Source organism: Desmodus rotundus, chromosome 11 (genome assembly GCF_022682495.2).
Source record: "Desmodus rotundus isolate HL8 chromosome 11, HLdesRot8A.1, whole genome shotgun sequence".
NCBI lineage: Eukaryota > Metazoa > Chordata > Mammalia > Chiroptera > Phyllostomidae > Desmodus > Desmodus rotundus.
The window spans coordinates 15,072,267-15,132,212 of record NC_071397.1 but is presented as its reverse complement, the minus strand read 5'-3'; the positions used below and the strand labels follow the sequence as shown (position 1 = coordinate 15,132,212).

The window sequence follows — 59,946 nt, the reverse complement described above, 5'->3', positions numbered from 1 at the left end:
AACGACAGAAGTGGTGTCCACCTCGTCATCGGCATCACTGTCAGGGAAGGAAGGGTGCCAGCGCTGAGCCGTCTGCTCAGGCCTCTCTTGGCACCAGCGAGCGTGGTGCTGACAGCTTCTTGGCTCGCTGAACATTTCCAACACACCACACAAGCCATACCCTGAGGGCCTAAATGGGCTGCACCTACGTTTGTCTTGTTACTTAGCACAAAGTAGAGTCGTGTATGCATAAAATGATTTAACGAATGCTCTGCAACCATTTCAGCTATTGCAATACATTCTTTCATGTAAAAATAGGACTTCAATGGGCATCTGAGAGATGACTTTTTTTTCCTAGAAATATTCTCTAAATGGAATAGTAGTGGCCCAGTTAGGTAATGACAATAGAAGGTCAGCGTTGGGTAGAAGGCTAATATTTATGGATATTTCAAGTAGATGGCAGGTGGGATTCTTAGGTATTAAAGGTGGTAAATGCATGGGCATTATACTAGACTGTGACCTAAATGCTTGAGATATAGGCTGCTCTTTTTTCCTCCTAGCTTAGTTCTTCACAGGGCGACTCATACCAATCTAGGCTTTTCAAAACATCGATAGGTTCAGGGCTATTCGTCTGGATTAGGGGGCAGATATACCACTGACTCACGAAACTCTGACGTCTCATTTTAATGCTTTAATTTTTGCTACCAGGCAAATTCAAGGCTGTATTGAGGGTGATCCTAATCAGAGACCAATGAGTGGGTAATAACCCTGTGAAATCCCGGGCTCTTTTGTGAAAAAATCACCTCCACCTCTGCATCTTGAAGTTGCCGAAGACTTCTGCAAGTGAGGGATCTGCATTTGAGTGACTATATTTTCCTATTCCTGAGATTACTAATGTGTTCTTTTTACATATCCAACAGTTCTTGATACATATCCAACTGTTTTTGTTTCATAGCCTTCTGTTTATTTCTAGAATGTTAGTCAAAGTTTTGAGAGGCATATTCAGTTTTATTTTAATTTCCTCTTAGATTACACTTTTATTTATGTTAGCTCAGTTGTGATCTCTTATTGGGATCCATCCATCAAATTATTTTTTCTCATGGCAGCCTTATCTGGATAAGGAATTCCTTGGCTAACTGATTGGTTTCCCCTCCATGAATCCTCCTGGTTTGTTTGCTTTGCACCCCAGGATTCTCAAATGAGAACCAGCTCTTATATTTCTGTTTCCATGTTGTTGTCTTAAGAAAATATAACCAATCCATTACCAGAGTTGGTATGTCATTTCATTCAGTGTTGGGATTTTCATGGCCCTTCCTTGACCCTCCAGAGATACTATTCATTACAGGTCACAGATCCTGTCCAGGGTCAAGGCCATTTCCAGCTTCCATGTGCAGACCCAGTGCACTGTTCCCTTACAGGGGGTGAAATATTGTTAGAGCTGTTTCTCATGGAAATTAAATACAAAGATGCTATGAATCACTTCCAACAGTACAACCCTACGGGCTAGCCTTTTTGAGTTGCTTCTCTATGTGTTTTTATTTGATTTCTTCTCCCAAGCTAAAGATATTCTGCTTTAGATAAGAGTATGATTTTTTAAAATATGTATTGTACTAACAATATTTCACAGTCATATTTTGTGTTCTGAATATGCGGACTCGGTGTGTGCTAACATAGTTATCAGAAGAAAAGCATTTCTTAAAATACATTTTTATTTAACTTTGGACAATGCTATAATTTATGTCTACGACAAAATCCAAAGATCAGAAGGAATACAGTAAAGAAATATGTATCTGAGCACGAGGTTTCTAGATATAAGCATGGAAAGACATGAGAAAGAATTGTTAAGATTGGTAGACAGAGCCCTGGCCCGGGAGGCTCAGTTGATTGGAACATTGGCCTACAACAGAAAGGACGTGGGTTTGACTCTAGGTGGGACACATATCTGGGTTGTGGGTTTGATCCCCTGGCCTGGCATTTATTTCAGGTGCACGCAGGAGGCAACTGATCGATATCTGTCTCTCACATCAATGCTTTTCCCTCTCTCCCTTCTTCTCTAAAAGCAATGAAAAAATTGTCCTCAGCTAAAGATAATACATAAATGAAATAAATAAATAAATAAATAAAGAGAATATTTTACAGTTTCAAGATATTTAGCACAGACCCAAAATTTCAAATATTGAAACCTACCTATTGGGATCAATTGATCTATTGATTCATCAATCAATCAATAGATAAATATAATGAGCATAGTTTAAGGGATTCTGAGACTTGATTTTGTGATTCTTGGGTGTATAACTTCAACAAAAACAGCATGCTCACAATGTAATTGATAAAGTACAGTTTCTTTATCTTGTAAAATATTGTACTCTATAAGATAACTTATCTTACTCTATAAGAATATTTTTAAATATCATCAATTAGTTTTTGATAAATTGTTGGTTTTAAAAATCTAGTATCACATGAAATCACTTTATTGCTTTAGTGCAAACAAAAGCTTAAATTAGTAACATGAATATTCAGAATGAGCCATAGTTCATGGCTGGCAGTAGACAGACATCAGCAGAGCAAGGACAATGGGACAGGCACAGAAGGTCACCAGGACAGAAAGCCCTGAGTGTCTAGCAATGGGCAAAAGTGGGAAAACAAGGCCCTCACCCCCAGGGTAACCTTTACTCCCCTAGCATATCACAGGTCAAGAGGTTTTGACCCCATGACCTTTCATATCTCTGGTCATACAGTTCGGACCCTCCCCTGACCTTTCCTCCCCTGGCTTGTTGCTAGTCATACAGGTTAGACCTCCTTAGAAGGGGAAAAAACAAGGGGCTTCGGTAAAGGATTAAGCCCTCAGGACAATGAGGTTCTGACCTGCAGCAAATAATACAGGCTCAGTTGTGTTTCAGCTCTAGACCCAGAAAAGCAGCAAAACCAGACAAGTAAGGCCGTGGCTGATATCAGGACCAGCTGCAATGACTAATGACCCCCTGCCCTGGAGCCAACCAATCAGTAAAGACCATAACCCTGAAAGGACACACCTGAAAAGCTGACGAATATTTTATTGGAAGCCTCCCTTAAGACCTCCAGATAAATACCCTCAAGATGGAGGACCCAGTGCAGCTCTCTGTCTGGAGCAGGCCCATGCCTTCTCCCACCCCCATCCCCCAGGTACATTTTCCTTGTCTCTTTTTCCTAAGTTTTAAGGGCCCCTCTTTCACCTCCATAACTTGTTCCCTGTGCCCACACAGCTCAACTGGCTGACTTTTTCCATGGCTCACTTATTCTACCTCTGTGACTTTCTAAATAAAATTTTGCTTATATTTGAATCTTTCTTTCTTGCCAGAACTCAAGTACTAAGGTTGCTGAATCAAGGTCCCATTGCTGATAACATTCTGGCACTGTTTTTGCTGCCAACAGTAAAAATCAAATTTTTTGTTGGTTTATTCAATTTAAAATTGCAAGAACCAAAAATAGGAATAATGATATTTTCCTCCATTGGAAAGGATCCATTTCTTTCAAGAATTTATGTATTGATCTTATTAATGTTAATAAAACTAACACGAGTCCAGATTTCACTGTGGCCAAACTCAAAATTGTGCGTGCCGGTTTTTTAATGAGAATGTGACAATATGTGTAAAAATAAATTTGAACCATTCACTGACTTAGTCAACAAGTATTTTGAAGCATCTACTTTATATAGAGCATAGCTAAGGTTTAAACGAAATACAAAGCCACTCTTTTTTCTATAGTAACCACCTGTTATTTTTGTCTATACCACAAACTTTCCTTTGGGGAATTTTCTGTCTCATAGAGCACCTACACTTGGTATATCAACTTTCACTGTGTAAGAGCTCTATTGATAGTTATTAAATTAAATCATTAAAATTAATTTTTATAATTTAAAATAGATAACAAACACAATCAATAATTTAAGAGTGTAAGAATGAGACTATAACTTTAAGCAAATGAGAATGGCATAAAATGATAACATGATTTTGGATCTTTAAAAAATAATTTTCTGCCTCATAGAGAACATAAGAAGTTGTTTTCCACATATAAGCTAGTAGAGAGAATGTGTCCAGCATTCAATAAATACTTGCTGAATTTAAGTGACTAGCATTCTGAGATATTCCATTTGGGAGATTCTCAGCCATCAGGTCCTCACTTCTTCCCTATTCTGTCTCTCCTTCAAAGCATGTGTTCTACCCTTAATAATGTCTTTGGAATATGTAGATAAAGACATGGACTTTTGTTTTTTTTGTTTTGATCACATAGCATCTGCCATCACTCCACATGTCCTTCCCAGATTGCCTGTGACAGAAAATGTCACAGAGATTTTATATGTCAATATTTCTCCTAGTTGCTCCCAGTTTTATCCTTTCTCTTATCTATTTATTCAAAAATAAAACACATTTTTATAAAAGGATTGTGTTGAAATTCCCAACCCTATCTTTCTTAGACGTCTGCTCTTTTCTTCTAAATACCAAGATTTACATATTGCTAAAAACAACATTCAGCCAAGTAAACTTGAAAATCGAATTGGCCTTATTAAACATCCATATGACAGATTACCTCATTGGTGTTGCCCAGAATATTCCAGACTGGTTGATTAGGATTACATTTCTGGAGAAGTTGAAAGTGCAGTTATGTTAGGTATTAACTAACATTACCTAACATAACATTAGGTATTTTGTAATGTTAGCTTCTAGCATAAGCGTTGCCATTGGGGCCTGGGAGTTTGATTAACAATATCCACATTCAGTTTTACTTTATTACTTTCATTGTCTCAAACATTTACATATCAGCAAGGCTAGTTTCCATTTAACTTGAAGGGTGAAGTTGGAATGTTAGGAAATGAAAGAGACCTTTGAGTTGGCAGTAGCCTTTTGTTGGCTACTGAAGGCTTACTGTCTTAAGGAGATGTTTCAAAGGAGACAGTGGAGGATTCAACAGTCTGATTGAATTCATTTCATTACAAAATTACATATTTTAAAATTATTCATCTTATTCAAACAGCACTCATAATAAGTACTTTCTATCCCCAAACTCTTACCAATTTATTGTCCTGCTATTTCTTTCATTTTAGTTGCCATGCTGAAAGAAATGAGTTAAAATTGCATGAGATGTATTATTATGGTAACCAAATTTAGAATACTCTGTTGGGAAATAATGTAACTTGGTGAATACACTCATAGTAAAAACATAAATCAAAGAATAATGAGAGCTTTCTCTAATCATCAGCATCCCTACTTAGAGATGAAATATTTTAAGTATTAAGGTGTTTTATAAACTTACTTTTAAATACCACAATCTTATTAGGTGGAAGAATTTTAACATGCTTGCAGTGAACAGAATTAACTATGCATCTCCAGTGTCATAAGTTTGGGTTTCATGTCAAACCCTAATTCATTCACTGAAAGCGTGGCTCTTTGATGTCCATCGGAATGATGTCTAGACTGAGAAGTGTAATATTGAGAAAAAACTATCCATAAAGTAAAATCAATATCACGCACTAAAAGATAATGAGCAGAAAGTAGAAAACACTGGATTACAATCCTAGCTCAAGAATTTCATAGCTATGTGACCTCTTTCATAACTACTTAACCTCCTTCTTTTTTCAAGCAGGTTCACTGCAGGGTTGTTCTAAGAATTCGAGATAAAGTAGCTAGGTGAATATCTGGCAGTCAAGATACAAAGGATGAATTATACTATATTTATCATTATAAAAATTACTCTAGAAGTATGTGCAATTTTTCTATCCCTTCAGTCAAAGTTCAGGCACGGAGATATTCTGAAGATATACTTTGTTCACAAAACATTCTGCAAAATTGTTACATATTCAAGACTGCAGAATAAAGTCCTTACTTTTTCACACTAAATGTAAAATAATGGGTTTCTACATCTTATGAGCTAAATTCAGACATGGTAAACATATCATTTCAGTTACCTATAATGAAGAGTAAAAAACATGTTAAAAAGTTTGTAACTAAGAAAATTCCTCTTAACACACAGAGAAAGTTTGGTTAATTACCACAAAAACAAAAGAAGTCCCTGAAGTGTTATTTGGAGCTTCCCTCAAAATAAATCTACAATGTCATTTTGGGACTGTCAACTCAATAAATATGAGTAAATTAAGAGCAAATTAATGGATTTTTTTAAATGGTGAGTTGAATTCACTTTGCGTACATAGAAAAGTCTCTTATTTTAGAAAAGGTATTTTAGAATTAGTTCCCCTAAAGTAAGTGGGCTTTTTATAACCACACTTACACATCCACACGCAGAAAATACATGGAAACAAGCTGTAGGTTAACTGGTCAGGACACTAGCACAGATTATCTAGGCGTAACAGGACTGCACAAAACTGTGAGTTTAATGTCATTCTTTCTACCATAAACACCTTTACCAAGTCAGATGCCACCTCTCTGTCTATACGTCCTCTGAAGAGGCAGTCTACACACAACACAGGTGTCAAATACAACCTATTTCGGTTGTTTACCTTTACAGTTAGATAGAGTCATTGGTTTAAGAAGACAGCAGATGCCTTGACTGTTGGTGTGTTAGCAAGGTAAAGAAATTTTAGGGGGATATTTTAGCCTGAGTTCAGGTTAACACACCTTGACCTCTGTGACTCAAAGGACTGCCGAGTCTACGTGGGAATGCGACCTGCCACTGTGGCATCACCTCCCATCTGCCAGACCCTGACAATAGCCCACTGTGGGGCCAATATCCTGATGGACAGCACTCTTGTGATTTGTGTTTGGCATATCTGCAAGTATTTATGAACACTGCCCTAAAGTAAGTTATCTTATAGGAATTTTTAGAATTAAAGTGATTTCCTTCGTTATGGTTATTACACACTAATCGAAAGCAACAAAGCAGGAAAATTTGTGGGGCAAAATAATTTCTTCATCGTATTGATCACATGTAAAATATTAACTGTAATTTTATACTGTGCTCTTAAAAATCAAAAGAAAAGAAAAGATCACAGTTACAACATTAATAAGAGCCAAGAGGAAAATTTTCTCAGGAATGACTGTGTTATATAGAAAGTATATAGTTAATATTATAGATGACTGCTTTGCTATTCTTCACTTAGACCCTATAATTTTTTAAAAAGGGAGATTTTGGTGGTATTTTGCTAATTAGGAGTTATATGCTCAATAGATGGTTTTTAAAGATAAAAGAAAGCAGAAAAATTTCCCCTCTAATTTGGTCAGTTCAATTATTCAGGTTTTAAAACCAGGAATATAAAATCTCACTATGTTATGTGAAAAGCAGAGTGATTTACAACTAGCTATAAAAATAAAGACATACAAATGTCAGAATTACTTTTTAAAAAAATCTGTTATTTGAGGACCATTTAGAAAGTGAGAATTATAAAAAAACTAAAATAGATTGCATATAGCTTAAAGTTTCTGAAAATTAAGTCGAATTTTCTCCTTCAACTTAAATATTGATATTATATTCATATTTGGGACAAAGTTAAGGTGTATATCATGATAATCCTTTCTTGAAATCAAATCATGATTATGTTGATTGTGTATTATTGAGTAACAATGGTGCTCACCAAATATGCCAGCTGCACTTCTCACACTTCTCTGCCCCCTAAAGTTGGTGGGCATACAAGCATCTGCAAACATTCAACATGGCATGAGTTATTTCTTGGCCTAAGAATATAAACTAATAAGCAATACTCTAATTGTATCTTCCAAAGCCACAGTGATTCAAGAGTTCACATGTTGCAGGTGAGGAGTTTAAATATTGCCTTAGTCACTTCATGTCTGTGTTTCCTTTAACATCCTCAGCCATCCTATGGAATAGTGTTATATGTGTTTTATACATTAGGAAATCGAGGATAGAATTTGTTGAGAAAATTTGTTGTCTCTGATATGATGCCATTGTGATTGAAAATATATGTCTTGAGATCAAACAGAAAAACATTCAAGTCCTGTCTTTGCCACTTACTTCTTATGTGATCTTGGCAAAGTTAGTTAATATTGTACAATGTCAGATACCTTCAGCTGAAAACTGAGTGTTATTATAGCACCTCCCCATAGGACTGTAGTGGATTAAGTGACATACTACATGCTAACCCCTTCATGTGTTATAAGTATTCAATAGCAGAGTGCTGTTTTTCTCATATTGTTAAAAACCCACAAGCTGTTTGACATCTTTTCATCTTTCACAGTTGGGTCAGGACACAGGAAAAATCGGTTTTAAGATGAGGAATTTTCTTATTTCAGAGAATCAAGTATAATTAAGTTTTCCAGCATGGATATAAATCCTTACATGAATTACATGAATAGCATTCTTTCCTTGGTGGCTGATCTTCTCTTTTTTAATGTGAACAACACAGTTTAGTCTTCTTGTCTAAAAATAAAACATTGCAGAATTATAGATTCTGGATCCCATAGTAAATTTTGTAGAAAATATTTTTTTATCCCTTTGTCAATTTTAAAAGAGCACATTTTAAGGAAGGAAGATGGAGGTATGATAGGAGTTCCATTATTAAGATTCCTTTGTTAAGATGTCAGGGAGTCCTTGAGCAATATTTGTACCTAAGAATAAGAGGTGTGATAAAGGTGATCTTTCTAAAATGACTAAGACTGCCAATTGCCTAAGTATACCTTTTAATTTTCTCAAGAATAAAATTCAAATTTTTTTAGCAATGAGTATTTTTGAATTGTTCATGAAACTGAAGTCTCCTATACCTGATAAATTTAATTTTAAATCTCAGTTCTAGCAATTATCTATCATCTATCTATCTATCTCTCTATCTATCATCTATCTATCATCATCTATCTACCCCTCAGAGACCTAGCTTCCCCCCACGCCAGGAAATCAGCAACCCCCCAGGAAGCAGAAAACAGTGGTCCAGACTTGACTGATGGTCAGAATGTCTGGAACTCGGCTGGCTAAAGATAACATCTTCATCCATGTGAGAGAAATATGATCAGGCATCCTCTGGTAAGTACCCCAACCAGGGATCAAACTCATAACCTAGGCATGTGCCCTGACTGGGAATCGAAGCCACGGCCTTCCAGTACACAGGACCACACTCCAACCAATGGAACCACCATGCAGAGCAGATGACATCTTGACTGAAGTTATGTTTTAGCTCCTGAGCCCTAAGGTAGAGCAAACTCCCAGATACTTTCTTATGAGACCAAACAGAAGGATGTGGGAGCAAACTTCAGAACTGTGCTCAAGACCTGAAAAATGATTTATTACCCTTACCTCATGTCTAACCAATCAGCTCCCAACAGGACTCTGAACACCCAAACCGCCTGTGTCTTGTAATTTGCCCAATATAACCTGTACCCTACACTCCATTAGGGAGTCAGGGCTTTAGAGCATTAGCTTTGGTATTGGCCTCCGTATTGGCCAATTCAATATTAAAACTGTTTTTCTTTCTATACTGCAAACTCTTGCTCATGCATTTCGTTGAGCCAGTGTGTGCAGGCAAAGAGACTCAAAAAAAGTTGGGGTCTGAGTGACAATTCTGTTGATTTTTCAGGCCCACTCCCCATCTTGTTCTCGTTAGAGTTAAATCAAGCCATACTCAATTTCCTGGATGATCCATATTTGCTTATCTCCCTAGTCATTACATTTGCATCTTAGTGTTAGTGTTTTCCAGGGTGGGAATGTAACCCAAATAAGAATAGATCACTCTCAGGGATAAATAAAGAAGTTGTTCAGAACGTGAATCTAAACAGTCTGCAGAGTGAAGTCCAGCAGAGACAAGCAGACCCAAGAACTGGAGAAAAAGCATTTGGGTGTCTGGATCTAGCCTTCCATGAAGTCAAAAGTATCCCATCTGAATTCCCATCTACAGATGACAAATACATAATTTTTTATTTGCAACAGTACTCAATTACAGACTTTCATTTTTCTAATTTTTTCCCAAATGGCCTTAAGTGGGGAACTCTAAATTTAGTGTTTGTAAGACTACCGGAAGAAACCTGTTAGTGACAGATTTGGGTCTGTAGTCTTAGAATTTATCAGTTAACCATTTTAGGAAAGAACCCTGGAATATGTATTTTTTAGCCAACATCTCATGCATTTCTTATACATTTGAAGGTTTTCATACCTTAAGGAGAACTAGCTAGAAGGATTAATAGATTATAAAATTTAATAATGCTTGAAAAACATCAATCATAATGCCTGATGCAAATATTAGGTCTCTTTTTATCCCCGTAAGTATATATTCAGTTAGTATTATTTGCTTTACTCAATCAGATTACTGAAAATATGAAATCAATGACTATTTTTATAGAGATATACTTCTGATCAATACTTCTGGTTGTCTTTACCTAACACTCAACACCAGTACACCCTAACAAATGATCATTGAAATTAATGACTTCATTTTGTACCAGGCTCAGGGCAGCTGTTCCACAATCTTTGAATGTGAACTTCCACTTCTCACTGCTGAGGGCTGCCATGGCCTATGCCATTGTACCACCTGCTCAGCAATCACTCCCAGCAGCTGCTCTCCTTGCTTTGGCACCCTCTGGCTGGCTGTCTCTGCATCCCATCTGTACTTCTCCTTGGCACTGCTGAAATTGTGGCACATTTCACTCTCCGCTCCTAAACAGAGGAATTCCTCAGTCATTTCTCCTTTTAGATTTAGAAAAGCCCTTTGTGGAACATCTATAGAACGGACTTTAAAAATCCCTTTTGTCTCACACTTGAAAAGTTCATACTATTAATGAGTTCTTAAATTTGAGGGGGATTCGGTCTTGTTTGCCTCAGCAGAAATACAGAGCTTCACAAATGCAATTTTAATGGTACCTGGTGTTCAGATAATAATAATCATAAATAACAATAATTAAAATAAAATAATTTTATTGTATGTATTTATTTTTAATATCAGTGGTAGTATCTGTTTTTACAAATATTGTCATTATTGAAACACAACATTAGAGATTTATTTCAGGATTTTCTATTGTTCTTCCCAAAGGAGAGAAACCAAATACTTAAAATAAGTCACTAACACTTTGTTTCTAAGTTACTCTTTTCTGAAAGTTAAAGCCCATATTTTCATTTGAGTTCTAGATGTTAAGATCTCGAAGTACTACTACTATTGCTGCATAATTTACATAGGGCAGCCTCTCCATTCTCCAGGGCTGATGGAGGCTGATGGAAGAGAGGCCATTGGGGAAGTGCAAGGGAGTATGCCGTACAATACCTCCAGCTTGGTGAGTTAACCTCTCTGACTAGAGGTCCAGAGGGAAAGATTCACTTTCCCACAAACTATTCAGAAACTGGGGAACCCACCTCTTCATCCAAATGTGTTTTGTACCAATAATCTACAAGGCTCATAGGTTACTCAGCAAGACTTAAAAAATTTTGCTTCATTTTGCATTTCTTAAATTGTTTAACATTTCCTAATTTCTGTCTCTCTTTCTTTTCCCTGATTTTCTAAGTGACTGCATCTTACTGACCTGTTGTCTCCTCTAATGAATGTGGCAAAATATCTGACCTGAAATATAAAAGATGAAATGAACTGATGAGGTGTAAGAACCGATGAGTTAAAGAAACAGTAATAGATGTTGGGTAAAAGAAAAATTGCACCTAATACTTGCTGAGAAATAGGGAGGAAAACTGTATTCAAGGCTTTTAGTAAGGGTCAAGACTAGACTATATTTCAAGAGGGAAGAGCGATTGAACTCAACTCTCAAAACAAAAGGCAGAAGGAGTTTTAAAGGGTGGCATGAGTTAAATGAAAAGTACTGGAGAATCCAGGAGGTAGGTTGGTCAGTGTGAGTAGCCCGTCTGTGTTAACTAATTATTGCTTATTGAAATGAAGATCCTACCCTCCCATAGCATCCTGGAGGCTGAGACACTATTTCTCTTGATGGTTACAGTACAAAGAATAGTTCCGAAGTCCTTGAAAAAGACATTCCTGGGTTACAGAAGGTCCACATCTCAGGGAGGCGGAGAAAGAATTTATAATTCCAACTTTTCTAAAGTAAATGTTCTAATAAAAGTGAGGAAAGGGGCCTGTAGTCAGGAATACCATTCAACTCATTAATATGCTTATGATTTATGTTCTTTTCTTTTTATGTATTCTACTCCATTAAACAATAATAATGGGTTATGCCTCTACTTTTTATAAGCTTTCCAGGTTGTCAAATCTTGTTTGATTCAGCATATATTGGACATTGAAATGAGAAGAGAAGATTGGTCTCCTTATAATTTGTAACTTTTCAGTCACGAATTGTACTACAAAATAACAAATAAATTTATAATATACAATACATACACACATTATGTTTAAAAGAGACATTTTAGATAAAACAGGTTCACAAAAATGAATACTGCAGAAATCAACAGCAAAAATAAGAAGTCCCATCCCAATCATAGTAAGAGTTATGGACAGAATAATAATACTAGATGACATTTTCAAAAATATGTTTTGCATTTTGACAGGGCTATTTTAATATACTGATCTTAAAATAGACACATCGACTTTCCCTCTCCAAACACACACAATTGAAATGCCTGCACTGGAAAGGCTACAGTGACATGTTTGCTTCGTGTGAGAGCAGATATGGGCACAGTTATGAGAGCATCAAGGTGGGTATAGGGTTACCCGACAAAGAACTGGGACAGACAAGGAGGCTTCCTGCAGCAGAGAACCTTAATCATTAACCTAATCTCAATATGCAACAGCAAGTCTGAGTTCCTTTCCTGACCATAAAATATGCTAAACACTTGTGTGGCTTGTTTTTCTCTACATCTCATTAATGTAGGCACATCCAACACAATGAATAATATTGAGCTGAGTTACCGAGACCCCAGATTATTTCACGGGACTCACTCTTCTAAGCAAAAGGCCTTTCTTAGAATCTGCTGGTATTATTAAGTCCATTGCATGCTCTTCGTGACCAATTTACAAATTAACTAGAAGTATCACCCTCACTACAAATATGTAAGAGAGAAATGGTATTTTAAGTTTTGTTTCATTTTATTTATCTGTTTTAAGATCATATGAAGTGCTAGAGGAGAGCATTTGAAAACCTAGACTCTGAAGCTTAAGGGCCTGGATTCCAATTCTGTCACATCCTAACTCTGAGATTTTTTATTTAAACTATTTCTTAGAGCCACAACCTATTCATCTGTAAAATAGAAATAATAATAGCTCCTACTACCCAGGAATATTGTCATTTTTCTAAGTGGATTAAAAAAAGATTTATAAATACATTAAGAAGGATTTTCTCCTCTCATATCAGCAGAGAAAAGTGTTCCATTGCAGATCAGAGGGTGGGCAATCAGCATGGTCTAGAATCGTTGGTAAAACTAAATTATTCACCTTGTGAGAGGCTGAGGCAGCCTTCCAGATATCCTCCGCAAATGTGTTGCTCTTTAAAAAATATGTACTGAATATGTGCCATACTCTGGCAGATAGAGGATGACTCTAATTATTTGTATAACCAGATTACTAGGAATTAGTGGTTTTACTATTGATTTTGATTATTGATTGAGGTTTTTGTCCAGGCTGTGATGATGGAAATGATTTCAAAGTGATATCATGCAAAAGAGTCTTTCTGCTTGTGGTCTGAATTTAAAATGGAGCCCAAATTTATCCAAGGCTGCGACTCATCATCTATATTGTCAATCAGCATCCCACACTGATGAGAGTAATTTACTATTTTAATCCAGTAACAGATGGTTCACTTTTGCTCATTTGGCATATCTGCCTCCTACCTGCTGGGTCAATAAAAAGCACTAGACACAGTCAGAGGGTACTGGGTTCACAACTTGAAAACAGGACTATCATGGTTTTGTCTTAAGTAATTCTGTGAAGACCAAAAGGCAAGAGGTGAGTTAAAAAGGGGCTCAGATTTAACTTGAAGTACAAAAAAACTGAAAGTGTTTTTCCTAACATTTATATTCAAAATCAAATGCCTTTACTATTTTCAGGTTGTTATTTATGGATTGAACTTTTCTGAGAGAACACTTCTTTCAGGAGCTAATGAAAAATGAACATGGCAATTCCCAATAATGTTAGAGCTAAAAATGTTATATAGTTTCCTAAGGCAAGTACCAATGCCCAATGCTATAAATAATGTTTTTAAAAAATGAACTCGATTGATTTCAGATACCTGGAAACACTCAGAAGAATTGCAAAATTTGGGAATTGATTTGAAGTAGAAAATAACTCCCTTTATTACTCAAGAACAGAAAATAGGTTTCATAAGGAACTGAAGTTGAGAAATTAAAACACACGTATTTGCATAATTATGTGTATCAATAGGTTTTCTTGACCTTGAGATTGAGTTTGGCCAAAATCAGGTGTGTTTTATTCCCTCATCGCCCTCTGCAGCATTGCATGAGCTGCTTGGGTTCCTAAACCCAAGGCTCCTTACCACACAACTCTTTCACGTTCCAGCTTCTCCTAACTCCCTTCCCCTCATCTATTCAGAATGTGTTAAATTTACTTACCGACTGGTTACTACATTGTCCATTGTGACTTTTTTTAAGATTGTATTTATTTATTTTTAGAGAGAGAGGAAGGGAGGGAGAAAGAGGGGGAGAGAAACATTAATGTGTGGTTGCCTCTCATGCACCCCCTACTGGGGAGCCGGCCCACAACCCAGGCATGTGACCTGACTGGGAATTGAACTGGTGACCCTTTGGTTCACAGGCCAGCACTCAATCCACTGAGACACATCAGCCAGGTAGGTCCCTTTTCCACTTAAGTTTTAGGCATGATGTTTAAGCACCTTCACTTCTGAGAAAGAAAGGCTAGACTGTTTTTGTATTTTAAGCTTCCTACGATGTCTTTCTGAAAGCTGAAGAGAAATTGCAAGTCTTTCTTTCAGCTGGATTTAGGAAAAACTGGATATAGAGTTAAAATGGAATTGGGGTTAAGGTTTATGATAGTGACCTCAAGGAGGCTTCAGTAGTCCTTGCCTCTTGTTATTTACATCCTTGTGTGACTGCCTTAACAGAGTCACAGCTAGTCTCTCTGATCAACAGACTGCCATAGTATGTGACTTCCCAATCTTTGTCATAGTTCTAGTGCTCTTGGGTCACTTTGGGGGAGTAAATAACCGCCCTGTTGTAAGAATATTCAAGCATCCCGGTGGAGAAGCTAATCAGGAGACCAACAAAAGGGTCCAACAAACAAAGAGAACCAATTTGCAACTGAAGAATGAGTCCTATTTGGAAGCAGTTAAGCCATCAGAGAGATAAAGACCATTCATTTGGTTGCAATGAATTACAGACTCTAGGCCAAAACTGCTCAGTCCAGCCATTGCAGATTCCTGATTCGCACAAATTGTGAAAGGTCATATTTATTGTTTTAAGCCAGCAAGCTTTGGTATAATTTATTTCAAGAAGTAAAGACTAAAACGAATTAAATACAAGAATGTGTACTGATTTCCTTTTCAGATTAGAGAAGAGAGAAAGAGCGGAATATGCTGTCCCAAAATGTACCACTTTAGCATGTGGATTGTTTCGAGTGGAAGACAATTAAGACCCAGCGGACTCAGAAAGAGCTTTGTGCCTCTCCATTAACTGCCTAAAAACATTAGGGAGAACCTGTACCAGGAAGGGAACTAACACCAGAGATCACATTTTATATCCGAAAGGCTTATCTGCATGAAACTCCGCTTTTACCAAACAGCTGCTCTTGTACTCTTCCTGTGAATTACCTTCTCCCCTTGAAGCCCCAGACCCCTAGACCTTTCTCCTTCACCCAGGATGGTGTATTAATGAAAGCCTTCAGTGCCTGACCACCTGAGTCTCATATTCTTATGGGGCTTCCACAGGTAAGAAATTTGTTTGTCTCCCGTGAATCTGTCTTATGTTAATTTATTTATGAAGCCAACAAAAGAACCTACAGGAAATAAGGGAAAAACTCTAAATTGTAGGACAAAAGGAGAAAAATGTTCAAAGGGCTGTGATGTTCAGGTTTTTTAGAATTCCGATTCAAAACATAGCTTTGGCTTTATTCTGTATGTGACAAATATTTGAATTTCACATAGGGTCTAGAGAATTTTTAGGTGGGTGGGCCCAAGTTGCCAGGCAAATTTAGAGTTGTTGAGGCCTTAAAGCACAGACCTTTGCAGCATAAATACAATTTCACTGAGTGGTGTAAATGTTACAGAATGGTCCCATTTGGGGAGCCCAGGTATCGTTACTGAAATAAGCCCCCTCCCCCAGGATATTTCTGTACTATGGTTCTTCTTGCCTTCCACCAGGTGTTAGGAACTGTGGCTCTCAATGCTAGAGTTTGGTGAAAAGGAAGGGAACTATTTACTCAAAAGAACACAGGTTTAAAGGGCAGAATGTCACCATTAAATTTCAAAGTCCTTTTAAAACACCCACCAACACGCACAGTCCTGCCTTCCCCCTTTGCCCAGTCAGGCCCATCGCAGAACGGGCCAATCAGAACTGCTGTCCTCCAGAAGAAAAAGAACAGAAGTCTGCAGCTCACTTCTCCTGGTTCCCCCCAGCAATCCATGCTGGGCTGGGCAGGTCTCCCACAGTTCACGGCACTATCAGCTGTGTTGCCACAATCTCCAATTCTTAATCCAAAACCACGAGGCACCTCTTTAGGGCCCGCCAGTGAGAGTCCTTTCACCACTTTTCTTCCAGCATGGTCTTGCATAGTCCCTGTCCCTCGTGGTGGCCCGACTTTTAGTTTAAATCCCAGTCTGGAACCTCCTCTGAACCTCATTGCCGACTCCTTCCACAATTGGCTACATCTGCTAGCACTCCCGTATTCACTGCCTTTCTTGGCTTCCATAGTTAGTCCGGGCACATGTGGCCCTGTGGCATGACCACACCATCTCCAAGCTCTTGCACAGGTGCTGTAACCAGGGGAGCTGCCTGCTAGTTACATCATGGGTCAGAGTCATGCCTATCTCCTCCCTAGTTAGCCTGCTGTTGATGTGCAAAATAACTCCCAATGGCCCTGCAGCAGGTCACCCATTCCCCAGCCAGGCTTGTGAGGGGCTCTCAGCCTATACCCCAGCACATAAAGAGGCAATCAGCCTCAAATGGACTGATTTGGCAACAGTTACTAGGTTGAATCTTGCTCTCAAGATACTATAGCCATAATGTATACAACTGTTCTTGCACATGTATCATTTTCAAATTATATTTAGCACATAGATGCTGTTTTTTTCCTTTATTTTGTTTATTATATATTTGTGTTCTAAAATTTTTGGTAGCCAACCTCTAGTTAAATAATTGATTTTCTTAAGTATTTGTTACTGGCGATGTTGGCTCTTAGTTCCTGAGTTCTGCAAAGAAATAATTCAGAGCCAAGAACTCCAATGCAAGAGGAATTTATTTAGCTTGCAAAGTAAAAGTACACTCAAAGAGAAAATTCAAGTACACTGCTCAGAGAGTCACCTTGACACTTTAGAAAGAATGTCACAGAAGCAGAAGAAGTGAGCTAGCTGGGCTGTGTGGACTCAGGAAACAAGTTAAAGAGACAGAAGGAGGGCCCTTGGAGACAGGTTCGGGGCAGCCCAGGACAAGTGACCACTACCCACTGACCCCCTGGTTGCGAGTCTCCTGGGGAACCTGAGAGCTTAGGAGAAAAAAAGTGAAGGTACGTACCTGAAGAAAGAAAGTATGGGCATGCTCTAGAGAGAGAGCATGCACTGGATTCTTTTTTTTTTTTTCTCTTAATTTATTGATTTGAGAGAGAGAGGGAAAGAAACATCGATTTGTTGTTCCACTTTTTTATGCTTTCATTGGTTGATTCTTGTATGTACCCTGACCAGGTATCAAACCTGTAACTATGGTGTATGGGGATGATGCTCTAACCAACTGAGCTACCTGCCCAAGACCTATTATCTGTTTTGTAAAGAGAGGAATTTTACAGGTGGTCTCAGGGGAGGATCTCAATGGAATATTCATCATTTTTCCAGGGGTGTGTGAGTGTGTGTGTGTGTGTGTGTGTGTGTGTGTGTGTGTGTGTATGTCCTTTAATTTGCTAGCTCATCAAAGTGAGCATACAGGGCAGGGTTCTGGTCTCTGCTGATTGGTTGGCACCAGAGCAGGGGGTCAATTGTCATTGCAGCTGGTCCCAATCTCAGTTATGGTGTCACTTGTCTGGTTTTTTTTGCTTCTCTTGGCCTGGAGCTGAAATATAACTGAAGCCTAGATGTTATCTCCAGTTTGACCAAAACTCGGTCTCTGTGGTCAACAGACCTGAGGCTTTGTTCCTGAGATTATCTGATGCTGATCAGAACCTTATTGTCCCCAGGGTTTAAGTGTAAGGAAATGGCTGTGCATGGGAGGAGGCAGGCGAATCAGGGTGCTGGATGAGGCCAGTTTGAATCAGCTGTCTGTCTCAGTTTCCCCATTCCATTTGCCAAAGAATATTCCTGGCTTCTTGCTATCCTGCTTCAGTTTTATTTTATATGCATATATTTTAACAAACATGATATGCTTATGAGCACATTATTCTTCAGCTATCACCCAAGGGTTTTCTGGGATAGTTCCAATCAAAAACATTCTATCATGTTGTTATATCATATGTTAGACCAATGTGTCTTGGTTTTTGGCTTTAGGGGAAAAAAAGCCATTTCAGATTACTTCTTACTATGCTAAGAACCTTCAACATAAAAAAGAACAATGTATGAAAATAAGAGAGATGTGAACAGAAGCAGCCAACTGGCATCCATGCTTGGGCTCACATGCAAATCAAGTTATTTTTTGCTTTCAAACACTTCCCGATTTTTTTAAAACCATATTTGAGGCTGGATAGGAACTCTATAAGAAAACATCAATGATATAAATACAGACAGCATTGTGTTGGGTAGAGCAATGCCAGGAATTGACAGGACCAACAGATAAAACCAAAGCAATTAAGTTTCCACAAACACTTGACTTGGTGTTGAATCAACACTCATCTTGATAAACAGCAGTGTGGCAAGCATGAATGACAAATCATACATTTCCAATATATAAACCACACTGGTTTGATGAAGTAACAGAATTCTTCTCCAGCTTTCTTTTTTATAAGGTGGGAGAAAAACTAAGTTGTTCAGTAATTTGTGAGTTTTCATTCGGAGATCATATGCAATTCTCTTTCTGTAAAGTGTTACATGATTTACAGATGAGCTTTGGCATGCTCCCAGCTTCATACTGTCCCCTTCCAACAACAACAGCATTCTTATGGCGATCAGTGAGCGATTTTAAATGACATTTAGTACTCCCATCCCACAGGCTGTTTTCCGGGCATTCATTAAGAGCTCTTTGGCAAGGCCAGAAAACTGTCTCAAGAGCCTCCAGTCTTGCTGTTATGTTTTTATGTCACACCCCAACCTGAACAGCACAACACACAATATCTCATGAGTATACACTCTTCACCTCATTTTCTTGTGCTCCCTTGTAGATAGTCAGTTGACCTTTCTCAGGAAAGACATGGGAAAGCTTTCATTAAATAATAATATCTTCTTTCTTCCAAAGAACAAAGGCATTATCCAAAATGTGGAGAAAAAGAAAAAGATACAGAGACTTCAATATAAATGGTGATACACTCGTATATACATGGCCATATGCTCATATATAAATGGCTATATATTAATACATCCAGACATGTTCCAAGTTTTCAGAATAATAAGTGAAAAAAATTGATTATATCTAATTTTGAGTGATTTTTCTATTTTCATATATGATTTCTGTCTGGGGGACAATGTTCTTCATTTTTAAAAAGTCCTATTTATCATTATCTAGCACAAAGGATATCTGGAGTATGTAGTATTTTACTATTTAGTTTAAAATCATTTTAGTATTTTCAGACTTTTCAAGGCAGTCAGTTGCTTCCACATTACTTCTGGACAAAGTGGTACCTTGCAGATAGTTTTCCTATTGTACAGAAAGTTCCTCAGGGAAATGGACTCTTTATCTTTTCATTCCCAGAACCTCAAAGCATCTGGTGTTTACAGTGCCATTTCCATAAATGCACTGTGTGTGCTATATGGCAGGTATTGGACTGCAAACTTCATGAGACTGTTTGTTTGCTTACATGTTTGGCTATTCTATGGGTCCTCAGTGTATAGAAGATAGCATGGTCCATATTAATGCTGCAATAAATATTTATTGAATGGATGCATCCCTGCACATCATAAAGCTGATAGATTGCCTCTCTCCTCTGAACCGTGGGGTCAATTTTTTTTCAGACCTTTTGCTATCTGATTATGGCTCCACTGAATCGTGCAGCTAACCTTTGCATCTTGTTCCAAATGTGGACACTTAAGAGCGGTGAGGTCTACTGAAGACATTGCCTGGACCATAAACCAGAAATGCATTCACAATCATGTTTAGTAATCATCACAAGCTCTAGATTTGCTCTGATTATCATGCTCCCAGGCCCTTTGTACTATAAATTCCTGGCTCTCTTGCAAGCACGTTTCTTGCACTGACTTCCTCAGAGAGCGAAGCTTTCCTGTGCAGTGTTGTTCAAAAGCGAGAGCACAATGTGTACCACGTATCTGGTTCTCCTCACGACACTGAATTTTACAAACTATGTCAACTTGGGTAAGTTATGCAATATCTTTGAGTGTCGGGTTACTTATTTGAAAGGTGAGATTAATAATACATGACTAGTTGATAGCATCATTATCATGTTAACTAAGAGATCTGTGCAGTCTTAACACCATCAATTATCATCTAAGTATTAGATGTTTCCATGCTTTTAACAAAGGGATTGATGAACTTGGACATACTAACAATTATGAAGGACTATTACTTATTCAGATGATTCTCATGGACTTCTTGCACTGAAGCAGATTACCGTGGGGTAACATAGATCTCGAAGTGCCAAATGGGCATCTTCTCTTTCGTGAACTATATGACTGTTCCAAAACAAGCAGACTCACACTCAAGCAGGCAGGGGCCCAGTCTTTTTTTAAAACTGAAGGTAGGGTATTTCCAAATCCTACCTTGGAGAGTCGCCAGGCATTTCATGGATTGTCCTAAATCAGGCAGCTGTGTACAGGGACCTGTTTCTGCATTCTACAATATCACATCGGCTTGTTTATGTACACCGGTGCCACTAGTCATCTGTCTTAACTACATACAGCATTGCAGTAAGTCTTGATGCCTGACAGTATAAGTCGTCTAGCTTTATTCATTTCCAAAGTTTCATCCATGCTGAGTCAAGCTTCTAGAAGAAAATAACTTTATGATTTGTGACTTTGAGATGACTGGAACATTTTTCAATGGGATGGACACACACTGCACGTGTGTACAGAAAACATACACATACACACGTGTGCAGCACAAGTGTTAACCAGAAAGAGAGATAAGCTAGGCATATTTAAACTAAGAACTTTTGTTTAACAAAAGATAAAATTAAAAGAGCTCAAACAATAAGCCATGCACACAGAGATGATATTTGCAATATATACATTTGAGAAATACTTTATATCAAAAACATGTAATCAATTCCTGCAAACCAATAGGATACAGTCAAGCTAATTACAACAGTGGGCAAAAGATTTGACAAACTTCACAAAAGATGGTAACAAAGTGGCTGATAAACACATAGAAATGTATTTAATACCATTAGTCATTAGACAAATACAAATTAAAGCTTTGATATGCATATGATTACATAAACATAATGTATAAAATGATTTAAAAAAAGAGAAAAAGACAGTATACCACATATGGGTGAGGACATGAAGCTAGTGGAAGAAAAAATACATAAATTTTTATAACTCCTTAAAAAATATTTTAGTACCTACTGAAGGAAAACATATGTATACCGTATGACCCAATGATTCTACTCATGTGGGTATATTCAAAAAAGTGAATAGTAACATGGACAAAGAGCCATGCATAAGATGTTCATGGAAGTTTTATTCACAACAGTTCTAAACTGAAAAGAAAATGGTCAGTAATAGAACGAGGAGGTGACTTATATTGTGCGCACCCAGCAGAATACTACATAGCTCTTAACAAAAATGAACCTCCCATGCAACCTGGTTGAGTATCACAAGCCTAACCTCAAGTGAAAGAGGCTAGATACTAAAAATATAGATATTTTTAATTATATGAAGTTTCAAAACTGATAAAACTAACCCATAGCTACAGAAATCGGAATGGTTCTTACTCTTGAGAGTTACTGACTGGAAGGGAGAGCGGTGGTCCTCTTGAGTGCTGACACCCTCACATGATTGCTTTCAGTGGTGGTTACACATGTATATATATGTTCGCAAATTTATCGACCTGTATGCTTAAGATTTACGTACTCTACAAAACATAACTTAGTAATGTTTGAATGGACAAATTCCCTGAGACAAAGAATATAAAAAGATGGAGAGCATTTTCCTTGTAGTGTCCATTCTTATGAATTCCTGGGCTGGGACCTGGAAGGAGCTGTTCTTCATGTAAGTGCTTTCTGAAATGGTCACGGTGTAACAATTCAATACATCAGAACACATACCTAAGGGATGCCAGGGGGCAGTGCTCAATTCTCCTCAGGTTTTTTTTCTCATTTTTGATCTTTCCTTGTACTAAATATATCTTACAAAGTTCCATGTTCTGTTTACATGTTAATAACAATACAATATGAGACATGAAAGTACATTTAACTCATCTATCAAGTTTCTGGTATTATTGTCTGAAAATATTTTAAGAGTTGGCTTAAAATTGCCCACTGTGTACGGAATAAGTGAAGTGGGGACTGGGGGTGAAGTCAGTTGGATGACACCTCTGCTGCTCTCTGATACTGCTGTTCAGAAAAGCTTCCTTTACCTCAGAACAAGCAACTCTGATTTTTAGGTTACAGGACCTACTTAGTTCCTAAATCTACAGTCCTCCAGGTGAAGGGGAATCATTTAGACTGTCCCAGAGGCTTGTCCGTGGTCTAGGCCCTGGGACAAATCCTGTCTTAATTCTCTAGTGAATAAGCCTCAGTTTGGGTCCCCACAGCCTCTACCCTGGGCCCACTTACTTTTCTACCCCCGCAACCCCCATCACCCTCTAATCCTCCTCTCCAGCTCTAATCCCCATGTCTGCCCCTTGGTTATTTCCGCAGGATTTGCTGGTTTCCCTGGTGTTATCCATCCCTCCAGTCCCACCTTCTGACAGTCTCCGAGGGCTCCCCCAGAGCCCAAAGGCTGTAGTTCCATAAGAGTTCTGAGCCAATAGTCCTGACACCTTCGTAATTACCTGAATTTAATCCTCATTCCCAAATACTTAACGTACTACTGATAGCCAGGTATCACCCTTTAACTTCATGTTTCGACTCAGTTGCTCCAGTGGGCATTTGAACAATGTATTCGTAACATTACTTAAAGAGAAAAATATTAACAGCCTAAAATAAAATTTCAGCTAAAATTTTATTATGTAAATTAAAAGTCATTCACATTATCAAAATAAGGTTCATAATAAATCATGATAGAAATTCTGGGAAAAATAACAAACAATATTTTGTAGAAATTGTGTGTTTATGTGTAAATCTAAGTGCTGAATTTGTCATAAAGGTAAAAAAGGACTTAAAAGACAAAATCTGAGTTGTCAATGCCAATGATTTAATTGATATGAAGCAAGCAATTTTGGGGGCATAATTTAAACCTCCTTAATAGCTTTTTTTAGGTATAATTGAGGTACATGTTATGTACATGTATGTACGAGGTTCATACCCATGAAAACATTGTAATATTTAAGACAATAAGCATACACACCAACCCCAAAAGTTTTCCCTCAGAAAATGCAACAATAGATGTTACAGCCAGCCTCATAATGGGGCCTAACTTACATAATAACACTTTAGTGAATATATACTCATATAAATGTGCATATATATATAATTGTATAAATAACAAGATAATAAATATTAATGTTTACATATATTAACCTACTATATTTCAGTAAGTCTTTTTATTTCATTTTTCTTTAATTAACTCAGGGAAAAATCCTGTCTTACTGCAGTTTTGGAGGGTTAAGTAAGAGAATAGGGTGCCTATTTCATTATCTATGTCACAATATTATACATTTGGGGGTTTAAGGGTATGTGCCATTTTGGAGGTGAAGAGAGAGGAAGAGAAGGAAAAAGGTGGCTAAAGAATAATAAAGAAGAGATTGTTTACATGTGCATGGTCCCTGAACAAAAATAATTTACAGAATTCTCCTGATATCAGACACGTTCGGCAGTGAGCAGGGGAAGCCTGAGAGGAGTGACAAGCCACATCATGTGTTTTATTCTGCACACATCATTTAATCTGCTCTTGAAAGTTTTCTTTCAGAACCAAACTGTTAGCCTTTTTGCTTATCACTTAGCAGGGTGGATGGACTCAGAAATAATCCGGGCAGATTGTAAAAAAAAGGTACCAACAGAATTTAATCACCTATACTTATTAATATCTTAAAGCAACCTCCACTGAGTAGAAATAAAGGAGAGGCTATATTAACTGATTATCCTGACTCCCAGTGACAACCATTCTTAGCAGAATAATCAGATGTTATAGAATGTCTCCAAAACACGTACATAATTTACTCGTACCAAGATCACACTTCTTCTCTATGGGAAATAGAGAATTCAGATCTAATCTTTCTGTGTTTTTATGTTATTCCAGATGCTACTATAAGAAATTACTATAAACTTACTGTCTTAAAACAATACAAATTTGCTGTGGCTGGTGTGGCTCAGTGGATTGAGTGCTGGCTTGTGAACCAAAGGGTCACTGGTTCGCTTCCCAGTCAGGGCACATTGTGTGCGTTGAGGGCCAGGTCCCCAGTTGGGGTTGTGTGAGAGGCAACCACACATTGATGTTTCTCTCCCTCTCTCTGTCTTTCCCTTCCCCTGTCTCTAAAAATAAATGAATAAAATCTTAAAAGAAAAACAAAAAAAAATACAAATTTGTTATTGTACAGTTCTGGAGGTCAGAGGTCCCAAAGGGTCTCACTGGGTTAAAATCACGATCAGCAGGGAGAGCCCAGGGGGATTCCATGTCCACTCCTTTTCCTACTTCCAGAGGTTGCCCTCATTCTTTGGTGTGCATGGTCCCTTCTCTAGCCTCAACCTTGGCAGTGGCTGGTCAAGTCTTTCTCATGATTCATCACTGACATTGCCTCCCTCATTCACATTTAAGCACTTTTGTGATTACATTGAGCTCCCATGGACAATCCAGGATAATCTCCCTGTTTTAAAATCAGCTGATTAGCAATTTGAAGTCCATCTGCTACCTTAATTCTCTCTTGTTATAAATGTAACATATTCAACAGTTCCAGGGATTAATACATTAACTCCATTATTCCTCCAATCACAGGTCTCACTTCTCCTCTTGATCCCAGTGACTAATATATTAAATCTTGTTCTGATCCTGCTGCTTTCTTTTCACAGAAAATGCAAATAAATGTAAAAGCGGTTTTTAAAATGTCTTATTACACAACTTTATCTCAAGAGTTGACGGTAATCTAAAACTATGTTACTTTTCTTTCCAGGAATGACAATGAAACGCTTCTTATTTTTGGCGGCTGCTGCTGGCTTTCTGCCTGTTTTGATTGTAAGAGTATTGTGAGGTTTATGTATTTCATAATTACTTCTTGGAAGAAATAAGAGCTAACCTTGTAGAAGACTCACCTTGTTACAGGCACTGTTGTGAGGACTCTATTACTCACCTAGTTCTCACCATTGACCTGTTAGGCAAGTGCTAGTCTTAATCCCATATTACAGAGAAATGTTAAGTCACGTAGCCAAGGTTACATAACTAGGAAGTGGCAGAGCCTAACAGTAAACTTAAGTACTTTGTTTCTGTGGGCTCATGCTTATTATAGTCCTTCTGGATAATTAAAAAAAAATAATGAAACTGAGAATGTAGGGCAGGAATTTCTTATTTATAATTCATCCATGTGTTTTCCATGACTAAATGGGGGAAAAGAAACACTGTTTTGTTTTTACTTGGAAAAGGTAAGTGTTCCATTAATCTAGATCATATCACTCACAGACTCTTCCTTCCTTCCCTCTGATTCTCTGCCCATTTACTCCCCCAATGTAGAGGAAGGATCTTCACATTTCACAGTAAGGAAAAGCTAAGCTGAAGCATAGCAATCATTTCAGAGTGCGGGAGGTTTGGGGGTAGGGGACGGCAGACAGTGAGCAAACTACATTTGCTTTAAGACCTAGTTAATGCTACACTAGTATAGGCCACTTAGCCCACGTTCTTGGAGACAGCCCGGCCCAGGTTGACATGTGAAAGAAGGAATCAGTATCACATACTGATATCCAATACTCTCCAAGAATACAAAGAAAAAATATGAAAGGGTTGAAGGAGTTGATAAAATGGCATGTCTATATTCTATAGGCAGATAGTTATTAGAACATTTACATGTAATTTGATAAACAATTTGCATAGAAAATTAAGAATTTTAAATGAAAACATGAGTATAAGACAAATAGAGCCTTTCAAACACATGAATCTCAGTTAAAGTAAATAATAAGTTGTTTCAATTTGTAATCCCCCCAAAAGCATGTAATACTCTCCATTTTAAAACTCCAGATAGAAAGTAAATAGACTGGTTGCCAAGGCTTGAATGTTATTTTAAAATTCTCTTCAATGTTAAACTTTACTGGGATACTAGACATCTAATTGGACAGATTTTTTTTTTTTTTTACTGAGATATAAAGTTTTCCATGAGAATCTGGTAAATGATACAGAATGTGGTCTTTGAATAAAAAGTATAGGGAGTGGCAAGCAGGTAACTAAGCTGGTTTGATCTTGTTGAATGTAACTAGTGATTTCTCTGGTGATTAGGACATGGTGCCTCAGCTCTAAAGGGTACATAGACATGGCTTGGTAGAGCAAGCTGAAAGGGCTTACGGACAAAGGGGCAGGCTTAGGCAAATATTCTCAGCAGTGTGGGAACTGGCACATTGGAATAACAGAAAGAAAATCACTGAGACTGAAGCAGAGAGAAGGAAGGGAGCATGTCCCAAATAGAGCTTGGGAAGTCAGCAGGGTCTTCTTAGGCTCAGTTAAAGATTTGGTTCTTTCTAAGACTTGTAAATGGTTGAAGACTTTCAGTAGAACGGTGACTCCACTGTGTCTGTACTTTGAAATGTTTACTCTGGTTGATGACTGGAGAGCAGACTGTGAGGGACTGGATAGGGCAGTGAGAGGGAGGATGTAGAGATGATGGGCCATGTGCTAAGTCTGGGAGGCCAATAGAAGGCCAGGCTATAGCCAGAGTCAGTCCAAGTGAAGGAAGAGAAAAATGAGACCAGGAGAAAGATGAAGAGAATGTGTCATCCCTTACACTAAGAAAAAGACTTTTTACACTGACAGCTTAGTCAAAGGACTTAGCTGCCAAAGACCAAGTAGAATGAAGATGTTTAAAGAATATATTGAATTACAGATTGAGTTTGTTGGTGACTCGGGGCTGTTTGGGGTTTCATAAGATGTTTAGCAGAATCACTAGCCTCTCTCCACAATATGGCAGAGTTCTCTCCCTCATCCAGTCTGACAACCCAAAATTTCTCTAGACATGGTCTAATGCCTAGTGGGAAGAGAGGGAAGTTGGGGAGGGGGCATATCACCACTGGTGCAAACCCACTGTTTAAGTGGAGTAAGTGAGGAGAGGGTGAATGTAAGACTATGTTACTTAAACAGCAGGGGATTATAGCAGCCAGTGCTGGCATCCTTTTCGGGAATTTCGATAGGAAAAGAAAGTAGAGAGAAAGGACAATGATTGAATGGGGAAGTGAGATAATTCAATAGCTTCATTTACTTATTTTAAGACACAAGCATCATCATCATGAATAAATGCCAGTGAGAAGGACCAACACAAAAAATGGTTGCAGATAAAATGGAAAGATAGTGAGTAATAGGAGATTTGGGGAGAGGTGGAGGAGAGTGGACTAAATAGCACTGGTTGTGAAATGTGCTTTTGAAAGAATGAGCTGTTTTTACTTCTTTGAGGAACCCAACACAATTTTCCATAATGGCTGTACCACTTTGCATTTTCACTAACTGTTATCTTTTTTCACATCATGGTCAACATTTGAAATCTTTTGTTTTTTAATAATTGCCATTCAAAGAAATGTTTGTTGATAGATATTCTATTGTAGTTTTGTTTTTCATTTCCCTGGTGAATAGTGAGGTTAAGAACCTTTTCATGTACCTGTTGGCCATTTCTATGTCTTCTTTGGAGAAATGTTTCTTCATGTCCTTTGAGTAATTTTTAATAGGGTTATTTTTTGTGCCACTGGGTTGTTGAGTCCCTTATATATTTTGGATATTAACCCCTTATGATATATATGGTTTGTGCTATTTTCTCCCATTCCATAAATTGCCTTTTTCATTTTATTGTTACCTTTCCTGGGCAGAAACTTTTTAGTTTGATATAACCCTATTGGTTAGTTTTTGCTTTCATTGTCTTCTGAACAAAGGGGGCCACATGACAAGCTCAGGGGAGGCCTGTGTGGCAGCCCGGCAAACTCAGAACCTAACGTAACCACAAAGGATGGCGTAAAGTTGAAAATGCTCTAAGAGCAGGCTGTGGCAGATAGTCACATCCTAGTCTAGAATCTGACAGAAGTCCATCTTTACCTCAATAGAGCCTCTCCGTTGTCTTTTTGCATCTATGATAACGTACCTTGGGAATGTCAGATTTCCTTTTTTGGGACCCCTGCAACCACAGGCACCTCACCAGAGGGCGACCACAAATCCCCTCATTGGTACTGTTACTGTGTTAATTGTTAACTGTCAACTCTCTTATACCCTCCTGTATAAAAGAAATATGTGTCTACCACTTTACTTTTTATCCAATTCCAGAGGTTTCCCTGCTTTGCTTTCTCCTGTGTCCCTAATCTATCACCAATAGATTTCATGTAACTCACTTATGCATCCTCTTTTGGTTGTAATGAATAAAATAAGGTGCATTACTGCCCTTCTCCAGAGCATTTTCTCAATCCATTGAGGTTTTGCTTCCCTACAATTGTCATCAGTTTGGCTCAAATAAACTCATACAAATTCTCTGTAGGTTTGAACATTTCTAGTGTTGATAGTCTCTGCTTGCCAAGACCAATAGCTGCTTTTCACCTGTGTTTTTGGCCAGGACTTTTATAATTTCAGGTCTTACATTTAACTCTTTAATCCATTTTGAGTTGATATCTATGTATGGTGTAAAATAAGCATTTGGTTTAATTATTTCATATGTGGATATCCTGTTTTAAATTTTCCAAGAGGACAGATCTTATGCTAAGTGTTTCTTCCCCACCCACAAAATAATAATGAAAGTTATAACAACGAGGGTGGGAAAAATCTTTAGGAGGTGATGGATATGTTTATGGTCTTGATGGTGGTGAGGGCCTCCTGAGTGTATACTGATCTCAAACTCACTGAGATGTATACATACAATACATACAACATTTTACACCTTGATTATACTTCAATAAAATAGTTTAAAAAACACAGAAGAAAGCGTGACCTATTCCATAGTACCACAAAAGATTTAGCTGCAGTCTGAAGAGAAGTTGAAGCAGCTGCCCTCTGATAGCTTCTCTCCACTGAAGAAAGTGTGACGTATGGGGAGAGGCAGGTGTTACTAGGGTGGAGCACTCAAGTGCTCTTATAACATTGTGTAGGGAGGCAATGTGACCTGAGCAGGTAAGTGAGCAGAACTGATGAGCAGAATTAAAGGATAATTTGAGATCAGAGGTTCTGATAATAGTTACGTCTGACATCTTTTGGCCAATACTCAGCTGACTTAATGCAGGCAGGGAAATTTTTGGCCCCATCCAAAGGTGGGGTGTTCCTCTAGGGGGAAGGGCAGGCAAAGGATTTGATCTTTTAGCAAGACAGTTGTTGAAATGAGGGTACACGGGTAGAAAAGCAAGAGAAGACAAGAAAGGAAAAATAGAGAAAATAAAGAATGAGCTTGGTGGCTAAGAGAATGCCTGAACTTAGCAACTGGGAAGACCAGGTGCTTGACCAGGTGATTGGGTAGGGAGGTGTGGCCTTTGGGAGTGATTGTGAGATACAGACTGTGACCGCCCAGGTGGAGAACTGAAGAAGTTTGTAAAACAGGTTTAATAGAGGAAGAGAACACAGGCCTGAGACGTCCACTAGAATGATCTATGTGGATGCTGAGCCCCTCAAGTGGACTAAGTCATTAGGTGGACAAAATGAATTTGTTTCAGGAGACCCAATGTCTACAAATAAGAGGAAATGACAGGAAAATTGTCACAGGAGAATAAATACTCAAGGATGAGGTGGTATTACAATAAAGCTAAGTGCCATTAGTTTTCTTGGAGAAGGGTTTTCCAGAGGAGCAAGGAGAGTTATAATCTGGCAGTGATAAGGGGATGCTTGGGAGTCACCGACCTCTCCTCTAGCCTAGACCAGAGCCACCTGCAGTATGAATGGAAAACAGCACCAAAATAGTGTGTTTTGGAGAAAATAATGTTCCCATGGAACAGCCTCTATGTAGGTCTTCTGAATGCCCATATTTATGCCTTTTCTCTATACGCCAAAACTGGAGTTATAAAATAAAGGACATTAACTACTTCTATATTTGAAAAAGGTATGACACTGGATCTGATCTATTCAGAAACTATATTGATAGTCCTATAGTAGTTGAGGAATAAATCGATATCACTCAAATCACACTATATAACTTTTATCACTATTTTTAAAGGATATGAATTATATGTGATGTATCATAAACACAGAAAAGCTGCTCTTTATTGTGATTAATGTTAACCTAAAATATTAAGGAGTGATTTTTCTTCTTAGTGAATCATAGGATAAAAGGTAAACACATTTTTTTGTTCATGTAAATTCTAGATTATAGCTGATTTGAACCCTATTTTATACTTACAGATGTAAACATTAATGTTTTCTCATACAAATAAGACAAAGATGTAAATTCTGAGTTAAAGAGACTTGAATCTTTGTACTTGTAATGAATCTCTTACATTAGGTTCTCCTAGATGCAGACCTTTAAACAGGAATTTAAGTGTAAGTGGTTTATCTGGGAAGCAAAGAGGACACTTGGAGGTGTGGTGGGGAATGAGCCAAGGAAGTGAAGTCAGTCAGTCAAAGGTATGCTACCAAGACACCCTACTGTGGTTCATACTGCCCAATAACAACCTGGGCCAAAGTACCAATTACGAATTTCACACAGCCCATCACAGAATATTGTACTACTGTATACACTGTGTAATGCCAGACAGACATAGGGAAATCCTCAAAGCTAGCACTGGAGAAAGGGAAACTAACATATAGAGATAACAAATTTTAAAATACTCTTCATCATTATTTATTCCATGTAAATTATAAATTAAAACTGTGTATGGGTCTGCAAAGTAATACATCGTACCTGACAAATTCCACTTTAAAGAAGGAGGACTAATTAATTTTCTGGTAACAGGCAAAACCAGCTATGGTTCCATATAGTGCAATCCTTACTGACTTGGCGACTGTTCAAGATGAAATTGTTTCTCTACACAATAGCATCAGGAAAACAGTAGTTCCAGAAGCTGGCAACATGCTGAAAATGGTAAGATTATTCAAACAGCAGTAACGATGATGATGATAATAGTAATGGTGTTTACTGAGTTTTTATAAAGTTCTATTCGCTTTCAATATACTAAATGCTTGGTCTTCACAAGCAAACCTCTGGCATAGCAGCAGAAGAAATAGAGGCCCAGAGGAGATAACTTTCTCAAAATTGTGCAGTGAGTAAATGACAGAGCAACAATCCCAGCCCAGACAGGCTGGCTTCATTCACAGTGTGCCCGAGGACAGCGCTTCTCAACCCCGAGTGTGCTCCAGAAGCACCCGAAGAACTGGGCACAGCCAGGTTCCTGGGCCCCCCTCGCTGAGCTCCTGATTTGGGAAGCCTGGGGTGGAGACCAGGCCAAGCTCCTGCTAATGCTGATGCTGCCAGTCGGTACCCTCAGTATAGCACGACTTGTTTAACAAGCCATTGAGGCATTTTGTAGCTGTTTTTCTGAGGCAACAGCCCAGAGGCTGAGACATTCTGCCGAGAATAAAGACGTCCAGATTCTAAGCCGGGTGAGACTGCCAGGTAAACAGATATCAACAAATCTATTTTCTACTTCCCTTGCATCTCATAAAAGGAGAAATTATATTTCTGCTATAAACCTGATATGGGAGCCGATTAGGTGCTATAAAATAAAACAAATTTAGGTAAGTCTCAGGTGATTGGCATTGCATTTATTACCTCACAGCAGTATCATTCAGGTTTTGGGGGAGCCTTATTCTGGTTCCTTGAACCCTGGACTGGCCTAAAGCAGCAAGGGTTAGAAATAGAGCGGACTCTGGAGGAGGATTCTAAGTGACAGTTTCCTCATGTTAAGTGACAAAGTGGAGGAAACAAGTGCCTAGATAAATGATTTCAAACCTTATCTCTTGGTCATCTTAGAATCCTAAGTGTTACTGGAACGAAACAATAAAAATCAAAGGCCCTTACCGGCACTGTCAAATTGAGAGTGCTGTATCTGACATGTGTATCGTGCTGACTATTGACGGTCACTCCTCTGAAACCTGTTCTATTCATTCATTTAACTCAATAATTCCGTGATTACATACTACATTTCTATTTTACAGGTGTTCATCTGAACCCCTGAGAAATTAGGTAGCTTCTCCAGTCATAAGGACCTGATCAGTACAGGTACAAATGCAAATGGCCGGCTCCTGCTCAGGTGCAAAAGGCACCTGCTCTTAATTATTTACTTCCCTTAAGGCAAACATGGTCTAAACCCCTCGGTTTCCAGATGAGCAAATAAGTGTAGCTGGCAGTATTGAAGAAGTTATAGAGTAAGTGGAAATTATAGGCTCTGATTTCAGAATTTCATATCGTGGATTAAAGGTTTATACAATGGAAACATTAGACACAAGAATGGACTTACTCAAGTGCTAATTTACAGAAGTAGGAGAGAGCAACAAGATGATAAGCTAAGCACGCCAGTAAAACTGAGTAACATTTTAAAGGGACTATGGGAATTGAGTTCTTCCATAAACAATGCATAGGATGTGGATAGAAAGAAAATTGTAGCATTACTGTAGGGCTGAAGAGTCCATCACAACTGCCAGGCAGGTATTTAAAAAAAGAAGTTTCTGTATATTGGGTTAAAAACTTCTGAGGTCAAAACGAGATCAGGCATGATCAGCGTGGTTTGGCTGTAGACACCTGGGTTAAAAATTAATTAAACAGAACCACTTGTCAAGGGCAGAATTCATAACTTTGGTGCAATAACTATAAACATTCACTTGCGATTTCAATCAGGGGTGTATCACAAAAACAGGGTATCTTATCAACATAAATCAGAGGTCATGTCCCAGAGAGCTTCCTCAAAGAGGTCTGAACAACAGACTCTGTATAAAATGTTGTAGGTAATTTACACAGCAACATAAGCAGAGTCTGAGATGAAAATCAGCACACGGGATGTTTGTTGGGGAACCATCTCCAGATTTAGGCCTATGTGTGAAGGTACAGAGGGAAACAGCATTGGGTATATGGAGGATGCAGGCCCAACAGAGGCCTCAGCTACTCCCATGGGAAACTATGCAACTAGGACAACCTTTCTGAGTTGTCCTGAGTTGGAGGGAGGCGGCCTGGCATTCACAGTTCCCACATGGACTCGCTGTTGGATATGGCTGCCCAGAGAAGGAGTTATGCTCATGAATAAGGACAATGTTAGGCAGGGTGGGCAGTAGTAGAGTTGTCTGTGGGCAGGACTCCCAGCTTAAGAGGAAATAAGTGCTTCAGTTCAGAAAGGGACCTGGGGAGTGAGTGCATCACAGTATGTGTGACAAGCAATCAGCTGTAAGTTAGCCAGATAAGTTCCCATCCCAAGCATTTGGTACCCTGGTCATTATAGGCAAGAGTTTGTACTACTGGGTGTGATCGATGATGATGTTCCCACTGCCAGGAGAGCTCAGGTCCTAATGGGATGTGTTATGTCCTCTCTACTTCTTCAGTAAGATGTGTTCACTACTAAAATCCTCTCTTGAATGAAACAAACTCGACAAAACCATGTTTTTCCTTTGATCCCAGGTTAATGAATTACTCAATTCATCTCATAGTTTCCTAAATTCATCAACCTGATGTGTAATTCTAAGACACAAATATGATGGCAGCATATGCTTATAATAGTTAAACGTTGAAGCCAAGATAAATATTGTCAATCTGTGTTAAGGTGTCATCCAGAAATTATTATGAAGAGTAGCTAAATGACTTATGTAAAACCCTATAGTAAAACACCAGCTCCACAACTTGGTTGATAATGTGCTGCATGAGGATATTTGAACAGTTTTTTACATGAATGTAGCACAGTGTGAGAAGGAAAAGGGTATCCGGGAGAATGTTTGTCAGAGAGCCCCGTAACTCATGATACAGACATTCTGCCTTTCATTTTATTGGAGATAAGCCAAAGAAAATGTTGCAACTCAGCACAATTGTTGCACACTGAGAGTTAAGAGCACACATTCTGGAGCCAGAACACCCTTGATCCTAATTTTCTTTTACCATGTATTTGTTGTTTTATCTCAGAAAATAATGCAACATCTCTGTGCCTCAATTTTCTCATTGGCAAATGGGAATAATAATAGTACTTCCTTTGTAGGATTTCTGTGAGTAAAGCTGAGGGAATGTTCATACAGAATTAGTAACAGATCCTGGCATGCAGTAATAGCTATAATTTGTATTATTATTCCCAATTTTATATGGAGATGTGTGACACTGTATCTGCTTCTAATCACAGTCATCATTTATTTATTGGACATGCAACATAAGATTTATCATATCAGAATTGTATTGCATTAGTTATCATATAAAATTTTTGAATAAACAATTGGGTAGAATTATAGGTTACAGCTAGAGAAACTGAGATTCAAAAAGATTAAATAATATGTACCAATAAGTGAGGGGAAGGATTTCTAACTTTGGTATTTTTTACTGGAAGTATTTCCTTAACCTCTTTAATATTTCTAAGAGAGAAGCTATATCTGAACTTTATTACCAAATTTTGATTTTGTAAATTCAAAGGCTAAAGCAATAAACTAGAAGTTATATCTTCCTCTTTCAATTACTATTTAAATTTGTATAATTATTTACATTATCTTAAATTACTTAAATTGAGGATATTTCTAACTTGGAATTTTTAAAAATGATAAACCAAAATCTTATTATGTAAATGTTAAGCCCTGGCTGGTGTGGCTCAGTGGACTGAGTGCCAGCCTGCGAACCAAAGGGTCACCAGTTTGATTCCCAGTCAGGCCACATGCCTGGGTTGCAGGCCAGTCCACAGTAGGGGGTGTGCTAGAGGCAACCACACATTGATGTTTCTCCTTTTCTTCCCCTCTCTCTAAAACTAAATAAATAAAATTTTTAAAAAATTCTTTAAAAAAGGAAATATTAATATCATATGTTTGTACAATATTTTGTTCTTCCACTGTAGAGTTGGAATGAAGAAGCTGCCCAAAATGCCAGAATATTATCAAAGGACTGTGACTTGACAGAGAGCAACGCAGTTAGGAGGCGAATTACACGTAGGTATATTTTAATATGACTCCCCTTTGTGCTCATAAGTCCTCAGGGATTGTTAAGTAACCTAGAAAGGGTAATTTAATTCATGCCATCTATACTTATATTTGCTCCACAAATGACAGTGAATTGTGGCCCCACTACAGTTTCATTATTAATTTTTTTTATTTGGATATTCAATTTTTTTCAAATTCCATATTCTAAACATCAAAAGAAAAGAATCAAAACTCTCAGCGTTACAGAATAGTCGAGTAATACAATGATGACGGTATGTACAGCTAGATAGCTGTAAGTTTCCAGTCTACGTTATTTCAGTTCCCCACAACATCGCCATGCCCTGAGCTTTGGAACACGAACACAGTTGAGTTACATTCAACTCTACTGAGCTTCCAGACGAACAATTTTAGATGCTCAAAAACGACTCTATCTTGTGGTATATGTAATAAGTAGGTCGCTGTTAGCCAATACTACTTCCTACTCAAGTAGAGATTAATATTTATGAGATATTGTTTATTACAAAACATTTAAAAATACGAATGAAACCTCTATATTTTTTGATTATTGGGCATCTTTGCCCAATATTGTTCAGCAGTGAATTAGCAATGTGAGTCTTCTTCCCCAGAGAAATGCACATCACTCCTGAATACCGTGTTTGATTAAGAGCACACATCACAAATGGGATGGCTAAATGAGCAAATGGTTATTTCAAAGACCTTACATTATTAATACTGCTGTGTAGCTGTTTTCAAACCATGAGCCCTGTTACAAGACATAGTCTGCTCTGACTGATTTTGCTTTTCTTCATCAGCAAGTGGCAGAGACTGAAATGTTGATTGATTTCATTTACAAGCTTTGCACATCATCTTGCACTGTCAAGTTTTCACCAAACCTGAACAGCAGACATTTATTCATCGGTGAGAAAGAACACTGCCAGCACTGATACAACTGAGTTTGCCTCCTCTTAAAAGACATTGCTTGAATGGCCAGTATAACATTTACAAAGTACAAATAAGGAAATCATCCTTGTAAAGTATTTTCAAATTTGTAGAGTATGACCCAGCCTTTTTCTCTCGTTTCAGATACTTTTTGTGGAGAAAATAAGCATTTGACATCTCATGCTATCTCATGGTCATATGTCATTCAAATCTGGTACAATGAGTCTAAAAATTTTCGTTATGGCTATTGGTCACCAGTGGATGATGTGAAAAATGCTGCTCGTTATACTCAGGTAACTTGGGGACCGGCAAATACACGTATTGCTTAAGTGACTATGATCACGTGGGAAACATAGGTGACTGAGAACTAAGGGAAATCATTCTAACCACCTTTTTGCAAACTTACACGAAACTCACTGAGTTCCTCTTATAATTTGCAACACAAGGAAATGTGATTGTCTTCACAGATGAGTTGGAGCGGATGTTTCTTCCTTTACATATTTGATTTTCTACATTCAAATATCACCACCATCCTTCTCCAGAACTTTTCATCTCCCCAAACTAAAACTTCATACCCATTACACAATAACTTCCTATTCCTCCCTGTCCTCATTCTCTGGCAACCACCAGTCTACTTTCTGTCTCTATGAATTGAATCATCTAATACTTGTCTTTTTATACCTGTCTGCCTATTTCACTTAGCATAATATCCTCAATCCATGTTCATCCATGTTGTAGTGTGTGTTAGAATATTACTCCTTTGTAAGGCTGAAAAAAAGTTTCATTGTATGTGTATACCACCTGCTGTTTATCCATTCATCCATCAACAGATAATTAGGTTGTTTCTGCCTTTTGACTATTGAGAATAATCTTGCCATATATATATAGCAAGATTTATATATATATAAAACATTGGTGTACACAAATATCTGTCATACCCTGTTTCAATTATTTTGGATAGGTACCCAGATGTAAAAAGTCTGGATCATATGGTGATTCTATGTTTAATTATTGCAGGACCTTGTACATTGTCTTCAACAGCAGCTGTATTATTTTACATTCCCAACAGCAATGGAATTTCCAATTTGTTCACATCTACGCTGTATGGTACCATAGCAAGATATCACAGGCTGGGTAGATTAAACAATATAAATGTATTCTCTCACAGTTCTAGAGGCTACGAGTCTGTGAACATCTGGAGCATAGTCACTTTTTGTGAGAGCTCTCATCCTGGCTTGTATATGGCCATCTTCTCGCTATGTGGTTATATGGTCTTCCTTCTGCGCATACCTGGAGAGGGGGTTGAGCTCTGTGCCTTTTCTCAGAAGGATACTGATCCTAGTATTTCACGGCCCCACCCTTATAACCTCATTTAACCTAAATTAATTAACTAGAAGGGCATATTTTGAGACTGGGCATCAGTCCAGGGTAAAACTTAGAGGTCATTTTATGTTATTTTTCTGAGCAGGTATCTTTCTAAAAATATGTCTGATTTTTTTTTTAATTCCCCCCAAAGCATAGGTGCTTTTAAATCTCTTAATTTCCCACAGTTTCTCAACCCACCTTCTTCTTGGCACTTTAGATGTTCTGTAGTATTTCATTACATATAATCCCTTGCCTCAGGTGTCAGTAGGCTTGTTGTTCCTCTTCAGCTTTAATGAGCTAAGCCCCCTGTTTCCCATGGCTTTTCCTAGCCTGAGACCTGAACTACACCTCACAGTGCCATCTGAGCTCTAACTCAGGGAAACAGGAATATTTCTTGGGGTAGTACAAGGGGGGTTAGGTCATTGCAAATAAAGGCCTTTCTACTTCCTCCAGCCCAAGTGGGGAAACAGAATCTAGATCGTCTTCTCCCAATCATGCTGTGGCAAGAAGGAAGGCAGCATGTCAAGGAAGAGTGAAAAGTTATTGAAATTTTTTCTACCATTTTCATTGTGGCTTTTTCTTGACTTGGTGTTCACTTGGTTGCTATAAATCTTTGACAGCTTTCCACAGCTTCTATAAAGCTAATTTGGCCAGACTGTAGTAGTTTAGTTTTACTATATCCATGAAGAAATAAGAGTTTGGAACTTCCTAATCCATCATCTTTCTGCCATCACTCTTCTTTGCCCAGCTTTTTATTTCAAAGCATTTTAAGCACACAAAAGATATTCACTAAAGGTATAATAAATACCATTCCTACTTATATTCATAAATTCTTCACATTTTGTCAAATTTATTTATATCTCTATAAAAATACACATTTGTTCTGAACCCTTTAAAAGTAAGTTACTGAAGTCATGACATTTAGTTTTTGGTATGTCAACATGTATTTCCTAATTACAAGGACATTGTCCTACAAAACTGTAATATCGTGGTAAATCATGGTAGATAATCATCCCACCAGGAAGAGGTAGAGATAAAAAATTGAACCTAAGTTATCCTGCCAACTCATTACTCTGCACTATACCTACTCACTGATGCTTAAGTAAAGTTTCTCCCATGTTTTGATTTTTCTATAAGCACCAAGCCACCTTCATCATGTTATCTGATTTTTCCACATAGGCTTAGGAGGAAGAGAATGAGCCACTATCAATGATTGCCACTGAGTGTGATATGAATGTGTTAAGGAGACACATGGAAATCTTTCTGTTATTATGACTTCCTCATAGGCTATACTCAAAGTAACCTAACAGCAAGGGTGTTTATTTTCAATCATAGATAACAGTATTCATATTATAACCATTTAGGAAAATATGAAGGTATTAATACAATTATCTCTTTATGTTTACAGATTGTTTGGGCTACTTCTTACCTCATTGGCTGTGGTGTGTCACCATGCTGCAAGAAAATGTCACCTCAATATCTCTATGTTTGTCACTATTGCCATGAGTATGTATTATATGGTTTGGGTTTATGTAGCTTTTAGAAATTTATCCCCTTCCCTTATTCTAGTTTCTCAAACATAAAATAAAAATCAAATAAATATTTCATATCAATTAAACAGAACTTTGGAGATAAAATGTCATTTGGCCATTACCTAAAATATTAAACACAAACACACACTTTTCTTTAATCATATTTTCCTAAATATATCTATATATCACTAATACAATGTTCAAATTGAGGATTACCAGTAGTCTTTCTATATATTATTGATACTTCAAGTAATAATAGTTAAGAGAGACAAATTTGAGATAGCTCAAGCAAAAAAAGTAAAGAAAGAAAAATGATATTCACTTCAACAATGTGGAGTACTTTTCTAATGCAAGGCCAGAAATTCAGCAGAGTATAAAGAATAAACAGAAAAACCCAAGTGTTCTTGTATTTAGCTTTTTAGTGTAACTATTGGTATATGCCTTTTCTTTAGAAATTAAATTTACATATTCAACAGTGTTAGTATAAGTTCCTAGAAGGAATAACCTGATTGTTTCAGTGAAGGGCAGGTACTCTTTGTCCCCATGGTGTTTTACCACTGTCTCCCACATGTGTAGCTCAGGAAAAGATGTTCAATATGAACCAATGAATATGATTTTTCTGATCATGTGCGACCACGCTTATACTTTAAATGAGTTCTCCAAAGTCATTATAGATGCAATTTATATAAAATATTCACATAATAGCTCTATATGAGTTCTTTCTGGTCTTATTATGTCTTTATTTAAGTAGCTAATATTTGTTGTGACTTTATTAATGCTGAGAAAAATAAGATCTGCTTGCATTTATACCACATCAATTGGACTGAATCTTGGAAGGGGTTGATGGTCTGTGGTGAACTTCTGAAAATATTAAAGACAGTAGAATGTGGAGTTGTGATAGAAGAATTTTCTTGGCAAAAATTTTGCCATATTTCTGACAAAAATCCTTAGTAAGTGATAAATTTCTTTTATGAGGTAAAATTTTAACAATTTCAATATCAAAGAGAAAAACTTGGATAGAATGTTCTTTCGGCAAGAACATTTACTTTGTTTCCTTAAGTGATATTAAGTACAAGTCATCCACATTGTGTTCTTAGATGTCTGCAGGTAAACCTGTCTTCTCTGCAATTTCAAACTACCTCAGAACTGGAAAGTCTTACCTATGCACTCTCTCCTGCAACTCTCTACATTTAGCTATGCTGGTGTACTTTTATTTTTTATAATACATTATATGTTTTTATAAAAGACACTCACATGTATCAAGTTTGTTATGATGTAGTGCAAGATGAAATAAGAACATCTCCACACACTTAAAACTTTTCTTATTGTAATATGTTATTGATTATGCCATTACAGTTGTACTCATTTTCCTCCTTTGCCCCCTCCACCCAGCATCCCCCACTCCCTCAGACAATCCCCCCACCATTGATCATGTCCATGTTCCATGCATATAATTTCTTTGGCTATTCCATTTCCTATACCTTACATCCCCATGGCTATTGTGTAACTATCCATTGTACTTCTTAATCCCCTCACCTCTCACCCATTCCCACACATCCTGCTACTATCTGGCAACCCTTGAATGCTCTCCATATCCATGATTTTGTCTCTGTTCTTCTTGTTTGCTTAATTTGTTTTTTTAGATACAACTGTTCATAGATTTGTAATTTTTGCCATTTTATTTTGAACTTCCGGCCAAGATGCAGCATAGGTAGACACACTGTGCCTCCTCGCACAACCAAAAGAAGGACAACAACAAATTTAAAAACAAAAAACAATCAGAACTGACAGAAAATCGAACTGTATGGAAGTCTGACAACCAAGGAGTTAAATAAGAAACATTCATACAGACCAGTAGGAGGGGCGGAGATAGGCAGCTGAGTGGAGAGGACTTGTGGCAAGGCAGTGGCTGGAGGACTGGGGTGGGCAAGGTGGTGGCTGGAGGATCTGGCAAGATGGTGGATCTAGGACTGGGCAGTCTCACATTTGTGTGCAGATAAACCGGGAGGAACAACTGGGGAGCAAGACAGACCATGCAACCTAGGATTCCATCCTGAGGAAATAAAGCCTCAAACCTCTGACCAAAAACACCTGTGGGGGTTCAAGCAGCAGCAAGAGAAACTCCCAGTCTCACAGGAGAGTTCCTTGGAGATACCCACAGGGTCTTAGAACATACACAAGCCCACCTACCCAGGAATCAGCACCAGAAGGGCCAAATTGGATTGTGGGTAGTGGGGAAAGTGACTGAAAACCAGCAGAGAGCAGAGCAAGTGTCACTGTTCCCTCTTGGACCCCTCCTCCACATACAGAGTCACAATACAGTGATGTGGGTTGCCCACCCTGGTGAACACCTAAGGCTCTACCCCTTACCATATAACAGGCCTGCTGAGACAAAACATGGCCCAAAGAAAGAACAGAGAAAAGCTCCAGAAAAAGTATGACTAAGTGATGAAGAGATAGCCAACCTATCAGATACACAGTTCAAAACACTGGTAATCAGGATGCTCACAGAATTGGATGAATATGCTCACAAATTAGATGAAAAAATGAAGACAATGCTAAGTGAAATAAAGGAAAATGTACATGGTCCAACGGTGATGGGAAAGGAAACCAGGGCTCAAATCAATGGTGTGGACCAGAAGAAAGTAAGACACATTCAACCAGAACACAATGAAGAAACAAGAATTCAAAAACATGAGGAGAGACTTAGGAACCTCCAGGACATCTTTAAATGTTCCAACATCCAAATCATAGGGGTGCCAGAAGGAGAAGAGGAAGAGCAAGAAATTGAAACTTATTTGAACAAATAACGAAGGAGAACTTCCCCAATCTGGCAAAGGAAATAGAATTCTAGGAAATCCAGGAAGCTCAGAGAGTCCTAAAAAAGTTGGACCAAAGGAAGCACACACCAAGTCACACCATACTTACATTACTCAAGATTAAAGGAGTAATCTACAAAGGAGTTCCTACAAAGGAGTTCCCATAAGACTGTTAGCTGATTTCTCAAAAGAAACCTTGCAGGCAAGGAGGGGCTAGAAAGAAGTGTTCCAAATCATGAAAGGCAAGGACCTACATCCAAGATTACTCTAAGACGGGGAAAAGGTACAGGGAATAAGAAGCATAAATGGTAGGTAGAAGATAGACAGGGGGAGGTTAAGAATAACATAGGAAATGTAGAAGCCAAAGAACTTATATATATGACCCATGGACATGAACTAAAGGGGGGGACTGTGGATGGGAGGGGGTGTGCAGGGCAGAGGGGAATAAAGGGGTGAAAATGGGACAACTGTAATAGCATAATCAATAAAATATATTAAAAAATAATGGTTTGATGATGATGAACTCCTTTAGTTTTTTTCTTGTCTGGGAAGCTCTTTATCTGTCCTTCGATTCTAAATGATAGCTTTGCTGGGTAAAGTGATCTTGGCTGTAGGTCCCTGCTTTTCATGACTTTGAATTATTTCCTGCCAAACCCTTCTACCCTGCAAAGATTCTTTTGAGAACTCAACTGACAGTCTTATAGGAACTCCCCTGAAGGTAACTAACTGCTTTTCTCTCTCTGCTTTCGAGATTCTCTCTGTATCATTAACCTTTGGTATTTTAATTATAATGTGTCTTGGAGTGGGCCTCTTTGCATCCATCTTGTTTGGGACTCTCTGTGCTTCCTGGGTTTGCATGTCTATTTCCTTCACCAAATTAGCGAAGCTTTCTTTCATTGTTTTTTTGAATAGATTTCCAATATTTTGCACTTTCTTTTCTCCTTCTGGCACCCCTATGATGTGAATTTGGACCTCTTGAAGTTGTTCCAGAGACTGCTTATACTATCCTCATTTTGGGGATTCATTTTTCTTGTTGTTGTTCTGATTGGTTGTTTTGTTTGTTTTTTGCTTCCTTAAGTTACTGCATAGCATTAACTTGAATCTTGGCTTCATCCACTCTGCTGTTGTTTCCCTGTAAACTATTCTTTTTTTCAATGAGTGTATCCATTTCTGACTGGATTTATTTTATGCTGAAGTTCTCACTAAGTTCCTTGAGCATCCTTCTAACCACTGTTTTGAACTCTGCATCTGATATATTGTTTATCTCCATTTTGTTTAGCTTTTTTTCTGGAGTTTTGATCTGTTCTTTCATTTGAGCCATGTTTCCTTGTCTCCTTGTTTTGGCAGCCTCCCTGTGTTTGTTTCTATGTTTGTTTCTATTAGGTAGAGCTGCTTTGACTTTGTGTCTTGGTAGTGTGGCCTAAAGTGGTAGGTGTCCTGTAGGGTCCAGTGGTACAGCCTCACCTATCACCAACTTGGGTACTTGAGGTGTGCCCTTTGTGTGGGCTGAGTATACCATCCTCTTATAGTTGAGCCTTGGTTACTGTTAGCAGATCAATGGGGAGGATTTATCCAGGCCAGTCAATTGCAAGGATTGGCTGGGACCACTTACCACCAAACTCCACCCTCCATGGTGGATCAGCTGTGCAGGGAAGAGTGGTGGTACCCTGATATGGTCTGCAGCTGTCCACTGGTTGCACTGGCCCTGGGGTTTCCCAGGTGATGCAGACCAAGATCAGCCCCCTCCTATGTTTTGCTTGGATCCACCCTTCCTGAGCTATAAAGCAATCTGAGATGGCTGCTACTTGTGCTGGGCTTGGAGAATCCCAAGCAAAACCAAACTGTGAATCTAGGCTGGCTGCTTTTAGTGCAAGGCCTGGGGCTCACTGAGGCCAGCTGTTGCTTGTTTAATAGGATTTAAGAAGTTGTGAAGCATGAGCCAACACCAGCTATGTATATGGAAATGAAGTTTCGGTGGGCTTGTAAATTGGGTGTGGCAGAGTCTCTGGGGATCTCCAAGGCAGGTCAAATAAGGTTAGCCAGGTTGGTGGAGTCTCGGATATGGCTCCAGCTTGCCATCTCAGTCTCGATGGATGTGGTTTTTTAAAATTCTGTAGTTTTCAGACTTCTGTTCTACTCAATTTCTTACGGTTCTAAATGATGGCTGTTCTATATTTTAGTCATAATTTTGATGTGGTTGTGCAAAGAGGTGAGACACGCCTGCCTATTCTGCCATCATGATGCAAGCCTTTTGTTAGCAATATTAAGAACATGTAATTTTTCATGACTGTTAGTCAAGTTCTTATGGGTATAAAGAAAAGTTTCCAATAGGACACTTTTGTAAATGGCTCTAAAGCTGTTCTGCTACTTAGGACTTGACTGTCCAAAGAGGTACAAACTGCCTCAAAGTATTCTTAGGACACCACAGTTGCCAGTTGTACATTTAAAGAGATAAATTTTCCTCATTGTAAGTCTAGAAATATTAAACCATCTTAAAGATTATCATTGTTATGTACAAGTGGTTTGCAAAAGTTGTATTTAAAATTGATTGTAAATAGTGAGTACATTTTATATGTCTTTTTCAAACATCAATTTTATTAGACTCTTTTTTTTTTTAAGGGGAAATGAACCTGAGACAAGGCATCAACCTTATGTACTGGGAAGTCCATGTGAAGATTGTCCAAATAACTGTGAAGATGGACTTTGTAGTAAGTTTTACGTGCTAGTTTGCTTAACATTGACTGTTGACTCAGGTGTCATGAATCCTTTAAATCAGCATTTAATAATATTGCACTTTCCTATAACTTTTATCTCAATCGTTTAACTGGAAAGATCAACATTATTTGATTTTCACTTCTCCCCCGACCCAGACCATTGATTAAATCTATTAGAATGTGTAGGTCTAAACTCAAGTGTCCACCCTAAATTTTAAAGACCCTAACAGGGGCACCCTAGATAAAATATTAACATAACTTTAAATTTTTCTATGCATGATAAAAGATTTCTGGGCTCTCTTACTCCAGCCCTTAAATTAGACATATTGCTTTCAAGTTACCAGTGTTCTCACATGGCTTGCTGCTCTATAATTTCCCTGCCTGCTTGACCTTATTAGGGCATGTAGAAGTAAAACTTTTTAAATTCAGATGGAATGATATTGGGTATAGAAAATTTTAACAACTTCACCAAAATTGCCAGATTTCATAATTGAATTCAATAAAGTTGCAGGATACAAAATCAATGTATGAAAATTAGTTCTGTTTATATACACAAATAACAAACTATGAGATAAAAATTTTAAAAAACAATCCTAGTTACAATTATGTCAAAAAGAATAAAACACCTAAGAATAAATATAGCCAAAAGTGTAAAAAATCTATACACTGAAAAGTATTATACATTGATGAAGAAATTGAAGAAGACATAAAAAATGAAAATGTATTACATACTCATGGATTGTAAGAATTAATATTGTTAAAATATACATTTTGTCCAAAGTTATTTACAGACTTAACTGTAATCCTTATCAAAATTCTATTGTCATTTTTCATAGAAATAGAACTATTAATCAGAAAATTTGTATGAAACCACAAAGGACCTCATATAGTCAAAACTACCATGAGAAAAAAGAATAAAGCTGAAGGTATCAGACTCATGATTTCAAACTATATTACAAACTGTAGTCATCAGAACAATATGGTATTGACATAAAAACAGAAACATAGATCAATGGGACAGAAGACAGAGCCCAGAAATAAACCAATGCACATGCAGTCAATTAATTTACAACAAAGGAGCCAAGTATACACAGGAGCCAAGTAGTCTGAAGAAACTATACAGGGGAAAGGATAGTCTCCTCAGCATATGGTGCTGGAAAACTAGACAGCCTCATGAAAAAGAATGAACCAGGGCCACTATCTTACACCATATACAAAATTAACTCAATGTAGATTAAAAACTCAAACATGAAACCTGAAACCATAAAATTCATAAAATAAAACATGAGAGAAATCTCCTTGATATCAGTCTTGGGAATGACTTTTAAAATTTAATACCCGAAGCAAAGGCAACCGAAGCAAAAGTAAACAAGTACCACTACATCAAATTTAAAAGTTTCTGCATCTCAAAGAAAGCTATCAGAATGAAAAGGAAACATAAATGGGAGAAAATGTTGGCAAATCATATATCTGAATCAGGGTTAATATCCAAAATATATAAAGGACCATATGACTCAACAGCAAGAATCCCAAACAATCCAGTTTACAAATGGGCAGAGGAACTAAAGAGACACTTTTCCAAAGAAGACAGTGACTACTCTTAACCCTCTGACACTCTCTCCTATCAGGCACATAAGAGACACTCAACGTCACCAATCACCAGAGAAACGCAAATCAAAACCATGATTAGTTTTCCCCCTCACACCTGTCAGAATGGCTATTATGGGAAAGACAAGAGATAACAAGTGATGGTGAAAATGTGGAGAAGAGGGAACCCCTTGTGCTCTGTTGAAGGGAATGTAAACTGATCACTTTATCAAATGGCATGGAAGTTCCTCAAATAATTAAAAATGGAACTATCATATGATCCAGCAACTCTACTTCTATTTATCCAAAGAAACTGAAAACACTAGCTCAAAAAGATAATCTGCACCTTCATGTTCATTGTTATTGCCAGTAGCCAGGTCGTGGAAACAACAACCAGTCTATCGACAGATCAATGGATGAAGACAACCTGCTATATATAGTATATACACACACACACAGTATTCATATATAGTATTTATATATATAAAATTATTGTGTTGTACACCTTAAACTAATACAATGTTATATACCAGTTATATCTCAATAAAACTAAGGAGAGTAAAGAATAAAAGAGAAAACATTAATGAAAACAGTTTAAACAAGTCAAAGAAAAAACATGTTACAGAAAAAAATCTATTACATCATATTTTTTAAAATATTACATAGCAGAATGGTGGATGGGTGGCAGAATGATGGATAACTTATTTAAAGAAATATTGATGTATGTATATGCCTGTTTGTTGGACAGAACCCATTGCATTTTTATTTCATAAAAATCTCTGGTGAAGAGATTATTTGAGAAATGTTGGTTTTGTATATGCGGATTTTGTATAATTTTTAGTCGGCTATATATTAATTTTTTCATTAAAAAAACAATGCTAGATGACTTACACTTTCAGATTTCAAAACCCACTGCAAAACTACAGTACTCAGTGTCATACTGGTTTAAGACAGACATGTGCCCATGGAATAGAATAGAGAGCCCAGAAATAAACCCTAGTGTAAATGGGTGTGTACTAATTTTAATAATCCTAAGCAATGCCTTACCTATTAAATGCTATGGCACCAAATAAGCAGACTACAATGAGTAAGTAAACCTTTTAGCACTTTATTATATATAGTGTATGATGTCAATGGTTTCAAAATGATATTCTAATTGATAAAGATGATTCATCTCTAATCCGCTTAGATATGTCCCACCAAAAAAAAACAGTTGTGATTAAGGAAATCTGTTTACTTACAGACCATACTTTCATATTCTTTTTTTAAAATAACTGACTCCTTACCTGTTTTCCATTCTAATATTATTAGCTCATGATAATGAACATGAATTAGTTATTAATAAATTTGATGTTTATATATACATTTAAGGAGATGATCTCTTTCCCCAGCGACTGTGATTTTTTGAGAGTAATGTCGTGTGACCATGTTTTTCCTTCCAGCTAACCCCTGCATCTACTATGATGAGTACACCAACTGTAAAGTGCTAAAACAGGTGCATGGATGCGGCCACCCGTCAGTGGCACTGCTGTGCAGAGCCAGTTGTCTTTGTAACACAGAGATAACATAACCTTTGCTGTTTCAGCTAGAATGTAATGCTGAGCAAATGTCCGCTGGATTGTACCTTTTACCTTAATTTGCTTCAGTAGCTTCTGCTGAATTTCATTTGGTTTTAATTATACTTGAGATCCTAATTTTTCACTAATCATATATGGGCATCAGATATTTATATTAATGCCACCCACTCCTGTCTTGGTACATCCTGAAGTAACATTGTTTTAAATTTTCTTACTCCTGCAGTGAAAGGTCTTGTTGAACACCTGCTCCATATTTAAGCTTTGTGATTTAGAGTTCCTAAGTTGACATCATTCATCTAAGGCACAACTGGGCCCCTCTTTCTCTCTCTAACTCCTTCCCCTGCTTTCTTACATCTCCCACCAGCCCGATGTTTGTCTTCTTTGCGTAGCTTACATAAGCTAAAAATTCTTCACTTCTTTGCTTTCGTTTTAAATCAATCATTAAAATAATCTACAAAACAAACAAAGGGTCCAGTATCATTCATTGCAAGGTAAATATTACTTAACTGCAAGTGGTTTTAAGTGTCTTATTGTTTCATTGCTATATCTATACATATTTGTAAAGCAGGGGAAAAAAACGTGTGTGTCCTTAATTTCACAATATATGGAATCAGCACTGATGACTTACAAAGCTTAATTCATAAAGTATAGAGGATATTGCCTCGCTCATTTCAAATAAAGATGTAAATATTAGTGAATCTGAACGTTAAACAAATTGGTGAAGTGTACAGCTACATGGCTGCCTATAGATCCTGGTACCTGGTATTTTGTTTTCAGTTTCAGGATTTTTTTTTCATAAATGTGCTCTTTTGTCATAACACATATAAGAAAGAGGCAGTAGAAACCAAATTTCACTTCAAGGATGACAATTGTCTGCGGGACCCCAAATAAGCTTCCTATGCTAAATATCTACAAGGAAATGTGATACAAATTATAGTGTAACTTTTAAAAAATGCTTCCCAACATTACCCCCATGACCACAGTTTACCAGGAACGGTTGTGATCACAGCAACACACTACTTATAGAATGAAATCTCGTGATATGTTCCAGGTCATTGTCAGGGGAGAAGGTCATAACTGGACCCAGGAGACCAAAAGCACTGTTCCACTAAAAACAGGTGTGTTTGTGTGTTTGCATGCATGCGTATATATCCTAATGGATGTCTAGAAGACCTAGACAGTAAGACCTAGACATATATCCTAATGGATGTCTAGAAGACCAGTGAAGCAAAGATAGTAAAGAGCATCATTGAGGACAAAATCCTCATTAGGTTGTTGGGTTCACAGGAGAGAGTGAATGGGCCCAAAAGTGGATCCAGATTATGGGGAAACTTGAAGGGAAGACAAACTGAATGATTTGGATTTGAAACCACTCATAATTTTTATGTAAAAGAGCTTCATATCCATGCTATCTCCAAGAGTAGGAGCTCCTTCTTTCTTTCTGCTGCATAGTATTCCATTGTGTAAATGTACCACAGTTGTTTGATCCATTCATTTACTGATCGACGTTTAAGTTGCTTCCAGCACTTGGCTATTGTAAATTGTGCTGCTGTGAACATTGGGGTGCATAGGTTCTCTTACATTAGTGTCTCGGAATTCTTAGGGTGTAACCCCAGCAGTGGAATTGCCAGGTCAAAAGGCAGTTCCATTTTTGGTGGAGGGATAATGGAGACAACTGTACTTGATCAACAATAAAAAAAAAGTAAAAGAACTTCACACCCACACACACAAAACCAAGTTCTACCCAAACTTATACAGAGGCATGGATAGTAGAATGATCCCAGATGTACAGACTGATAATTGGCCTACACTATGGGTCATTGTGGGTTTTCAAAATGTGCTCAAGGCTTAAGCAGTTAGAGCAATATTGTCATGGCTTGTTTTCCATAACGTGCAAGGAGGGCACAGCTAAGGGTACAGAAATCCCAAGACATTTCTGGGATCATATACTGAATAATAGGGGGACATGGTGTTTCTCCTACTTAGATCAGCCTGTAATGTTCAAGTCTTTTCATAGGAAGGAAAGAGATGAAGGAGCATAGAAATTTCACTAGGGTGGATCCTATCACCCCATGTAGAAATGAAATAGAGGATTTATCAAAGGTATGTTCTTACAACAGCCAAGCCAGGGAAGCCACCCAAGTGCTATTACTAGATAAGCACATAAAAAAGCTGTGGTACACTTATACAGTGAAATATTGCGTGACCACAAAAAATGAAATCTTACCATTTGCGACAGCATGGATGGATGCTCAGTGAAAATAAGTCAGTCAGAGAAAGACAAATACCATATGATTTCACTTATACGTGGAGTCTAAAGAACAATATAAATAAACAAACAAAATTGAAAATACAGATAACAGAGAGAGAACTGGTGGTTGCCAGAGGGGAGGAGGGTTTGGGGTGCTGAGTGAAAAAGGTGAAAGGACTGACAGGCACAAACTGGTAATTACAAAGGAGTCATGGGGAAGTAAGTAAAGCACAGGAAATGCAGCCAATAGGTAGGGTACTGGAAATGTTGAGGGAACACTACGTGAAGTACCTGACTGTCTAGCCACTAAGCTGTATAACCAAAACCAGTGCACAACTAAAAATTCATATCTATAAGAATTTTTTCACGTGTGTTCTTTAAATAAAGCTCAATTATCTCTGAGAAGCATGACAATTATTTTACTACTGCAAATTTCAACTGCATTTAGGTTTCTGGCTTCAGGCTGTGGTAGAAATCATTATCTCCGTAGGAACTGCCTTCAAGTATTGAGACTTTTGCAAAATGTATAGCAAACATTAAGTTATGCATATGATATTATTTAAACTACACAACATCCTTCTGAGGTCGAAATTATTATCACAATTCTACATATGAGTGTTACGGAAGGAAATAGATTCTTGGGCAGTGTCAAGGGAAAAGAATTTCAGCAACACAGATGTGGGAAAAGTTTTAGTGATAGTAACATGATTTATTAGAGTGAAAAGTGACAGTATACTCTTAGAGACAGAGAGACAAAAAGCAGGCAAGCTACAGGGCAGGGCCTGCATGGACTCGGGAAAGGAAGTTACAGAGGCAACAGAAAGTCCTCTGCTGCTGCTTGCTGCTCCCCTGGATGCAAGTCACATGAGGACCCTTAGCGTTTAGGAGAAAAAAAGGCAAAAAGTACAAGCTGGAGAGAAGGGCGGCTCACACTGGATTCTTAGTCCAACTTCCATATTTTCCTTGGGTTTGAGAAAGAGCAGGTTTTCTTTCAAACTACCCAGTCTCTTTCCTGGATTCTCCAGGGCTTGTGCCCTTCCCTCATTCCATTCTTTCCCTAGGCTTTGCCCTCCCCCTATTACGGTGGTCATTTGGCTTCTACTGTGCAGGCACCCAGTAGAAAGAACTGCCTCTGGCCATTTCCATTGACCCAGCAGAACAGTACTGGTTACCTCCCCATCCCCACCCCTTGTATGGCTACAAAACTATCTTCACTGCCTAGTGGACAAAGCGGGATGTTTCACTCCATTTGGTGGAACGATACCCATTATTCCCGGGGGTGACTGGTCCGTTGGCTCCCTCCCTTTTTAGTTAAAACTGCCTACTGTAACATGAGAACACTGAGTTTTCGAATTTTTCCATGATTTCTTTTGGATCACACAACTAGAAAGACATAGAGATCTTGCCTTAAGTGTATTTTCTTCCAAACTTCAGATGGAATTAAATAGTGTACCACCAGAGGCAGCAATAAAAGAAGTTAATAAGAGATTTTAGACTCTCATCTAGAAAATAGAGACATCAAACTTAGATTCTGAAATTTTTTTCTTTCTCACTCATTTATTTTATAAACAGGACTGTGTGGTTATTAAACAAAACAGAATATTGAACTATTTATGGTGAGTTTATTGTGAATCTTTATTATTTTCTTCAAAAAAATGGATATCCTGCTGTGATATTGTATTTACAATGAGAAATATATTTATTTGTCTTTGTGCCCTTCTTGGCACAGAGCTCCTAAAACCCTTGGAATTTCCAAGAGGTAAGAATGATAGAGAGCTTATGTTAATAAGGCAATTATTTTGTTATGTTACTAAGGCAATTTTTGGAATGCAGTTAAGGATGGGAGCTGGTTACCTGGGAACAAAACCGTGTGATTAGAGGGTTGGAACTTTCAGTCCCATCCCTTGACCTCTGGGAGGGAAAAGGGCTGTAGGTTAAACTCATGAACCTTGACTATGTAATGAAGCCTCTATAAAGGCCCACAGGACTGGGTTTGGAGAGCTTGCAGGTTGATGAGCAAATGGAGATTTGGGGAGAGTGGAGTACTCAGAGGGGGCACGAAAGCTCTGCACCCTTCTCTGATACATCGCTCTAGGCATCCCTTCTATCTGGCTGTTTCTGAGTTATATCCTTTTATAAAAACTGGTAATCTGGTAAGTAAAAGGTTTCTCTGAGTTCCGTGAGCCACTCTAGCAAATTAATCAAATGCAAGGAGGGAATTGTTGGAACCTCTGGTCTGACTGCGTCTGTAGTGGGGGTGGGGATGGTCTTGGAGGACTGAACTGAGTAACCTGTGGTGTCTGGAATTGTTTCCTGGTATATAGTGTCAGAATTGAGTTGAACTGCAAGACACTGAGCTGGTGTCAGAGAATTACTTGGTAGTGTGGGGCAAAACCCCTCACCCACCATACTGAAATTGGGTGCAGAATCTTTATGTGCTAAATGCATTTACAAACCACGCATAGGGAATGCTCAGCTTCTATACTGTATGAAGACTGCAGGCATATTACGAGGAAGCACCCACAGTATGTGATCACTTGCTAGCCAAGCTCTTCTCTCCTTCACAATTGTTTTCAGAAATTTGTTATACACTGAAGCTCAATGGCAATTTTACTGTTGCTGATACTAATAGCTGGTACTATTAGTTTAAATCTGGACAGGACAGAGCCTGTGGGCAAAGGAAATCTCAAAAGTGATAGGACGCCACTGAAAACCCACAATGGATTTCTCCCTTATAGCCAAAGCCAAGGCAATACTTTCATCAAACAATATAGAATAACTGTTTTATAGGCAAACCATATTGTAACACTTTACAGATAATTTTGAACTTTTGAAAACATGGACGTAAGTTATCAACTTTATAACATTGATTGTACAACAATATTTATCTTTTAGGTTTTCTCCATCATTAATTGCTGTCATCCATTCATGAGAAATGAATTCAGTCTTTCACATAAAACTTTTTATATAACATGGGCTGATAAAAATTCCTATTATTTCCAGCCTCATTTTGTCCTTAATTTTTCCCCTACAAAATTTTTTAATTAAATTATTTGGAAAAATAATTTAGGTGAGCTAAAGATCTATTATTATCCATGTAGATAAGCCAATTTATCCAATATAATTTACCATATAAAATGTTGTATTTTTCCATTTACCGTATTTTGCTGTGTATAATGTGCATTTTTTACCCAAATTCTTGAAGGAAAAATAAGGGTGTGCATTATACATGGGCAGTACCTGAAATACCTTGTATCTGTCCTTGTGTTTTATAATAATTTGTTACATAAAATTTATTGTACCATAATATGTTAAAAAATAAATGTTAAAATTCCTTTATAATACCTAAAACATGTATCTAGATATAAATAAATCATTTAATTTAAAAATTAAAACAAAAGACTTTTTATTTCTTGAAAGTTTGCTCCAAAGACATGATGTGCATTATCATGGCACTATAAAAATATATGCAGAAAAACCAGCTATGTTACTACAGTGAGAGCAGTTTGCACAACTTCGATGTGACCTGGCAGCCAAGGAGAGTGAACAATGAAGACTTCACTGTTTCAGTCAGTGGGGGAGGTAAATGCATCAAGTGACCATGTGGACTGTGTGGCCATCACATTCAAAATGACTGAGTGAGTAGAGCAACAAATCTGCATCAGATTCTGTGTGAAGCTTGAACATTCCTCCATGAAAACTATTCGGATGATTCAGAAGGCCACAGCTATGGGCAACTGGTGATTGGCAGCTTTATCACAACACGCCCACACAAGTATTACCTCTAGTGCAGAGTTTTTTTGTGAAACAAAAAATCACCCAGGTGACTCAGCCCCACTACAGCCTGGATTCAGCACCCTGTGACATCTGGCTTTTCCCCAAACTAAAGTCACCTTTGAAAGGGAAGGGATTTCAGACTGTTGATGAGATTCAGGAAAATACAATGAAGCAGCTGATGGTGACTGGGAGAACTGTGTGAGGTCCCAAGGTGCCTACTTTGAAGGGGACTGAGGAATCATTTTTCCTAGGACAATGTTTCTTATATCTTTCATCTTTTCCAATAAATGTCTCTATATTTCATTTTTTCATATTACATGGCTGGACACCTTCTGTACACTACATATGTACACACACACACTCACACACTCACACACATATATGTAGCCTGGCATTTACAATTCCCACATCTACCGGAAATTGGATGTGAGCTGCACCAGAGAAGAGTTTATGGCCATGGACTAGACATTTTTTCGAGAGATCAGAGAGTAAAGTTGTTTGTGGGCAGGGCTTCTGGCAGCTAGGGGAATAAGTGCAGAAAGGGACCTCTGTAATGTATCACAGCACACGTGGATGCACCCGTCTTTGAGAGAGAGAGACAGTTAAATTTCAGTTCTAAGCACTTGGGAGCCTGGTTGTAACAGGCAGGTGCCCATACTACTGAGTGCATTAGTATTCCTTTTGTCAGGAGATCCTAGAATGTGCTTAGGTGTGTTCTACCAGTTCTGTTCCTTCAGTTACATATAGTTTTGCTAGAAATATTTCTTCTGGTATGAAGTAATTAAAAGCTGCAAAGCCATGTTTTTGTTTCTTTTCCAGACTGTTACTTAATTCATCTCATGGTTTAGAAAATTCATTCCTGTGAAAGAATAATTCTAGGAAATGACCACAAGATGGCAGCATATGTATGATAGTTAAACTTTTGATGCCAAGGAAAAGAAACTCTTAGAATGTTGTCTTAAAATTATTTGCAAACCACCCCCCAAAACCTCTATGCTTTATTGTCAATATGCTTCAGCCCTTTAAGTGGACATACCAGGAGAAGATGGGAGTGTTTATTTTGTGTCCCACACCTCCCTTCACCTTATTTGTAGATAGAGCTCTTGCTGACACCTACCTGATAACATGTCTGTGCCTCAATTTCCTCACTTTCAGATGCACATAATTATGATAACTCCCCTGTAGAGTTTCTGGGAGGATAAAGTGAGTGAAAACATAGAGAATGGGTAACAGATCCTGGCATGTTGTGTTCACTATTAATTTTTATTATTCACCATGTTCAGTTGAGATGCCTGACACTGTACTGGCTTCTAATCAAAGCTGTCATTTATTAATTGCCCATATAATGCAAGATTTAGCATTCACAATTGGATTGCATGGGATATTATTAAAACTTTGGAACAAACTTTGGATGCGAACAATGAGTCACACTAATAAATGCAGAAACTTAGATACAAGGAGATTAAATAACATGTCCCAAGTAAAACTGCTAATAAGTGGCCAGGATGGATTTCTAGCCCTGGTCTTATTTACTGGAAGCATTTTCTTCAATTCTTTACTACATCTGAAAGAGCAGCTACGTCTGAACACTATTCCCATATTTTGATTTTGTGTATTCAATGGCTGGTACGTTACATTGAATGTTTTTCTGCCTTTTCCAACCAGAACATTTAAGAATAATCTCTTTTACATTTTTATTTTATACAATTGAGGATATTGCCAGTTTGGGGGATTTAGAAATATAAGCTGGAATTTTGTTATGAAAATTTGATAAGACCACGTGCTCGGTTATCACTCTTCCACTGTAGAGGTGGAATGAGGATGCTGCTCAAACTGCCAGAATGCCGTCAAAGCTGTGTGAACTCAGAGGATGATGCAAAGGAGTAGCAAAGTATAGAAAGGTGTATGTCTGTATGATGCAACTCTGTGCTCAGAAAACACCAGCAATTACTAAGTATCCTGGCAGTGCAGAATTAAGTCATCCAGACCCTAGCCAGAGCCCAAGCTGTGGCTGGACCAGCCCCTGGGATTCACCTGATGATTGCAAGATAAACCTCAGCAACAACCAGCAAGACACTTTGAAAAAACAAGGTTTATACTCCAAGTCCTGGTGGGTGCCAGAAATGACTCGGTTCATAAGCAAGGTTGTGGGTAGAGGGAAAGAGAGAACATGGAGTTGTGGTTCTGTCTTTATTGAGGTCAAGGGGGGGTTGCCTGTGATTTCATGGGTTTACTCTTTATTAGTGAAGTTAAAAGATAAGAGAGGAAATTAAAGTGTGGGAAGGGGAAAGTAGTCAGTTAGTTGAAAGGTCAGTTACTGAGGTCAACCTCTTTTCCCAAAGGGAAAGTTAATGGGAGGCGACTCGTGTAGCTGGCTGGCAATGACCTTCCAGATGAACGCCTTGGAACTGGATGCCACAGCACTCAAAAGGTAGACAAAGGCACTTAACACTGTAGGCAAAGAAGTTGTCAGGTGCTTACAATGCAGTTACAAATGAAAAATTACAGTAATACTTGAAAAAATTATTTAAAAAATATTAAGTGTGCAGTTTGTTAGAGTGTGGTGCCATTATGCCAAGGTTCTACCTAAGTGGAACAACAAATTGATGTTTCTCTCTCTCTCTCTCTTTTCCTTCCTTTCTCTGAAATCAATAAAATAAAAAAAATATTAAGTGTACAGCTAAGTACACTCACATTTTGGGACAATCGTCACCACCAAACATCTCCAGACTTTTCATCTTTCAGATCTGAAACTGGACCTATTAAACAATAGCTGCATAATCGGTCTTTCTCCCAGTCCCTGGCAACTGCCGTTCCAGTCTGTCTCTATGACTTTGACCATTCTATGTACCATTGGTCAATGACTTTGACCATTCTTCAAATAAATAAAATTATTTAATAACTGCCCTTTTGTAGCAAATTCATTTCACTTAAAATATCTTTAAGAATCATTCATGTTGAAACATACATCAGAATTTCCTTTTTGATATGAAAAATAGAGACATTTATTGAAGATACAAATACAAAAAACACACAGTTCTCCCAATTGCTATCAGCTGCTCCGTTGTATTTTCCTGAATCTCATCAGCAGTCTGAAATCCCTTCCCTTTCAAAGGTGATTTCAGTTTTGGGAAAAGCCAGAAGTCGCAGGGTGCTGAATCTAGGCTGTAGTGGGGCTGAGTCACTTGGGTGATTTGATGCACAAAAAAACCCTCTGCACTAGAGATAATGCATGCGTGGGCGTGTTGTTGTGATAAAGCTGCCAATCACCAGTTGCCCACAGCTGCGGCCTTCTGAATCATCTGAGTAGTTTTTGCTGGGGAGTGTTCAAGCTTAACACAGAATTTGATGCAGATTTGTTACTCTACTCCCTCCGTCATTTTGAATGCGATGGCCACACAGTCCACATGCTCACTCGATGCATCTACCGCCCCCACTTACTGGAACAGTGAAGTTGTCATTGTTCACACATGTGAATTCCAGTCCACTCTCCTTGGCTGCCAGGTCACATGGCTGTCACTCAAACCATTCTCTTGTATTAACAATGTCTGGGCTCTTTTGGACAGACCTCATATATGTAGGATATTAATTCCTTGTCACTATTATCATTGGCAAATATTTTCTCCCATTCCATGGCTTTCCTTTTAAATCAATTACGTCCTTTGATACACAATTTTTGAAAATTTTTTAATTTAATTTTTTATCCTCACCTGAGGACATTTTTTCATTGCTTTTAGAGAGAGAGAAATGGAGAGAGAGAAAAAACATCAACATGAGAGAGTAACATCAAGTGGCTCCATTCTCATGCACCCCAGCTGAGGATCGGACCCACCATCTGCTATGTGCCCTAACTGGGAATTGAACCTGCGACCTTTTGGTCCACAGGACAACACTCCAACCAACTGAGGTATGCCTGCCAGGGCAATTTTTAAATTTTTGTTGTAGACCAATTTATTTTTTTCTTGCATTGCGTATGTTTTTGGAGTCATATCCAACAACTAATTGCCAGATTCAATGTGATGAAACCATTCCCCTATGTTTTCTTCTAATTACATCTAGCATCTCTTGTAGAAAATGTGCACTTGTTTGAAATAATGAGAGGAGAAACCCGCCACATAAACTATTTGTAGGCCCACATACAGCAGTGGTTTTGATGAAGGCCTACCTTTGTTAAACAGTAGATAATTAAAAGAAACATGGTGTAGGAGAGACTGGCAACAATAAAAGCCTTCCTGTGTATGGGGCAGTCAAGACATTTTATCAAAAGGAGTCACAGCAAAGTACTCTGATCAAAAACAGGAAAAAAAAAGAAAAAGAAACCTGGACAAAATTTCTTCCACTAGCTATAAAAGAAAGCTTATCGGGGTTTACTGTAGGGGGAAGAGTGGTCAGAGGAAGTTGGAGAAATCATATGTACTGAAAATATTCGCTTGTCCAGCCTCTGGTATATTTCATTATTTAATTCAGACTAAACACCTATGGTGTAAAGGATAGTATTATTATATCACGTTTTACAGATGAGAAAATGAAATTTCAAGACATAAGCAAACTGCTAAGTGAAATCCTACAAGACAAGGGGGAGAGATGGGATTTGAATGTCAGTCAGTCAGCCTCAAAATCCAGTTCAGCCTCCTATGGAACACATGTTTCCCGGGTCTGTGAGGAAACTCACACCCATGCTTTGATTTCAGGTAACCAAGGTCTTATGGTAAACTGGAACAGGAGCCCTTGGTTCTTTACCCTGGAAATCTCCTCGCATCCCATTGTCCCAGGGTGAAACTGGGACCTTCCCACTTTGCAATAAACAATGATGAGATGTCACTGGATGGAGGAGATGCGAAGGCAAATTTGTCGTAATATTGTCAAAAGAGCTTTTAAAGTGACAGAATATGGTTAGGCTAAAAAAAATAAAGTAAGAGAGAGTTGAAAAATAGAGAGAATGCAGGGTGAGCTAGAGGGCTAGGTTATATTGAAGAACAAGAACAGGCAGACAGGGTAACTTTGACCCTCTGAAAAAATAGAGGTGCTGGTGATACAGGACCTAGTGATTTATAGGTATGGAATTTGGGGATAATCACAACATGCAGGATGAGACCACAGGAGTGGGAGAGCTAAAGAGGATTAGAAGAGAAGGTTTGAGGCAAGAGTTCAAGGGCCTGAGATTTCAGAAGGTAGGGGTCATTCAAGTACATGTTAGAGGCCCTCAAGTTGACTGTGTAATTCAGGATGGACAAGATGAATTTGTTTCAGGAGATGCAATTTTTGTGAGAGAGAAAATAACATGAAAGCCATTGTAGGTTGGACATTAAATATCATGAGTTTCTTTGAAGCAGCATTTTTCAGAGGAGGAAGGAGAGTGATAATCTGGAAATGGTAAGGGGATTCTTGGGGGTCCCCAACTTTTTGCCAAGTCCAGACCAGTGCCACCTGCAGTATGACAGAAAAATAGTGCCACGATTAAGTGTGCTTTTGAAGAAATGAGGTCCACAGGGGACAGTCTCTAGGGAAGTCTTCTGGATTCCAAATGTTTGCTTTCTTCCCATCCCTGACACTGTTTGTATGAAACAAATGACAATAACTATTTCTATATTTGAGCAGTGTGATGTTGAATCTTGTCCATTCAGAAACTGCTGAAAATCCTGTGGTAGTTGGGGGAAGAAACAAATACCAATAAATTATAATATACACACAGCTACTTATAACTACTAGTGCTAGCTTAAAATATTGAATTACTTATGTTTTTTCTTAGTAAATGGCATGATGAAAGGTTGACACATCAGAAGAATGAGACACTTTCTAGATTGAAATCTGAGTTTGGATTTTCTTCATTTTACTTTGGTATTTGTTTTATAAGGATGAAAAATTTATATGAATGAAACAAAGATGTAGACTCTGAATCAAAGACATTTGAAACTTTGTA

At 38.0% G+C, this 59,946-nt stretch overlaps 1 protein-coding gene across 4 annotated transcripts; it reads left to right on the top strand.

Moving 5' to 3' along the window:
- Positions 1 to 15,373: 15,373 nt before the first annotated feature.
- Positions 15,374 to 49,208, top strand: CRISP1 (cysteine rich secretory protein 1). 4 transcript variants are annotated; one of them, XM_053913899.2, is made up of 8 exons: positions 15,374 to 15,755; positions 25,402 to 25,463; positions 31,330 to 31,458; positions 35,384 to 35,474; positions 36,549 to 36,697; positions 39,178 to 39,275; positions 44,740 to 44,828; positions 47,864 to 49,199. In XM_053913899.2, exons 2-8 carry the CDS (start codon positions 25,404 to 25,406, stop codon positions 47,989 to 47,991), a joined length of 744 nt encoding a protein of 247 aa, XP_053769874.1. In that variant the 5' UTR covers positions 15,374 to 15,755; positions 25,402 to 25,403; the 3' UTR covers positions 47,992 to 49,199. The 4 variants fall into 4 exon arrangements, with proteins under 4 accessions (XP_053769874.1, XP_053769873.1, XP_045049141.2 ...); XM_053913898.2 differs by lacking the exon at positions 15,374 to 15,755 and adding an exon at positions 17,375 to 17,548 and having other exon boundaries at positions 47,864 to 49,197; XM_045193206.3 differs by lacking the exon at positions 15,374 to 15,755 and adding an exon at positions 20,379 to 20,487.
- Positions 49,209 to 59,946: the final 10,738 nt, after the last annotated feature.

Excerpts from the sequence above, each read along its gene's own strand:
- CRISP1 (XM_045193206.3), top strand. The coding sequence starts at position 20,427 with ATGTGTACCACGTATCTGGTTCTCCTCACGACACTGAATTTTACAAAC. Across the intron at positions 20,488-25,401 it reads TACAAACTATGTCAACTTGG|GAATGACAATGAAACGCTTC; the intron begins GTAAGTTATGCA and ends TTTTCTTTCCAG. Across the intron at positions 36,698-39,177 it reads ATGCTGCTCGTTATACTCAG|ATTGTTTGGGCTACTTCTTA; the intron begins GTAACTTGGGGA and ends TTATGTTTACAG.